General features: G+C 32.2%; 3 protein-coding genes across 3 annotated transcripts in view; all 3 read left to right on the forward strand.

Moving 5' to 3' along the window:
* Positions 1-6,106: 6,106 nt before the first annotated feature.
* Positions 6,107-38,383, forward strand: LOC123669895 (zeta-sarcoglycan-like). Its single transcript, XM_045603414.1, has 6 exons — positions 6,107-6,189; positions 35,331-35,556; positions 35,965-36,154; positions 36,649-36,841; positions 37,107-37,230; positions 38,189-38,383. Exons 1-6 carry the CDS (start codon positions 6,107-6,109, stop codon positions 38,381-38,383), a joined length of 1,011 nt encoding a protein of 336 aa, XP_045459370.1.
* An 18,532-nt stretch (positions 38,384-56,915) lies between these two features.
* Positions 56,916-58,859, forward strand: LOC123670392. The gene has a single exon (XM_045603890.1). The coding sequence runs from the start codon at positions 56,916-56,918 to the stop codon at positions 58,857-58,859; it is 1,944 nt and encodes a 647-aa protein (XP_045459846.1).
* Positions 58,860-70,187: 11,328 nt separating this feature from the next.
* LOC123670394 overlaps positions 70,188-72,089 on the forward strand; it is a 6,600-nt gene continuing 4,698 nt past the window's right edge. The window contains exons 1-2 of the mRNA XM_045603891.1: positions 70,188-70,318; positions 70,999-71,104. Coding sequence (XP_045459847.1) covers positions 70,192-70,318; positions 70,999-71,104 — 233 coding nt within the window. The 5' untranslated portion in view covers positions 70,188-70,191. The remainder of the gene's footprint in view (positions 70,319-70,998; positions 71,105-72,089) is intronic.

The following is a 72,089-nucleotide window of genomic DNA, read 5'->3' on the forward strand; positions in this document are numbered from 1 at the left end:
TGTATTTAACCCAGTAACGTATTTCAGTAAAGGGACTTGTTAGACGTAACGGTACTCTTCATTGGTATCCGAGATAGCCGATGTAACAAATAGCGAGAAGTACAGAATATATATTCATCCTAGGCATTCCACAATTTAAAGGTACCGGAATTTTCGATGGTGTGAACGTTTCTACGTTTAGTGCGATTCCTAAGTAGCAGTTCTAAGGAAGTAACGATTAATTGAGTGTAGTGCATCGATTTGGTTCTTGGCTTCTCACCTTACATGGCAAAAATATCTGTTTTTGTCTGAGGTATGAATTAGTTCTCAAAATTAAATTTTAAAGACATATCAGAACATTTCTGTTGAGATTTTAAATACGCTACATGTGCTACATTTAACAAAAAGATCAATTTACTTTAGCTTAGCAGCTTATGTTTTAGTGCACGTCAATCATTACTAAGAAATGTTGGCCTAGTCCAGATGCTATCATTTCTTGGATAACAGTTTAAAAAGATCCCTATGTAAGTATTAAAAAAAGACGGTTAAGCGCCACCATGTCCATTTTTTCTTGTGTTGTTACGAGCAGTGTTCCGGGAGGTAGTTATGGTAGCAAAGAACGGCAGAAATTCGTTTTAGCTAATAATAGAATAAGTAATTTAATCATACACTCCAGGTAATTTTCGCAGTCAAACACCAAACACTGTTCCTTTAGAATTAATCACTGCAAAGAATTTTATTTATTTGTCTGTTTAATAATAACCATATTGTCTTCTTGGAAGTGCCAATCAATGGGTATTTTTTAAATTTTATTAATAATCAGAATTCTTTTAAAAATTTATTAGTGAATTTTTATTATTATTAATACTAACTCACTTATATTTGTTACTCACACAAATGTGAACTCAGCAACATTATTAAAAAAAAAATTTCTAACTATTATTTAAGGAAAGCTCGATCGTTCTGCAAATAACAAGCAATTTCAAGAATTATATTGTACGGCGCGGGATAACACCGCCGCTAATCCAAACCTAATTGGTGGTCCGAAGACTATTAGACTTGAGCAGTAGCCCAATGCAATTATCGCGACAAAGGATTTACAGACTCACCTTATTATACCTCTATTAAATAAATGAAAGATTATTTTGTTACATGTGAGAGAAAATAACGAAAATATTGAATATTTATACTTTTTAACCGACTTCAAAAAAAGGAGGAGGCTAGTCAATTCGACCGTATATATATATTTTTTTATGTATGTTCGGGGACAACTCCGTCGTTTATGAACCGATTTTGATAAATTTTTTTTTGTTGGAAAGGAGATATCCCTATTTTGGTACCATGATAAGGAAACCAGGATCTGATGATGGGATCCTATAGAAATCGAGGGAATCTCTCGAAAATCCGCATAGCTTTTTACTGGGTATACCGATTTTGATGATTTTGAATTTAATCGAAAGCCGATGTTTATCATGTGGTCACATTTAAAATTCATCGAGATCTGATTACTACTTTTGGAGTAATCTTTGATCATGCGTATTTACTTGACTATTTTTTCGTCGATCTACGTTGTATTACTTGTCAATATAATTGATGTCGGTTTTTCTTCGTTTGCCTGCAAACACAATTATTTATAACTAAATCTTGTAGAAGTTGATTATAGTTCTATTTTAAACAACGTCATGCTATTTTTTACACTTCGAGAATTCCGCAATGCATGAAGACAAAAGTCTTCGAGCAATGCGTTCTGCCTGTGCTAACATACGGAGCCGAGACGTGGACACTGACGAAGGAACTAGTCCACAAGCTTAATGCTGTGCTGCTGTGCTGCAGTGCTGTTGTGCTGCAGTCCCGCTGGACCGACGATTTACGTAAGATTGCCGGTGTAGGTTAGATGAGGCTTGCGAACAATCTGAATTTCTGGCGCGAACTTGTGGAGGCTTATCTTCAGCAGTGGATGGCAATAGCCTGAATTGAATGTCATTTTTTACACGAGAATCTAAACATTCGTTGAGTTGTATCCATAGCATGTTAATGCTATTAAATCTAAAATTTATATTATTATTAATTATTTTAAAAAACAAAGATTGAGTCACAAAATGATTTACTGTGACGTCGTATTCCAAAGAAAGATCGAAAAAAATTGGAGTTGTGGTTATTGAAAAGTTTCAAAGAAACCATATTGGAAATCTTACGCAGAATAAACTTTAAAAACACAGTATAATCTCAAGTAAAGTAATCTCAGACATGAAAGAAACACATCGAAATTCTTAAGGGGAAAATATTACTTTGCAATCGCGAAATTCTTCGCTGAAACAACTCGCGGAAGGTAACGTTCATTTCGACAAAAGACGAGCAATATTCCGTGCACAAAGGAGAGCAGCCGATAGATTCAATGCAGTGACACAAGAAATGGCGGAACAATACGGTAACAAAGCTCATATTGAAAGTTACATCGTGGCAGGCTCTGACCGTCTTCTATGACTCGTGTGTAGAACACTTAGGTTTTAAGTTATGTTTCTAATTAAATATGTTTAATTATTTATGCGTTTTAATTAGCATTAAGTAGTATAGCCTTGATTGCATTGAGTTGTAGTTCAATGTAAGAAAAGTACTCATAAAATACGTAATCACTTGTAATTATCTAAATTTGTAATGGCAACATCAAAAACATACACGACATGTAAGTCTCCTCATCATTTTTCAGTTTATTGTACTTGTAAAGTATCATTGTGATGATAATTATAATTTATTAATTGCTACTAACTATATGATAATATACAAAATAGTGTACATTGATTAGTTTCGTGGTAAAGTTTAAAAATTTAAAATGTATTTTTTATTGTTTTAGTAATTAGTACCTGGAGAGCTAGAGCTTAGCTCGGTATTTTTTAGTAAATCGTGTTTTTTAAAAATTATATTTAAATACTAATTACATATTGTTAAAATGTGAATAATATTTTTCGATTTTACCGACATAATAATAAAAAATATGATCTGTTTATTGAAATAAAAAATTATGAGTGCAATTAGAAAAAAAAAGGAAAAAAATAATCGATCTGGCGACGTGGGATTTGATCCGTGGTCTTCTCGGTCGATCCCGACGGGCTGATTTCCCACCTGAGCTATGAAAAATATATTGACAAATTCGAAATTTACCTTCGCATTCTAACGATGTTGTAGCCATTTTTTTATTGCCTAAAAATAGAGATAAAACGACATTTTCTAATAATGAATCTTAGCTATATCGATTTATCGCCCCCGAAATCCCCTGCATAATTTCATGAAAATCGTTGGAGCCGTTTACGAGATTCAGATGCTATATTTATATATACAAAAATTGCTCGTTTAATGTATTAGATAATGTGTCAGAACTTCAGTGATTAAGCACATAACTGATTTAAGTTTTAACCAGAAAATCAACTTCCGCCTCGCATGTGATTCGAAACGAAAATCTACGATTGCCGAATATAAACATATTGTTTTACAAATCAGCTCTAAATAATATATACAAAGTCATAGTATTCCGTTTGATACGTGTTGGAGATGCTTTTGTGGTGTACTTATTCATATTTTAATATTTAGTGTAGACTACACGTAAACTCATAATATATTTGTATATTATAAATATTGTAATTCTTAAATGCTATAGTGACTTCAGTTATGATTCGTAATATGCAAATGTATTCTTTTATAAGTATGTCTTATTACCATGTTACGTTAGTTTACGATTTCATTTTATACGAGAAACATTGATACATTAACGATACCAACCTAAGCAAGTCACATACCTTTATGTTGATTGATTAAAATAAGCCATTTCACAAAAAAAAAAAAAAAACTAAAATCACTATATATTAATTATGGAATGGTATAATGGTAATGGTATAATATTAATGGAAAGCTGTTACAATCAGTAAATAACTAAGAAAGATAGCTCTAGTGTAGATGTGAAAAGAAGAGGTCTAAGCAAATTCGTAGGAATACTATTTGATGAAATCTAAAATAAACAGATCCTTCTCCTCTACATCAGGCGAATCGTAAGCACATTGTCGATTCTAACTCTGACCTTCCCCAGGAGCTCTGGGTCTTGTTTTCTACTTTCAAATCCATGGCATGTACAACATGTTAATTTTGTAGGTAGTTTTACGCAATATGAATACGTTTTAATTTTCGAAATTAAATACATTTTAATTTACACTACAAGTCGTTATTCACAAGTTACCAGTATTGTAAAGTTTAGTAGTATATGATTAGAAAGTTTAAGAAGATCGAGAAAAGACGCATGCGCGTTATGTACGCACCACCCCTTAAGCCTTACGACCGCCTCCCTTAACAAACATTACCTGAAAATTGAACCTTCTGCTTTAAACTACAGAGTGTTACAGTGCAGCGATTCATCATCTACCAAAAGTTTCTAACTCAACATTATCCTTTACTTGTAAAGCCGTCATTATGCTAGTGTAGGAAGAATTAAATTTTCGTAACTAATTCTACGTACTCGCAATTTCAATTGTCATACTTAGTTATCTCTCTTTCATATACGTTTGTTGTAAAGTATACTTAATTTTAACGGTTACAAAGCTCGTTTTCGCTTATTCGTGTTGCATAGACAGGATAATTGTCAAATAAGGAGTACAGTATTCAGTCGGCTGCCAGCCTCGACGGAGTGCACATATATTACGACGTCGGTGTCGTAGCGCGTCTGTAACTTATTTCGTAGCATTCGTTCGTATCTTTGCTTGTCGATAACTACTGAAAGTGTTTTATATTACGATTTATTTTTTTCTGTCATCCTCAATACTAACTTATTAGATATAACAGTAAATATGAAGGCAGAAATATTCTTAATTAAAAAGTAAACATACAGAATTTTATAAAGTGCAGAATAATTTTAAAACTTTTACAGAAAAAAATAAATTTGAAAGTATTAAGAAATTAATCAAGTGGCCAGTATAATTAAAATGCGAACCGTTTTCGTCATATTTCACTAGCAATTGCCGTTTATAAAGTAAGTCACGTTTACTGTTAAGATTTATTAATACATTAATGAAGTTTCTTGCTAAATTAAAAGGGACTGTATTACCGTGTCTTATAATAAATAGAGTGAATGTAAATCGTAGTTAGAGTGCGGGCAGCGGGCGGCGGCCGCGCGAACGGTGATCTCGGCATATTTGTCGTTTTCTTGACATTCCCCTAGTTAATTAAAGCCCATTTGTAGATTTTCTTGAGAAATATAATTTTTGTAATAATAAAATATTATAAGGTCTATAAAATATTGGAAATGATCCATTAGAGGTTTATTTAATCACTTTTATTTAATTAAAAAGTTGAATGACTGGAACAATTAATATGATGTATTATTTTAAATACTTATTAAGGATTTTACGATATTTGTAAATATAAAAAATCTCAAGTAACATGACAATTGATAAACAACGACCTCTACTCCACCTCCTTGTCGATTCCAAATAAGCCCGCCTCAATCCTTCGCCCCGCCTACTATTTGAAGGTAAATAAGTACTTATATACTTATGTAAGTTAAATGAGTATTGCACCTCAAACATATATACTTTTTGTAGCAATAAAGACATACGTCGAACATCGTAAAAGTAATTAAACTACAATAATTGTTTGTGGTCTTTTAATATACTGAAAAAAGTATAAGTGTATAATCATATTACTACTACTTATACGGATAATAAAAACTTGTAGTATTTTACTCTAGCAATTTAAATTTAATCTTTAAAGAAAATCTACCATTTAACTTAATTTGATTTAAATCTCGCAACGTAAAATAAAATAAAGTCATAAATTTATTGCAATAAATATTGTAAGTAGTGAACAGAACAATACTAACGAACTGAATCAACAGCGGGTGAAACTTTTGCAGCTAAGAAGTCGAAACTGTGTGTACAATGTCCGGAGAGCAGTGAGCTCTAACAAGCTTGCCATTTGAACTTGTTAAGAGTGTCTGAGCGACGGCGGACGCACAATTCCTTGGGCAGACTCTCTCACCGAGCACCAGACACTTCCAAAGTTATTGTGGTCGAAGAACAAACTAAGCAATCTTTGCACGGATGTGTCGATAGCATATATTATCATCGAGTAACAACAAAGCCCGGCGATGGAAACTAATTCATTAGGCCGAAGCCGACAGACACCGGCAGTAAGGAACCATATCATCTACACCGATCACAAAGGAAGAAAGTGAGTACCACAATTCTAATAATAAAGTGTATCAATTAATTGAAGGGGTAAATTTAAAGCTAACAAATGAGTGCTATTATTTCTCTCAATTTAGTCTAACAAGCAAGTTAAAGTCAAAGGTTCGTTGAAACGAGGAACTCAATGGCCGTGAATTTTGTAATCTTCATTAATTTTACCGAAAGTTCATTTGAAAACTCCTTGCTCTCGTTCTTTAGTTCGTTTTATAACATAATTATTGCCTTATATTAATTTGAGGTTAGGTTTACAAGGACAATTTTAAAGATACATATCGAGGATACTATTATTAATGGTATTGTCTTATATTGATAATGTTATAAAATCAAATAGTTGATTTTCGTATTAGATATTTGCAATCAAATAGCAAGCCAAAGTCGTAAAATTTATCAGATATTTTCCTATTTTGTGAATTTTTATAAGTAAAGGTATCTTCTAATAATTATACTTATAATATAAAAATTTCAGTTTGGAACTACATCAGGTGAAAAAGTTTACACAACAGTAAGCACAACTTGTTTAATAATAACGTTAAGTAATTTAAAAATTTCCAAAGCTTCTTATTTGTAAATCGTAGTAATATAAAAAATTGTACCCATAGACCTGATACTTCCAAAGCAAATAAAATCATCAAATACGAAATAAAAACTTACTTTATTAAAGAAAGCTTTAAAAGTACTTTTGAAACGTCAATTCACAAATTAAAATTATAATAGTTTCAAATAAAAGTAAAGCAACCACTAACAGAACAAATGAAGAGAAGAAACGACAAGAAACTCCGCTGTTACTCAATTAAAAACCGTGTTTTATTATATGTATGTGTTATATTGGTAAATCTAGTATAAAATACGGCGCCACTAAATCCACATATTCACACATGTTTATCATTGTGTATCATGTGTGTATCATTAATGTATAATCTATATCTCTAATTAAACAGTTTTTACATAAAAACAAGATAATTTAAAAATTAACGAAATCTATTTTTGTAGAAGTATAAAAACAAATTCGTATTTCACTTATATTATTATTTGGTTACACGTTCATAGCAGAATTTGCAGTAGTGTTATGTAAAAGTTATTATAGCTAAGAAGTATAACAATAAACAGATGTATAAGACCTTAGTAAAATATATTTACGGTATCCTTTATTACTAACGTAACATTTAATATTGTTAATACTTTTTTCATGGTTTGATTTTACGCGTAGCATCTAAAGAACTTATTGTATAAAATAGTTGTAATGGGAAGCATACTAAAGGAGTGTCATTCTATAAATCTGATTTTAAGTATTATTAATTGACTTTATTTACTTGTATCTATTAAATACTTATACTAAAATTTTCTTATATTTATAAGATTCCTGAGTAAAGATTTCATTATAATAACAAGAATAAAGACTAATTACTGACAATATTAATATCTTTCAAGAAAATCATATATTATACAGATAAAAGCAAAGAAAAACACATAAAAATCTCGTGACACGGTGTTTGTGGTCGTTCTACATTTTGTTCGATATACATAACACAAATAATACACAAATAAATATATATATTACACCCAGGCTCGGGGTGGGAATCGAAATAACAACCCTCTGAACAAATAACTAGGCTACTCAAAAATCAAACTTAGTGTTATCTTCACTAAATTGGAGTTCTTACTACTTAAAAATGGTTTCATTGAACATTAGTTAATCATTTAGTGTCTGTTGCTAATAATTAATTATATTGAGTGTGAGACGTTTGTCATAAGTGAATAAGAATCATTTTGGCAGGTCCATTGTAAGTTTCTAATATATTTCTAAAGGAAATTAAACTCTGTAAGTCCATGAAATTTTGCTCTTAAAGTTAAATAAATTATTTCTACAATATTAAATTAAAATTAATAATATATTGCTAAATATTTGCTTTGAGTCTAAATCGAATCCACGCACGTCGTTAAGGAATTTCTTCGCCTTTAAACCAGAATGGCACTTAGATTAAAAAAAAAAATGAAATTAAGAACGAATTAAATGTCACAGGTCCCGTCAGTGATTGTTGACGAAATACGTATACCGATAAGCGATCAAGGGAAAAATCTTGGTATTATTTTTGACAAACACCTATCTTGGATACACCAAATAAACTTTATAAGCAAAAAACTGTTTCCAGCAATTGGGTCTCTGAGAAGGTTAAGCAACTTTCTTCCCATTCCCACTAAAGTTATGCTTGCACAGACTCTCCTTTTACCGATTCTTGACTATGCTGATACTAGTTTTGTTAATTTAAATGAGGAACAATTAAATAAACTTGAGCGCTTACAAAATCTCTGTATTCGGTTCATATTTGGTTTACGTAAATATGACCATGTTTCAGAATTTCGCAAACAGCTCAAGTGGCTACCTATCCGACTTCGCAGGAATACTCACATTCTGTCTCTCCTTTACTCAATCCTATTTAATCCTCTAACACCTTCCTATCTAAAAAATCGTTTCGAATTTCTTAGTGATACTCACGAAAGATCTCTCCGCTCTGATAATAACCTCATCCTAAAGATTCCATATCATTCTTCAACCTTTTACTCTAAATCTTTCACTGTTGAAGCCTGTCGTCTCTGGAATTCGTTGCCGCTAACTATAAGACGAGCTCAAACATTGGAATCATTCAAGAGGCTAACTAAGGCAATGTACTTGTCATCGTAATATTATTTTATTTTTATTTTTTACTTATTTATCCGTTTATCAATTTATTTTTTTCTCTGTGTATGTATTTTTCTTTGTTATCAAATTATTATGTGTTTTTGTAGGTATTTGTGTACGTGTATATGTGTGTATTTGTGTAGGTGTATTTGTAGGTATATGTATGTATATGTGTATGTATGAATATATATAATATATACTTATGTTTATGACTGATAGCACTTATTTTGCGCCCATATCCCCAATAACAATCAATTCTAGTCCTCTGCCCAAAGGTTGCCTGGAAGAAATCGCTGCTTTAGCGATAAGGCCGCCTGTTGCAACTAATGCAAATTTATTATTTATTTTTTTTACCTAATTAAACTTATTTTACTTTTGTGTTGGTGTGCTAAAGTGTATATAAATAAATAAATTAAAATAAATAAATGAATTTGTGTGTATCACATATTCTATTATTTTGTCGAGAATGTGTCTCATTAATTAAAGTCGGTGGATTTTCGCCGAAAATTTGAGCTAACGAGATTATAATTATAATAATAATAATAAACGCTTCACACTCAACATTATTGAGCTGCTGTTCTTGTAATATTATTATTACATAAGTAACATATATTCACTACACATTTTTTATATCAATACTCAATACATTTTTTCAAAGAACCAAGAGTTGTTAAACATAAAAAAAAATGTTTTCAATTCTTACACGAGTACAATATGTAATAATTACTATACATAATAATAAATAAAAAGTTATAAGTCATATAATTATTGAGAAATATTATACAAGAGATTGTCTGTACTTACTGTAAGAAATAAAATTATTTAATTAAAACGCTCCAGATTTGTGTTATAACAAGAAGTACAAGAATCAAACCAATAAGCTATAAATAACATCTACTGAGCACTGTCTGTATGTTTTACATCTTCCTATTTTTTTTCATTAGACTGTTTGAGGTAAAAAATTAGTAAGGGATAAATTTAATATAAGTATAGGCTCGGATAGGCGATTTAGATTCATAAGAATTTCAAATTCTAAACGAGCGAATTTGACCGTTGGTTATAAAATGAAATAGAGTTATTGCAAGTTGAGCAGATGTGAGAAGCCTTCGCTGTGAGAGTCGCACGGTGAGCAAGTGAACGCGTGTCGGTAAAGGACAGTCGAGTTACTTGTTCAGTTTCCGTTAGTCACATTTTCGCAACACGGTATTCACATTTCGAGAACGGCGAAGTTGGCGTTATCGTGCTTAAAATAGAACGACAGGCACATTTAACTTTGTGATGCAAATGGACATGTCAGAAGACGAATACTTATGGATCATTTAATTTAAAATTTGCTAAAGAAAAATATATATTTTTACATTTAAAATAAAAATAAAAAATCAACTTGTCTCTATTTAATTCTAAAGTTATAAATTTTTTTGATAGTCCTAGATCTCAATTGGTAAAAATATATTGTTTATTCCATAGTAGGTTTGTGCTTAGAAAAACACATATACCTAATACAAATAAGTAATTCAAATTAACGACTCATTGCGACTATCAGGGAATTAAGTATTAATTAACATCTAGACCTTCAAAGAAATATTTTAACGTAAAGAGTAATTTTATACACTTTATTCCCTCTGTCGCGACACGTTCTAAACTTGGTTCGCTCCGAGTGTATAAGTAAGGGTGAGTGTACAAATTGATTTATTGAAGTTAAGCGGGCTTCCGAGTTGCGCCGGAGTATTCACAGGCCTTTGCGATACACAGATAAAGTGGAAATAAAAAAGAAACTTCACAAACAGAAATCCCCTTGTCGCGAGATTTACGAGCCGACGCACCTCTAGCGCAAATAAGTTATGTAAATTTTATGTGCTCTTCTGAAACACCGCTTAATATACAGACACAAAGTTTACAGAATAAAGTACATTAGTAGTTTTTAACAGGCATAGTTCATTAAAAAAGATGGAAAAAGGCTAATGACATTAAGTTGATAAACTACATTAGTGATCGATTTTCGAATAATACAGCTAAAGAAAACTTTTAGTAAAGGCAACAATTTTCTTAATGAAATCAGAATGAAATGTATTTATGAACGGTAAAGTAATTGTAAAGCTTTCAGAAATAATTATGAAAAGTCACGCAACAATTGATTTACTCGTTTTAAAGTTATTTGTAGGATATTTGTATGTATTGTAAAATTATTTTTACCAATATTTATACCAAGTCTAGATTGTTTTCTTTCTAAGTCAAAATCCAAAAGAGAGTCTAAGTAATCTCTTTTCGTTAAACTAGTATTTTTAAGTGACCTTATTTTAAATCACTATATGACTTTCAAATTACATGTGTTGTTAAAAACCAAAAATATATTCTATCAGAATGTAGTTTTTTTTAACTTTGTCATATGTTCTCTACTTTAGCATTAAGGTTTGCGTTGATTTAGAATATCAAAAAAATCTTTAAATACTGAGGTAGGGCACAGCAGAAAATATCCTGCTCAAACTCTGGAGTAGCCCGACTGAGGAAGTACCTCGACCTTACAGAAGATCGCTAAATAATACTGTTTGAAGCAGTATTGTGTTCCTGTAATTGCTTACCATTAGGTGAGCCGCTTGTTTTCCGTCATATAAAAAACAAACATACACTTCAGCCTATCGCAGTCCACTGTTGGACATAGGCCTCCACAAGTCCGCACCAAAAATGGCGTGAACTCATATGTGTTGCCCATAGTTACCACGCTGGGCAGACGGGTTGGTGACCACAGGGCTGGCTTTGTCGCACCGGAGACGCAGCTGCCCGTCTTCGGCCTATGTATTTCAAAGTCATCCCGCCATCGGTCGGCTTTTTAAGTTCCGGGGTGGTAGTGGAACTGTGTTATCGACCACACAATATCTTGGGACTATAACGAATGGTTCAGCATCACTGTTTTTTGGGAACAGAATTATATGTTGAAAAGATGCTTACGCTTCATTCAAACTAGGGTCTTTTGTGTCTCCGTCACTTTCATTTCTTCTTTTTTTTTACTTTCCTCTAAGAGTCCTTGTTTGTTCTTTTCTTTGAAGAGGTTTTAGTTTTTCCACCATGTTTCTTATATCCACGATTAAGCTTACCATAACAAAGAGCAATGGTGGTGGTACCATGTTAGTACTTAATAAAAAATTTGGAGTTAGTCGTGATGCTGGCAATTGTCGTTGGATATGAAAAAAAAGGAAACGGCCACTCGTTGGACGTAATCTGTTCACACACTGTAAACACATTCACTTTGTAACATATCAAAAATGCAGATCCAACGATTGCAGCCGCAGCAGAAACTACTGTGTATAGTCAATGGCGCAAACACTTGGCCAAAAAATGTTCAAAAGCTATACCTATAGAAAAATTGCCTTATAATCTACAACAAATCAAAAGCAATGTCCATTTACATGTTTCTACAATATTGAAACAAGAAATGGGATCGAAGATTCAGTTTTGAGGCTGTTCCTGAAAAACTGACCCAAATAAAAAACAATAAATCGACTGATTCATCAAAGGATTTTTTTTTTTACTAAATACTAAACACAACTTGACTAGTTAACATTCAAATTAAAATTCGATTTATTTTAAGTTTTTAGTAGACACCATCAGTGAATTTGTGAATTCAAATAAATTTGCGCAGTTTCAGAGGATTCACAAATTAGTTGGCCAAAGACGAAAGTGATAAAAAGATAGCTAAGGTGTGGAAAAAGAGCATACTGCACTTTCACTAGCCGAAAAAGAAGTGGAGCCAGTAATAACAATTTATGAGTGTCAGATCTCAACGTATGTAGAACGGTGACAGACATCTGTTATATGAATAAGTACATCATAAATAAAGAATTTTAAAGTTTGTCCGAATATTATATTTATTTCCAATAAAGTTTGGTAAATGCAAGCACAATTTTAACGCTATTTTCAGTCCAATTTTCTGTTTGTCAATTAAAATATTTGGAATCTGAAATCATTTCAGAGGCGGTTAATTTGATTACCGGCAAACTCGACAAAGGCCTCGTATTACAGCTTTGCTGATAATAACTTAAGCAATCTTAAAGGAAATATTGTTTATTCTTTATATGTAATTTTTTCTTATATTATATTTGCTTAGCTTAGATTTTCTGAGACAACTAAAATTTGGAAATTTAAATATGTATGTATATACAACTTACTATTTAAATAAATGAATTTGTAGTTATATTTAAGTCCTAAAATTTAAAAATAATAATAAAAACTTTAAACTCCATTATTTTTTTTTTATAAATTTTATTTTTGTTTTTAATTTTTGCTTCAAATCATAATAAATACTTCAATTCACAAAACATATAATGAAAAGAGGAGAAGGGTAACAAGTTTTCCGAAAAATATGCTTGAATACTCTATATTGAAGTCACGTCTAATTAAAGTTAGTTTAGCTGAAAATATTCGTTGTACAGCATTGACCAATGTCCAGAAATTATCGGAAAATGTATGACCAGTTTTTTCACTTAACATGTGCTCTATTTATTTATTTTGTTTTTACTAACATAAATATAATAAATAATATTTCAAAGACTTATTTATTTTACAGTATAAAATACTTCCTTTTTTACAACTACTACTACGCTCGATTAGTAAGCATTTATTAAAGTATTCTGTAAAATTAATATAATTTATTAATTTTACAGAATACTTTATTAATATCCTAATAAATCGCTAAGTTTTAATTATCTGTCTCGTAAAGCTTGTTGCCTTGATTGTGTATAATAAACATGATAGTAAGAATAAATTATTATTCGTCGTTTGAATAAATATTCTATAAAAACTATAAATTGCTTCGAGAAATATGATCAGTCCATTTATTCACCACTTCAACCAAAAGAATTGATAAATTTATAAAATAAACATAAAACAGTAAATATATAGTATTCTCTAAGTAATTAAACAATCTAGTAACTAACCTTTACTTTTTAATTTAAAAAACTTATATGAAAATTTTTTGGACGATTCTGAACACAATCAAACAAAATAAAATCATTTTTGACCGACTTCAAAAAAGGAGGAGGATACTCAATTCGGCCGTATATATATATATATATATATATATATATATATATATAATGTATGTTTGGGGATAACTTCGTCATTTATGAACCGATTTTGATAATTCTTTTTTTGTTACAATGGTGATATTCTAAGTGTGGTACCATAATAAGGAAACCAGGATCTGATGATGGGATCCCAGAGAAATCGAGGAAAACCCTCGAAAATCCGCATAACTTTTTACTGGGTGTACCGATTTTGATGATTTTTAATTTAATCGAAAGCCGATGTTTATTATGTGGTCACATTTAAATTTCATCGAGATCTTTTTACAACTTTTGAAGTAATCTTTGATAATGCGTATTTTTTTTATTTGTACCTCCGACATGGGGTCGGAGTCTGTGCTTAAACTGCTCATCCATACCAGTTCTCGCATTTATTCTTCTCGCACTTTCATTCTGCATACTAATTTCTTTCTTTCATACTTTCCACATTCACACACTGGGTGGTTTCCCATCTAACCTACTATTATAATTCTATTGCTTATTTTTTATGAACACCTGGGAAAATGAGTGGGGTTTGGGTATGATGTTTTTATTTACAATCTTTTTCTTTTTTTTCCCTTTTTTATATACACTATAATAATAATACATAACTGACATCTGTTCTACTTTCTATCTCTACTTCTATAATATAGGGTCATACACTAACAACTTCTTAGTTTACTATTTGGTACTTTATTTTCTAAACTACTTAACCTATGGAGGTAGCACTTACTTTAGCTGAGTTTCATTTTATAATTTTAACTTAATATTCATTTATTTGATAATGCGTATTTACAAGACTTTTTTTCGTTTACCTACGATGTATTACTTGTCCATGTAATTAAAGTCGGTTTTTTTCGTTTGCCAGCAAACACAATTATAGTCCTTTTTGCCTTTAAAATATTTAAAATTACATAATTATTTTATAGGTATACAATTTTTACATTTATAAAACCATGGATGATTATACTCATTGTTATGACCAACAATGGAATACTCGTTAAAATAACACTTTCGACAGTTATGTCAAAATTTAAATAATTAAAATTTAAAAACTAGTTTATATTTGTCATACAGCATTTAAATAGGGTCAGGAAGGGAAATTTATAACGAGGTGCTAATTATAATATTTGATTGCATTCCCAAACACTTTTGACTTGTCAATATTGTATAATAATAAAATGATTCGATTCGTTTGACATCCAGTTGATTTCAGCTAGAACGTCGCAATTTATACTGCTCGTCACGTACTCACTCACTGCGGCTTGTTTGCGGAGCGACAATGCGAACGTATTCGTTCTATACAGGTTGTTGTCGCCCATTTATTACTTCAATTTTTTAAAGCAAATATCTATTTACTAAATTCAAGAAATGTAGTTCTATTTCTCTCATATATATTTCAGTTATAGCTAATGTGATGAAGAATAAGCATAACAATATATTGACACGAAAATACATCAAATAAACCAAAATATTTGATAATCAAATTAAAGTTAGATAAAAATAAATAAAATTAAAAAACCAAGTAATTGTGAGTAAGAATGTTGGCAACGATTCCCTTTAAATCACAAATTCAGATTTTTGCCAGTGAGTCATTCTTAAAAGTTAAATGTTTTATATATTTTTTGGCACTGGTAATCCAAGATTCAAAATGTTTCTGTGGCAAGGGCTATAAAAATGTTGCGTTTATTAAAGTTATGATTGACCCGAAATGCTGATTAAAAACGCGGAAACGGTTCTAAATTGGTTCCGTACCCTAATATGAGAGGAACATAGTAGGTTAAATTGCATCCTAAAAAACGTCTTTCAACTTGCGCGTCGAAACATAAAGTTTCCTGATCATCATCATCATCATTACAGCCTATACAGTCCACTGCTGGACATAGGCCTCCACAAGTTCACCGCAAAAATAACGTGAACTCATGTGTTTTGCCCATAGTCACCACGCTGGGCAGGCGGGTTGGTGACCGCAGTACTGGCTTTGTCGCACCGAAGACGCTGCTGCCCGTCTTCGGCCTGAGTATTTCAAAGCCAGCAGTTGGATGGTTACCCCGCCATCGGTCGGCTTCTTAAGTTCCAAGATGGTTGTTGAACCTTGTTATCCCTTAGTCGCCTCTTACGATACCCACGGGAAGAGAGGGGGTGGCTAAATTCTTTAGTGCCGTAGCCACACAGCACCCGTAGCCACATAGCACACAAGTTTCCTGATATCACGACTTATTTGTCGGAATAAATAAGTGGTGGTAAAATACCTGTTCACACTTTGTTAGATTTGTTTTTATTCCTTACTTAAATTTTATAATGTATGGAGACTACTGATTCCGCAGTCAAACTAATTAAAAATGTCGCTTTGCTGTATCCGTTATGATTTCATTGTTTACTAATAAATAAATCTGCCAACTTGCATTAGAGAAGCGTGGTGGATTACTACCTACCTTTTCCTACATAGGGAAAGAGGCATATGCCCAGCTGTAGGATATTACAGTCTGAAAAGCTTGAAGCAAAGCGAAATAAATAAAATAAAAAAGAGCTTATTAGTGATTTCAGTTAGAAAGCTGTAGCAAGGAAGAAGTATTTTAACTCTTTAGACAATAAAAATTAAGCAATGAAGGTTTAATTTTCTATCCACGCGGACTGCTTAGAACATAAAAGTCTTTCCAGCCGGAGACACACGATAACATGAAAATTTAATTTAACTGAAGTATGTCAAGTAATTTATAATTATAATGTACTCGTATATGTATGTATGTATGTATGTATTTATGTATGTATGTATGTATGTATGTATGTATGTATGTATGTATGTATGTATATGTTTATTTGAATATTTATTATAAATTTGTTGTAACTTGTACACGTATGCTGACGCTAGACCATTTCTTTTGCCCTAAGGTTGCCTGAAAGAGATCGCTTTTCGCGATAAGGCTGCCCTTTCTACCTAATGATTATATTGTTAATATTTTTTTTCTTTGCTATGTACTCTTTCCGTTTTTGGTGTACAATAAAGTGTATTATTATTATTATTATGTCACTATTTTTGATGAAGTTATGTAAATGATAAATAAAAATATGTTTTTGATAAGGTAAAAGAAGCCTGATAGGGCTCGTGCCACTTAACCACCAACTGACCAAGTTTTACGTACAACGTACTCTGTATCGAATCCCATAAATTTCATTTGGCGAATTTGTCGATGACACTACCTTAAAATACGCCAGATCCCATTTTTCTGAAATCTCTGCTGCACATGAAATTTGGACTACATTTGATAATAGATTTTCGGGATATATTAGATTCATAGGAGTTCTATGGACTGCAGAATAAAACCAGAACGAGTAACACAATATATTTTTACATTAATGTTAAATATGGTGCATCACATTAATTTTCCTGGAAAATAAATTTGTTTAGTTAGATTGTTAGATTTGTGCAAAAACTATGTGGTGGTACGAAGTTCACCAGATTAGATTATATTTAATTTTTAACTAATAAAAATCATCAACGTAAAATAAAACTGCAAAGAATTTATCAAACTTATCGACAAAGGAATTATGTCTGTGTGATATTTTAGATTTTAAGCTTGGAATACGACTATGAAGACCTTGAACAGAATGAGTTGAACCGAATGGCTTCTTTCCAAACGTAGATAATAGAGATAATGGATATTATCGTCAAAGAGTACTTTAGGTGGTGAGCTGTAACATTGCCAGACATAATTGTAAATTTTCTGAAGATGTGATAAGACTCCCTTAAACAATGTTTGTTATATTTAACGTCTTAGCTTCTCATTTATATGACCATTTCAAGTAATTGTACCTTATTAATTTTTAACAAGATACTGGCAGAATAAATTGCTATTCTACATTTAACGTTCTTTAGGTAAGTGTTGGATTAAGTTCCAATCCTTCTTCTACATGGAGAAAGAGGTCTGTGCCCAGCAGTGGGATATTACAGGCTTCAGCATGTACGAATTTGACGTTATGCCTAATACAAACTAGCGTGGCTAGATGTTATTTTGCATTACATGTGGCAGAAATTTTACGGATTAAGAAATAACTTTATTTACATTGAGGTAAGAAAAAAAATATGTTAATAATTAAGCTGATAATTGTGTTTGCTCGCAAACGAAAAAAAAAACCGACTTCAATTACATCGACAAGTAATACAACGTAGATCGACGAAAAAATAGTCAAGCAACTACGCGTTATCAAAGATTACTCAAAAAGTAGTTATCAGATGTCGATAAAATTTATATGTGACCACATGATAAACATATGCTTTCGATTAAATTAAAAAATATCAAAATCGGTATACCCAGTCAAAAGTTATTGCGGATTTTCGAGAGTTTCCCTCGATTTCTCTGGGATTCCATCATCAAATCCTGGTTTCCTTATCATGGTACCAAACTAGGGATATCTCCTTTCCAACAAAAAAAGAATTATCAAAATCGGTACATCCAGTAGAAAGTTATGCGGTATAATACAACGTAGGTCGACGAAAAAAGCGTCAAGTAAAAACGCATTATTAGATATAACTCAAAAAGTAGTTGTTAGATCTCAAATAAATTTAAATGGGACCAATTGGCACACACCACCTTTCGATTAAAACAAAATTTGTCGAAATCAGTCCACCCGGTCAAAAGTTCTGATGTAACATACATAAAAAATAAAATAAAAAATACAGTCGAATTGAGAACCTCCTCCTTTTTTGGAAGTCGGTTAAAAATTAACAAAAATATGATTAGATAGTTACTAAGGCATACACTATCATCATAATAAAAAAAAAAATGTGGAAAAATTAGAAAAGAGATCATTTTTATCCTATCTATGACATAGAGAATATAATATAATAATTTTAAATTTTAGATGCATGCACTTCTTAACATAGTTAGAAATATTATTTAAAAATTAGGGTCTCATTTTTTGAGTAAAATATGAGAAAAGAGTAAGTAAGAGTAAAAGACTAGAAAGAAAATTGATATCTAATTATTTTTATTTACAAATACTATGAGGTATAGAATACAAGTTGTGTGCTACATTCTAGAACTCATTTATTTTAATTGTTTTTGATAATTTATTAACAATCACGATATATTCATCGCATTTGACGAAAAAAATGGTTTAAATATAAATCATTAAATAATAACTTAATGTTTTTAAGACAAAACCATTTTAAAATCTTTTTTTAATTCCCGATATAAATTTGACGTGTCTGTCTGTCTGTTTGTGGCTCTGTAGCTCGCGAACGGATGAAGCGATTTCAATTTAATTTTTTTCGTATGAAAGGTGAGTTACGGGCAAGTGTTTTTAGATATGTTTGATGAAAATCGGTTGAGTCGTTTAAAAGTTGTGGGGGGTAAAAGTGGGGAAGAATAACCCAATGTCTGTAAACATGCGAGGGCAGACGTCGTTGACGGTCGTATCCGAAACGCAATATTTTGAAGTAATTTTATAAGTAATTTCTTTTATTAATTTTATATAGGTTTGGGGCGGTCCCCCAACGGGATGTATTTTTTTTTATAATTATTAATACTCGTACATACTTAGGTACTTTAAGATTGAGTTTCTTTAATTATTTTTTACTTTTTAAAGGCAATTCAGGCTAATGTGTCGGGAGTTTTTTAACTTTTTAATTTAATTTTTATTAATTTTTTACATCTTGATTTTGTGTCATGCTAGATTAACAACAATATTTTTTTTAAATATCATATCGAAAATCGACCGTTCTAGCGGGGATCGAACCTGTATCTCCGACTGTCCGTGTCGGTGCTCTAGACAATAAAGCTATGGAACGATGTACCTGGTAGATCGAAATTTTTGATATGATGATTTTTATTTTCGGTTCTAAGCAACAAAAAAATGTTTGAAATTCCATACCATTATATGTTTAACTAAAATTATGAAATAAATTTTGTCTTATAAAAATTATTACGTATTTCGTGTATGGTTAAAAAAAAACTTAAATTTGCAAATTCAATATTATTGATTATTGATTTTATTTACAAATAGCGTGTTTTTTCTGTTTTCTTGAATTTATTTCTATATATTATAATGAAGATGTCACTTAAAATTCATAAAAATCAAAAAGTTGCAGTGAACTACCAATGATAATACCAAAAAGAACAAATAAATATTTATTGGTAGGGAGCATCATATCGTTAATTTCACCAAGTTGCTGCTGAACTAAGCAATGATATTATTAGACACAATTGGTGTATAGCTTTATCTATAATAAATAAAAAATAGTGCCTAATGCGGGTAAAGAAAGAAGTGCGAATGATTCTCTTGATCAAAAGAGATTTATCGTGCACAATCACGAATCAGATGTTAGTATTCCGACCAAAGCCCCAGAGAGCAAGCTTCGTATCGACTGAATAATTTACACGCACCTTACATACCTCGGTTCCTAATGCAAGCTTGTACCTAAAGGTGAATAAGAACATTATATTTTTATTTCTTTTAAACACTCTCTACGTGGTAAGCTGAAAGAAATTATATTAAGCAGTGCATGCAATTAAAACTTTAATGTGGAACGGCATTTCACTTAAAAATTCTCCTTTTTTTCTTTTTTTTAAATTAATTAATGTTCAGTTATTTTCTCACACCCACATAAAGAGAACTGGGTGAAGTACTTTTACAATTTAAAAATATTAGGCACTTTTTAAGTGGTAAGTATATATGCTTTCATAAACGAATTACTCTCATTTTTATGAACAGTTCATTTTGATATAAAATCAAAGTGCAAAGTTAAATTAAAAGTTTAAATAAAAGAATAAAAGATTTCAAATTTCACTATTAATATTTGTAAGATGTTTGCCACTTCTCGCCGCCGTACAAACGCTAGTAAACGATCTCAACTTCATGGAATGCTTAATTCTTATAACAACCTGTTTAACGCATTAGATGTTGTTGCAACGAGTTTCCGCACTTGCAAAAAACTTGTATTACATGTCTGTTTATCTTGTAACTATGATCAACTTATTGTTTAATGTTTGAAGTAATCCGTGTTGGTTTTACATTAAGTACTTTTTATTTATATTCTGATTATTTTATACCTATTGTATTACTGTTTGATTACCCAAATCCACAGAAAAATATTAATAGAAGCATATTTTAAATCACTTCATATCTGATGAGCTAAGAGCGTGCAAAAGTGACTAAGTTGTCGTTGCCGACTTTATGAGTGGGACAAGCGCCGGGCAACTTTTGCTCCAACTAACTTCAAGTGCTGTAAGTAAAGCGTCTGCGGCAAACTTGCCTTCGCGAATTATTTCCACACGATTTCACGATCTCACTACGATCAGTTAAACCCTCGCATCTGTTCTAATAAAAACATGAGGTAATCAAGTCCTTTCTATTTAAGATTTCATTCGAAGGCAGTGATAAGAATTTTATCGAGGCATGGCGATTTAAGTAATGCTGGGCAATCTAATATTTCGGATTATAACGGAATTTTTGGAGTTACTTAAACAATTCGCAGTTTAAATTTATTGGACTTTAATTAATGAAATTCCGAGAGAAGCTTAAACACGTCTCATTTATTCGTAACGCTATTATGTTCCGTCCTTTTACAAATGTCAGTAACAGTTAAATGAAATTCACATTTCGTTATTTACCATTTATTTTTAACATTTTAGTATATTTTAATGATATAGTCGGCTTGCATTCTCGGTCGCTATGTGCGCAGCTACCAATGTGGTAACATGTTTCACCGCTGGAACTAAATTAATGAAATGCCATTATTCCTTTTAACAACATTATTTTACATACATAACTAATTTGATACAAGCACTTTTGTCCATAATAAAACGCAATTAATATGAAAATTGGCACGGATATATGAAATTTTGATTCATATTCACACCTCGTTCTCGGTTATGTTTTATGATGTAGTGCGTCAGTACATAGAATTTTAATTCGTCAAATTGAAAAAACCTTAAAGTTAAAATTTTAATTTTATTATTTATAAAATCATAAATATAAACGTTATCATTTATTAATATAATTAAATAGTAAGAAGAATTAATTTATATTTTTGGCCTCATTTTAGTTTATTTTATATCTCTAATATTTTAAGTGTAACTCATCTATACTAATATTATAAAGAGGAAAGATATGATTGTTTGTTTGTTTGCATCGGATAGGCTCCGAAACTACTGAAACGATTTGAAAAATTCTTTCGCAGTTGGGAAACTATACTATTCGCGGGTGACATGGGCTATACTATATTTAAAAAAAATAGGGAAAAAAATATTTATTTTGAAATTTTTGTTAAATACTCGTGCGAAGCCGGGTGCTGGTGTTGCAATAAACAGACTCTGACACTAGTAAAAAAGGTTATTAAAACTATAAAAGTAATTATATGTAGTGTATAGATGTAGCACAAGTTTTGAAACAGTTTTATATCGTAGTCGCTAGCCAGCCAGCTACTCGTTAGTAGCCTTAAACCCCAACTTACGTCTAGCTCTAAATAACTGTCATTACAAACTCTGTTAAAATAATAAGTCTGTCTCCGTCTTCAACATTATTAGTAAAAAAATGTACATTGTTTAATTATATAATTAAGATAGTTCTCATAAACTTCCTTGAATTTACATTTTGAGATATTAACTCTGACAGATAAACTGAAAAATATTCAAACATGCAAAACATGCATTTACAACGAGCAAGTTCAAACTAGACTAGCATTGTTAACTTCAATTATTAAAGAGTCATAAGGAATATACCTTTCTTTTTTAACCGACTTCAAAAAAGGAGGAGGTTACTCAATTCGACCGTATATATTTATGTATGTTCGGGGATAACTTCGTCTTTTATGAACCGATTTTGATAATTCTTTTTTTGTTGGAAAGAAGATATCTCAAGTGTGGTATCATGATAGGAAAACCAGGATCTGATGATGGGATCCCAGAGAAATTGAGGGGAACCCTCGACAATCCGCATCTGGGGCCACGGTAGTGCCCCCGCCAAGACGTATTTTTTTCTGGGTGTACCGATTTCGATGATTTTTAATTTAATCGAAAGCCAATGTTTATCATGTGGTCACATTTAAATTTCATCGAGATCTGATTACAACTTTTGGAGTAATCTTTGATCATGCGTATTTACTTGACTATTTTTGAGTCTACCTACGTTATATTACTTGTCGATGGAATTGAAGTCAGTTTTAATTCGTTTGCAAGCAAACAATTATTAACAATAATACACTTTAATTTTAACACTTTGTACACTTAAATTTTAAATTTTATGGTTTAAACACATACGTACATTATTAGCTGTTACATGTACGTTACAATTTTGGGACACATGTTCAAAGCACGGCATGCAAATATGGAATGTAAGTTATAAGAGCGATTTGAGTAAATTGAAAGATCGCGAAGGGGGTAGACAAGCGTATTCCCGTTAGACGTAAGCGTTGTTTTATGGTCGTCATGACGCCAACAAACTTCGGCAACTGCTTTATGATCCTAATTTATAAGTGAGAGGCGTTTGTATTTACGACTCTTTCTAGAACCTCCCGCGAGTGCGTTCATTTCTATTGCCTCGCCAGGGTTCGTTATTACTTCTATTTTATTTTAAATCTAGTTTTCGAACTATGATTTGTTAATTATGCTAGTTTGCCGGGAAAATATTTATTAGAATAATTAAACGATGTTACCCAAACATTAATTAAATTGTAAAAACATTTAATTTTTTATTGTACACTGATACAATATCAGTTCACGTGGTTTTATAGCTCGTTACAATGATGTAATATCCAACTGCATGTTAATATTGAAAACAATTTTTATCGTGAAAAATATATTTATAGACAAAGTAAAGTAACATATATTTTAAATAGAAAGTTCAATATATAATTTTTATATATATAAATATGTATTTTAAAATATTTATAGTTCCGCCGGTAAGTTTCACTCTTAAGCTTTATACATTCAGGTTCGTGTTGACTGATTTACAATCTGCGAGAGCTTTATGAAATTTTGCAAGCATAAATTAATTTTCAATTTGCCTTTGACGTTTCGCTGAGCCGGCCCGACATGTCTCTCAGGCTAGGTATTAACCGGGACATGACGCCCTGTGCTTATTTCCCACCCATATCTCTCTATACAGGTTAGCCTTGTGTCGTACACGTGTTATGAGAAACTTAATTGAAATACTACACGTTCATTGCCTGTCGATAGCTCTCTTTGTTACACTTTTAGCATACGTTAGCTTTCTTTAAAAGTCTGACTAAAAACCTCAAGTTCTTGTTGCTTATGGTTCTTTGTAAAGTCTTCTTTGTGAGATCTGAGACTATTCTAGATGAGATAATGTGTTCACAACGGGCTTAATAGACTACGAAAAATAACCGTACAAAGAACAATTTGTTGCAAAATTAAAAATAATTACCTGAAGGTTTAAATAAAGTCAAAGCTAATCGAATCGAAAAATCGATGCTTATGTCATTTCTGTGTGCTATGAGGCTTTATCACCTTAAATAATCGTTATCGTCCTAAAAAAATAATTTATATGTTGCTATCCCAAATTGTTAAAAAAGAATGAAAAGGGGAATATAACGGCTAAAAAAATATAGAGTACTAAAATAATAATCACATGAACGCCGCGTTGGCGCAACGGTTACAGCCATGGATTGTACCTGTTGCGCTGGCGGTTGCGGGTTCGATCCCCGCACATGACAAACATTTGTATTGGCTATACAGGTGTTTGCCGTGGTCTGGGTGTTTGTGCAATCCTTATGGGTCTCTCCACCGTGCCTCGGAGAGCACGTTAAGCCGTCGGTCGCGGATGTTATCATGTACACCTGATAGCGATCGTTAGTCATAGAAGTGAGTATAACCGCCTATCCGCACTGGAGCACCTTGGTGGATTAAGCTCTGATCCCACTCCCACATGGGGAAAGAGCCAGCAGTGGGTTACTACAGGCTGAACCGTAATCATATGAAAACGTCTAATAAAAAAATCGCACTAAATAAAACATTAATACTGCTAAAACTCTTTATAGTAATAGTATACTACTATGATATATTAGTGCTTATTATCATTATTGTTACAAGGTCAAAATTATTTTCATTAACATAAAGATGTTCGTGTAAACTTACACATGAAAGTCGGAAATTTTAGATTTAAAAGTTCTTATATTTATCTTATTTCCTATTAAGATTTTAAGGTAAATCGTCAGTATCCAAATTAAAAAGGTACAACTTTTTCGTTGGACAGTTAGACCGTCGAGGTTACAACGCATCATGACAAAACACAACGTCAGCTGAGTTCAACTAGTATCGTGTGCTACATGCTAAAGCCATCGCGAAATATGACAGCACTGACATCATTTTGCGCCGAACATGAGTTGAAATTACAATATATTTAGTCCTAATTACTTACTTATTTCGATAATAATTACAAATAATGCTCTACAAGTGAGGCCTTTTCATGGATGTACAATGTATACGAATTTCAACACAGGTTTATTTTTGAAGAAAAAAACTGCTTAATCATAGGTCATTTACTTTACGTTTTTCAAATTATATTTATTGTTCATCCTTATTATCGCACTATCCTAATAAGGTAATGACTAAAATTAATATATGCAATTAATATTAATTCTAATAATAAAAATTGTTTTTTATATATTTTTTTCGATAGGGTAGGCAGAGACCACTTCTTTCCACTTGCCACGATCCTTACATACTTTTTTCGCTTCGTCCACTTTCATTATTCCCTTCATACGTGCTCTTCGGTTTCGGGTACTCTTAACCTGGCCTTTTTTCAAGACGTCCCTTATTTGGTCTCGGAACGTCCGCCTAGGTACCCCTTCCAACCCTTCCATCCACACTCGCCTTATACACTTTTTTCGTCAATCGTTCTTCACTCATTCTCTCGACATGACCAAACCATCTAGCATACCTTTCTCAATTTTTGTCACTACATCTTCTTTCAGACCACAACGTTTCCTTATCTCACTATTTCTTATCCTGTCACTCAGTTTAACTCCTATCATACTTCTCAACGCTCTCATCTCAACTGCATTTATTCTGCTTTCATGTTTCTTCTGCCATACTGCCTGCTTGTAATATACATTTTGTTATACATTATGGAACATATATGATTGTTGTGATAAATTAATGATGGTCTATAATTGTTTTTGTGGTTGACAGTTAGTTTAGCTGATACGAAACTGACAACTAAATAATTCATATAAAATATTTTTTGCGAACATTTAATCTAGTCAGTTCGATTTTATGATATAGTAATTGGTTATTAAAGTTTCATCGTGTCATCGTTCGGCACCTACATATTCAATCGCTATAAAATGCGATGTGTATATTCGTGTCAATCTCTTTTACGTATTGCTATATATTCGACGAAATATGTATATAGTGTTGGATATATAAGAAAGTAAAGGTCTAGATTTGAATCAATTTATAATAAAAAGGATTCATTCTACAATCATGCTTGCATCTAAGTTCCCTTTATAAACTAATCAAACTTTATCGATTTTGCTAAAATTTAGTGTCTTTTTGGGTTTTGTATGGTTAATGACAAAAGGAGGTGTCAAGTAAGAAATAAATAGAAAATATAATCATCATAATCTTATACCATATACAATACACACACGTTCTTCTGTTCCTATGATAGGCAACTTAATGCTTGTTATAGGTTACTTATAAATATACATTTTTAAATATACATACAAATAGTACATATATTAATACAAATATTACACCCAGACTTGGGCGGGAATCGAACCCACAATCCGCGAAATAAAAAGCAGGTCCACTACAAACTGTGCCAACGGGATAGTTATTTCATCATTCATCATCATCATTTCAGACTATTACAGGCCCCTGCTGGACATAGGTCTCCACAAGTTCGCACCAAAAATGGAGTGAACTCGTATGTTTTGCCCATAGTCACCACGCTGGGCAGGCGGGTTGGTGACCGCAGGGTGGGCTTTGTCGCACCGAAGACGCTGCTGCCCGTCTTCGACCTGTGTATTTCAAAGCCAGCAGTTGGATGGCTATCCCGCCATCGGTTGGCTTTTTAAGTTCCAAGGTGGTAATGCAACTGTAATCCCTTAGTCGCCTCTTACGACAGCCACGGGAAGAAAGGGGGCTATATTCTTAATACCGTAACCACACAGTAACAGCCAGATAGTTATTTAAATAAGAATAAATAGAAATTTAAATAAAAAGTAAAAAATACGAATTGGTTTAAAAAATTATATTGAAACTAATAATTTAAAAATTTATTCACTTTTAACTAAAACTAAAACATTTAGAAAGTACATTCTGATATTAAAATAACATTGTAAACATTTTGTATGAAACTCTCTTACTTAAGTTTAACTAGTTTTACTGGCCATTTGGTTTCAATTAACGGTACTTTTAAACTTACACTAAAAAAATATTTGATAAAATAGCATTAATAAAATTTAAAAGCTACATTTATGTATAAATTCAAAAAGTCTTAGAATTGATTTCTATACACAGGGTCGTTGTAAAATGCACTGCTGATCACTGCATCACCTTTTCTCGGCACGTACTCAAGACTTTGTTAAATAGTAAACTTTGTAATGTAAATTATAAAAGTAACTAAAACTTAATAGATAATATATATTTTTTAGAAAATAAAAACGTAAAAGAACTATTATTATATTAATAGATTATATTGAGGTAGGGCATAGCAGAATATACCTTGCTCAAAATCTGGAGCAGCCCATCCGGGGAAGTAAGTCATCAGCTTTATAGAAAATCGTAGCGAGTAAGATGGCTGGGTAGGGTCAGGCATAAGGTCAGTAACGTGCTACGTACAGCTTTTGGTGTTGCAGGCGTTTATAGGCTACGGTACCATCATGAAGACCGTACACTTGTTTGCCGACTTGTATAAAAAAGTATGTTGTATGAACTATCAATGTAAAAATGAAAATGTTTCTTAAATAAGTAAATTATGGTTTTTTTAAAGAAAATAAAGATATTTTTAACATAGTTTCTGCCGATGAGAAAATTAAACAAATAACATTATCTTTAACTATATGGAAAAATTGTTATATACTCGTGGTATAACAAGAAATAAGAGTAAACTAGTGATATTTTCATCACTCATTTTCCACTTTTGAAATAACATTAAATGCAGCGAGGAAAATACAAGGAAAATAATAAATAAAAAGTATTTTTACAGCTATTTTTATATTTTTATATTTCGTTTACTCCTAAATTTCTTTCCTCTGATAGTTTAATAAGTATTTGCTTTGGTCGAAATGACTATATCTGAAAACCATACTTTCTGAAAATCCTATTCTACTCCTTTTTGCTCTCAAGAATTGGCACTGCTTGAATCAGAACATCGTAGCTCTGAGCGTGTATTTACTTCTGTTGATCTATGGTAAGACCTACAATTTAGGGAGAGTGGTGTGTCGCATTAAAGTTCTTCTCTTAAGAAAGTGTTTTGTTAAGAGAAGAAACAAAGGAAAAGAAATCTTAGCTCAGCAGTAGAACGTTAATTAAATATGTAAGTTCTAGAAATTTAAATATTAAAAGAGCAACACATCGATGACTTTTTCTTTTTTTCTTTATTATATAACTAGAGTGACAAACAAGCCATTTGCCAGTAATGTGATAACCGTAGCTTATGGACTCTTGCAACCTCAGAAGTCTGAGAGCTTTTTGTAGTGAGTACCACAGAAACAAAACACCATTTGAGAGCAGTATGTTTTGCATAAATATGTCGATTATATTAACTCCAGTACACAGTTCTTGTTCGTGATGTTTTGTCATTCGTCTCATTGATCACTTTGTAATAAATTTCGAAGAATGTTCGTGGTCTATTCAGTCTTGTTGGATGGTGTTTTGAATATTAGAAAAGAAGGTTCAGAGCAAAGTCCCTGTTATCTGAAATTAAATATAATTATTTAAAATGAAGGTAAAGCTATATTCTAAAACATTTTTGAAGCCGTACAACCGAAGGGCAGAAATACAAGTTATTGAGTCAATATTTTATGGGTTTTCCTTTTATTTTTATAACAAAAACTTTAACGTTCAATCATTAGTGGTAGAACAGTTGTAATATATTTAGTGAAAAATTAATTTTTTGTCTATCGTGCGTTTTCAGCTTTAATTTTGTTTATTAATACGTTCGTTTTCTACAGTGTTGAAACAAAGACAAGGTACGATGATTTAGAACTAACCTACAGAATATAAGTTGAAGAATATTTTGTTAAAAAAATACAAACAAATATTATGTTTGAGAATTACAAATATATAAATACCGCTCGTATAAAAGCCCGACTGTATAAAAAAACAACTTGAAATAAAAATTGATAAGAAAAAAAATCCTGTTGTTTTTTTTTTTAAAGTGACCTAAGTAAAAATTTGTTCGTTTTAATTTATATACTTAAATCCGTTCAGTAGTTTGAAATATATGAGGTAATAATGATTGTTACATGTACGTACACAAGATAAGCGCGACCATAACACAACCCTTCGTGGCAGTCCGGAAAAAAGTTAAATTAAGAATGTGTTGCTTATGTGGATTGAACATTGTTGCTTTAGGACATTGTATTATCTCATTGCGATTTTCTTATTTATAAAGGACTTCTGCTATTTTTATTTCTATAAAAACGATCGTCCCTGCTTAGTATTTTAATTATAAAACATAGTAATCGTATATATTTTTAAAATTTTATCTTAGATATAAAATTCTCGTGTCACAATGTTAGTTACCTATACTCCTCCGAAACGGCTGGACCGATTTTTGTGAAATTTTGTGTGCAAATCGGGTAGGTCTGAGAATCAGTCAACATCTATTTTCCATACCCTTAAGTTATAACGGGGGGGGGATTAACGGGGTTAATAACATATATAGCAAAACAACGTTTGCGGGGCTTCCTTATATAAAATCTTTAAAATAAAATGAATTTAGAGACTAAAGTTTATATTCAAATACATGTCCAGGAGTAGTAGTAAAGTGATTATAAGTGCAATACATTGCCTTTTGAAATGTAATCGTTTAAATCGTCCGTTTCGACGATGGCTGTCGACGCGAAGGAAGCAGATTTTAATGCACATGATTTACGGCCTCCACCGGCACTGCGTTGTATTCTCTGCATGCAAATATTAAATCGGCATGCAATTGTCTCTATATTCTTATAGTTCACATGAAATTTCGCATAGTGATATAATATTTCTCGACATGAAATTAGAGAATCTATCATATTGTTTTATATGACATCGTCTTATTTGGAAATATGATATATTTGAGATGTCGACACACACAATAAAAATTTACTATGATAATTCTTTGTCTTTTAGGATCAATAGTTATTTTTGTGTAAATTATTGTGATATAAGAATAGTTACATACCTACTAACAATGCAAATTGTAACCATTCTCGATTTTTCAAAACAGATAATAACAAAGCTTCAAATTTGTTGTTGACTTTTACTAACTAACGAGACGAAATTCATAAGTTGTAGAGATCAGGTATCGTGTGTCACTTGTATGGAATTCACTGTGCAAAGTGCTACGTTATTCAACTTAATGGCTATTAGTTTGGTTCGTTAGTGGAATATTGCTAACGAATGTGCAGCGGCCGCGCATTCCGGCGGGCGGTGAAACGCTCAATTAGCACACACAGTCACTATTCAACTATTCTACCTCAGTTTTCATATAAAACGTCAGTAATTTCATGCAAAGCAAAGTATTAAAGCGTGACAATGTTAAACAACATGTTAGCGCTGTTCAGCTTAATATATACAAATATTGTTTAGGTATAGTATATACTGTTGTAGTAATTTCAATTCAAGACAATTCCTTTTTTATTACTATTTAATTTTTTTATTCTTACGTTTTCAAATTAATACTCCTTAAATCTTTTTAAAGCAAAGGTCTTACAAATAATATTTTCGTAAAAGGTACAGGTCCTGTTACGGCATATCTGTGTAGCTACGAAGTCAGTTGCCGTGATGGAGATGATTAATATGCCTCATTTGCGGCACGCGCCTCCCTCTAGGACGTTACGGGCTACGGGCTACGAGCTACGTAGCTGCGATGCTACGTGCTACTACGTACATCGTTTACGCTTCCGCGCGGAAAATTTATTAGATCCCGCTCCATTTATACATTTTATCTCCATTATGTATTTGTTAATGTCATCTTGTTTTCTAGACTTCCGATCTACGTATAAAGTAATATAAGAAAAAGCTATTTCTTCTCTTTGTATTGCTGTGAATACTTTGTATTTTTTCGCTTCAGTGCGATATAGGTTTATATTAACTGTTAGGTTTTAATATAGGTCTTTGTAAAATCTAGGCTAATAAGCGCAGTAGCCTTTATACAAAGTTTTCTTGACACAATGACTTAAAACCTTGTGCTATTTATTACGAAAATGTTCCTTTAGGTGGCTTAGGCAAACGAGATTTTAGGGCCATAAAAATATTTTAAGAAGCTGTAAAAAAGAAGTGTGTTATTTTATTTTTACTTTCCGACGATTATAGCTTTAATTATTTCTTTTAATTTTTATATTTATTTTATTTCATTTAAAAGAAGTTTATAATAAAAAAAGAAATATATATGAAATGATAATAACATTTACTTTTTTTAAGTATTAAAAAGCCTTAGAGCCAAAGAATCTTATTAAAATAGGAATTTACACAGAAGAATAAAATGAGAAATTACTCTTTAAAAATCTGTAAAATGTAATTAAGGACAAGATTTATAAAAAAAACGTATTTAAGGAAGTTAAATAAGTACTATATTTTAGCTTAAGTATGTTTATTGATTAAATTGGAAAGACGAGACTTGTAAGTAAGCGATATTATTGTTGTAATTGGTTTCTAATGCCACCTAAACCCACCAAACGTGTTGGGAGACTGGACCCGGAGATAAAGTGCAGCCGCTCGCCGGGTGTCCTTACTTATTTTTCTTTCAAAATAAAAGAATCTGAAATACGGAGGTCGTTGAACTTGGGCATGTAGACTTTTTATATAATTTGTATTTTTTAAACTTATCAACCATAATATAAGTAACTGCGCGAAGTTAGTTACAAATGTTTATAAAAATGTTGCAAGATTTATAATAAACATTTCATCTAAAATAAATCAAAGAGAATCGAGAATGAGGGCTAAGTTTAAATGTACCTAAAATTCGGCACCAAGCCTTTCTCATTGTATTAGGATTAGAGAAAAGCCGGCTGAGACATTCGCTTCGACAACTTGATGAAATATTTGCATTGAGTGCTTTACAAAACGACAATAAGATTTTTGGGTCCATTTTTTTGACTAACCGAGTACACAATTATTCTGGATTAAGATTGTAATACAGTTTTATAAAAAATATTTTTATTTTGTAAAGAGATGGTTTGGCATTTAAAAATTAATAGAATTTTCGATTACGTTACCGTGCACTTTCGAAGATAAATTAAAAATATTTTAGTAAAATAAAATGAATGCATCGTATGTTATTTTAAGTAGAATTGTGTATAGATTTTTGAAAACATATTTATCACAGTTAGCCCACTTGTTATGCAAGCGATGGGGACAGCACATCCTACATCTTGCGGTAAGAGCGCGAGTTAGAATTTTTCAGCGTGCAATGCTCCTGTCGTGTTTAAATCCTAGTAAATTTATGACCGACTCGTTGCTACTGGCCAGTTTTAGAAATACTTCGTAGTTCTTTGTACATTCCTCGTGACATATCTTTTCATAAAATACATTGATATAATTTAGTCGCCTCTTCGAACGAAATATAATATTTTTATCCATTAATCGAATCGATTTCAAATAATATAGACAAACATTGTATTGTAGTTGTACTTAAGTTTTTTTAAATAGGGTTCTGTACTATTTTTTTGATATTTTATAAATGTAATGTCACATTGATCCATTAATATGTTTAATTAAGCGGCAAAAAAGTTCATTTAAAAAGTAATATGAAAAAATTGTACTGAATTAAATTAGCAAAACTCATTCAATTAATAAAACTGTTCGAATGATCTATTAGATAAATCCAAACCTAGTGTAAACCTTTACGTCGAATATATAATAATAAAGTCATAAAAAAATTTAATAGTTCATATTATCATAATAAGGAATCTTGAGACACTCACGGCGACAAAACAAACGTCGAGGATTTATATAAAGACGTTAAATTTCTGATTTAACAAGACTATAAAGTTAATTCATGAATATGAAAGTCCATTACATTTGCTTCGGAAACAAAAACATTGTGTTTTAATGCCAATAATACGCAAGGGCATATGCGCCTCGCTTCGCTGCCCCGTCACGCCTTGCAAAAATAAATTCGAAATATAATTCTGCATTCAGCTCATGCAAATTCATTTTGAAAGGTTTAGTCACTTTAAAAAGCAATAATTGTGTCGTCGTTATATAATAATACTAGCTGTGCCCGCGACTTCGTCCGCGTGGAATATAACAAAATAGTTATTGCCCAGTTCGCAGAGTTATAAAATAAAACTAAAAATCTAAAATAAAAGTAGCCTAAGGTACTCCTTATTACATCAGCTATCTACTGTGAAACTACAGTGAAAGTCCCGTCAAAATCGGTTCAGTCGTTTCAGAGATTAGCCGGAACACACAGACAGACAGACAGACAAAAATTGTAAAAATTATATTTTGGTATATGTACCGTGTATACACATCCATATGCATTTAGTAAAAAGCGGTTGTATGAATATTACAAACAGAATTACAAATTTTATTTATTTATTTTAATTAACGTTTATAAAATTAACCATTAAGGTTTCACCCTGTGCTGTCTTTAGTCTAATTATATACAATCATTATTAGTATAGAAGGTTTTAAAGCTACAAGGATTTTGAAGGCAGCATTAGTCATTTAAATATAAACTACATCGCGTGACTAACATGTATTAGGTACACGGCCGGACTGATGCGGAGACTACAATTTTTAACCGTATTTTATTGAGCGGAACCACATTAGCAAGTTTTCCTTTGTACAAAACTTGTAAATTAGTAACTAATGTCACCCCTTTTAAGGGAAATGTAAACTATACTTTGGTATTTAATATGTTCAATTTGTTAATATTTAAACAATATCGACTTTGAGCTATTATATTGATACTTTAAATAAATAAAAATGTCGTAAATAAAATAAAGTCATAGCGTTCTAATAATAGTGTCTACAGTGTCATAATTTGTATAATAGATATTATAAAAGTTCCATACATCAAAATAAAAAGTGTTACATTAATTTGAAATAAAATAAAGCACATTTTGGTAGTACAATGTTATTGAAATAATGTTCTTGTAAGATAGATGTAGGACACTTGTGTGCGACATAAAGCCGGATTTGCTGCGATCAGTAGGGCTAGAGGAAATAAACTTATGATTTATGCAAGTGAAATGTGTTTCAAACAACGTTCGAGCGAAAGATCTCGACTACGGAGCGGGAAATTCTCTTGTGTCACGGATATTTAAAGCTTTATCAAATTTTATTTTAAGTTATCAATAAATAGTTTGTTGTTGTTTTTGTTGAGAATAATAGGAGAATATTCTTTAATGTATTAATTGTTTATATCTGTTTTGAATATTAGGATAATTTAATAAAGTTTAGATACTTCAAAAGCTTTAATCAAGAGTGAAGAAGTGACTTGTTACTTTATAAAAATCCCTTTTGAAAATTTACCCGACTCAAGGCAAAAGAAAGATTATAATTTTAGCAGTCTATTTTTGTATGTATGTATGTATGTATGTATGTTCGTCTGTTCCCTCATATCTCCCAAAGCACTTGTTATATTTAGACACATCAGGTATCATTAGAAGCGTCTTAATTGTCCGCTGGTTACAGGCTATGGTGTCAGATATTGAATGTGGCGCCCTCTGAAGGTCATAAAATGACGTACTAAAATTTAGCTGTCGTAGTCGAGTTTTAGTTTTTAATTTTATTTATCTATTTTAATACCTATTATAATTACATGCCATTAATCGCCAAAAAGAAAAATCTTACAGATACTAATAAGGATATTGCCTAATTTTATTATAACAAAAATTTAACGTCCATGCAGGTTAAACAGTTAACTAGCTGGCTTTAATTTTATTTTATGACAAAATCACAAAAACATCCAATACACAAGTTTTTGATGATAGAATGTTTATAAAATATTTATGTAATTTCATGAATTGTGAAAACTAAAATCATAGTCTATTATTTTATGATTCAGATTTTATTTATAAGTTTTCGTACAATATACTTATTCAAACAGCATTTGTTACCTTAAATACTCGAAATTACAAAAATGGAAAACAATCTATTTCAAAACGAATACTAGAAATATCGGCTAACTTTAAAATGGAATCAACTACGTCTTTCCGATTGAAAGTAATGAAATGTGATTTTTAAAGCAATATTTTTCTTCCAGGATTCCTTATGCCGACAAGATCACCCCAGAACCGATCCTCAACAACAATGCGGGTCGAGATACAAAGGCGGACTCGATCAGGAACAGTTATAATAGCCAATTCAAAGTTGGCATTTACGGTTGGCGAAAGAAATGTCTCTACATTCTTGTCATGGCGCTTATGCTTATGTTGATTATCAATCTCGCACTGACGCTCTGGGTTCTGAAAGTATTGGATTTCAATTCGGTAAATTTAACTTTTATACTTTTGGAATGTGTCGTTGTTTTCATATTTTGTATTCCATTTGTATATACCTCTTCAGAATATCTTTATGATTTATTTATTTTTAATAAGTATTTACGTTTCTATTTAGTGTTTGTATATTATTGTTTATATAAATAACTTTATAAGGACTATTAAGAAAAATATTTTCCTGCATTTATGTATGTATAGAAAACATACGTACGCTATGCATAAAACACGCTATGTAACATTATAATATATTTCCTAGAACTTGTGCTTGCCAAGTTAAACAAGTTACGTAAGTTTAGTTTACTAGAGTTGAGTTTTTAAGTAAAATGTATGTTACGACAGAAACATGTAAAGTACGAGTCGATAAGGATAAACTAAGATTTGATTTTTATTTTTATGCAGGAAGGAATGGGCCAGCTTCGAATCGTGCCGGGCGGTTTGCACTTGATAGGGCAGGCTCTTGTGTTGGACTCGCTATTTGCATCTAGTATAAAGTCTAAGCGTGGACAACCAATCTCAATTGAATCATCTAGGAATTTTACTGTGTCGACACGAGATGCTCTTGGCATGCTTCAGAGCAGATTATTTTTAGGTATGAGCGTTAAATACATATTTTTTATTTGCTTAATTTGAACAACAAGTATAAAAACATATGTTTTGATTGAAAATATTAAAAGAATAATAATTATTTATTTTTATAACATTATAAACGAAACGTAGTAAAGAAGAGTAAAATAATAAAATAGTATAAACATAATAATGTAAATAAATATCTAAATATCTACTTTTGCTTTCGGAGCGTTTTGAAAACTATTTATAATAACTTTTAACTAACTGAATTTAAATTAAAAATAAGATGAAAAACATGTAACTACTTCTACAGTCTCGCTACAGACCAGCGGATGTCGGGGGGGGGAGGGGGGACCAGACGCTGAGTTTGCGTCTCTTGCCTATTCTATGAATCTTATTTTATGTATCTTTTTCTATCTGTTATCTTATTCTATGTATTTTAATTTAGGGCATGTAGACGAGTCGTAATTATTACTATATACAGTTAGTGCCTTAAAAATAATTTGTGTCACACAGGTCATGATCGCTTAGAAGTAAACGTAGCTCGATTGGAAATACGGGATTCTCGAGGCACTTTGTTGCTGGGCGCGGGACATGATGCGGTGACAATCGGGGCTGACAACCTCGTCGTTGCTAGCCATGCTGGGGCTACTTTCAATTCAGCCATTCAGGCACCTCTTGTAAAAGCACCACCATCAAAGCAATTAATGTGAGTTTCAAATATTATTGAAATTTTTCAAAATTATCATTGTCATATTTTTAACACTATTGACATAAATATAATCTTTAATAAAAAATAATTATTGTAATTAAAATTATTTTTCAATCTAAAACCTTGTTTAATGTATATCAATGTATCCCAAAATATGGTATAAGATATTAGGCATACTATAAATATCATGTTTTAAAGTTAATCATAAGTACTGATACTACTGACACTTATGATAGCAATTAACAAACTAAATGATTCGTAGGCTGGAATCGCCCACTCGATCGCTAGAAATGCATGCGGCGCAAAGCATCGCCCTGGAGTCGCGTGCTGGCGACATCAGTGCCAGCTGTCTATCCACCTTCCGCCTGCGTTCCATCGCCGGTTCGGTAAGCGCTGACTAAGGGATACGAGCACCACACATAGCGAACTATGTTTTATTGCTTTATGTTGCTGAATAATGTCTACCATCCATCAAAGATTTTTATGTCAGAGTGTTAGAACAGGTTTTATCAATCAATCCCCTTCGGCTAGTGTGTGTGGCGTATCGATTTATATTTTAATTTGTAGCAATCAGTTGTATCTGAATATAAAAAATACTTTGATATAATTTTCTACGGATTTTTTATTTTTTTTTTGTATAATAAAATCGGTCAGTCGGAGATGCAGGTTTGATCCCCGCTGGAACAGTCGATTTTTGATATGATATTAAAAAAATGTTTAGAATTTCCTGATGTGTGTTTTATTGTTGTTAACACAAAAATAAAATAATACAAATTAATAAAATAATTTTATAATCATATACATATCAATATCAATATAATAACCACATATTATTGTTGTTAACACAAAAATAAAATAATACAAATTAATAAAATAATTTTATAATCATATACATATCAATATCAATATAACCACATATAAATATATGATGACATAAATATATTATGATATTTTTTTCAATTACTGTAACGTATTCCTAACCTAAAAAAGAGTTATTTTAAGGACGTTAATGTGAATATTAACACGTATACGAATAATTATTCCTTTTTTTTAATGATATAGGGTATTTTATTGTTACGAGTATCTACAAATAGAAATTCTAGTTTGAATTTGATTTTAGTACTAACTGACTTGTTAGACGTTGTTTTGTTTTACTGTGTAGTTAGAATAACTATATTAATTTATTTTCTTTTTTTTGGGATTTTTATGAAGTAACATAAACGTTGAAAAAATTTTGACTAGAATCAGTCCAGTCATTCAAGTGTTATGCGCATTTAGCAATTAATTTTTATGTATATAGATTTTGCATGAAAAAATTATCAATAATTTATTATTTATTTTCAGATAAGATTGGACGCTCCAAGCATATATATGCCCAAACTAAAGTCAGCGTTACCATTGCCGGCGGCGGCGCCTCACGGGCACGATCCGCATCACCAGAACATTTACCAGCTTTGTGCTTGCGCAAATGGAAAACTGTTTCTCGCGCCTCCGCATGGTATTTGCGCAGCGAGAGAAGAGAGCTTAATCTGCCGATGATGTTGTAGTAAAATAACAAATGTAAGATGTGTAGAATAGAATATACTATATTGTTATGTAAAACTAATTATACTGATATATACCTCTTTAAATGAAAACGCGTCGTAGAAAGATATACCTATCTCTTGATATAGTCAATTATAAAAAAAAACCAGAGCTAAATTTTAGTCATATTAAAAATTGTGTTAATTATCATAGGGATAAAGATGTATGTGAATTTTTATTGAAAGATAAAAATTTAATTAATTTTTAAAAGTAGAAAAATAAATTGCGTGGCATGTGTTTATTTAATTACATTTAGTGTTATTAATTGCGCATTCTTTTGTGAAAAACTTCTAAAGCTCATATTTTAATCAAATATACAAAAATATTGTTGTTATATGAGAAGATTTTTGATTTGTTGAAGATTGTTGTTTTGAACATTTTCCTGTATTTTTTTATGTTTACTAAGCAATTATATTTGATTTAATTACTATCCCATAGTAACGCCAATTTTTTTTTAATAACAAGGGTCGATTTGATATAATTTCAAATATTCTTTATTCTGTTGCTATTCTTTCTTAAGAACTTTTTACTAGACTGTGTCTTATTATAGTGACGTAGCTTAGCTGGCTTTGCCAGGATTCGTGGCTTACGACATTTTTTAAAATATACGACCACAAGAGTAGCTGAAGTTATTAAACATGTCAAATCTATACATACAACATATTACGAAGAAATTTGAATATTATTTAATTTAGAATTAGTGTCATCAAAACATTGTTATTTATTTAGTAGTTAAAGTTTAAAGAAACAGATTATAAGTTTCTATCTCGTTTGAAACGTGTAAAAGTTGGTTTAGTTATGCATTAATGTAGAAAATCATTCTTTATCGAGATAAATACAGTAACTAGCCATTAGTTAAATTATTTGACCAACTTAATTTCGTTGAATGATTCCCAATGAAAGGTTGTCTGACTGACTACGTCTGAGTCTTTTACATAAAAATGTTCACAATTTAATAATAAAAAAACTTTAAGAATAATCTTTGGTATATACGAATTACAACGATTTTGAAAACGTATCAGATTTACATATAAATAATAACTAGTGCCTTTTTGGAGTCGCAATTAGGATAACGTTTGCTAAAATTGATAATCGCGGTGCATTGCATGGACTTTTAATAGTTTGAACTGTATGCGGTGTTGTGATAGTTTTTAGAGTAGTTGTTTCAATGATGGAATCATTTTAAATTTTAACTGCCACTATGAATAGTTTTAATTTCCCATGACACACACACAGTACAGTCACGACCAACCGTGACGTGTAACGTTGCTGAAATACCGGAAAATTCAATATGACAAGCGCGGTAAACCCGTATAATCTAAAGTGTAGATGGAGACATTTTTTCAGTGTCTCGTTTCCTCTTTCAACTTTCGACAAACAAATAGTTTTTGCTAAAAATTTTCTCTTTAATTTTACTATCAAAACTATAACTACATTGTACTAAATACATAATGATTAATTAATACACCATATTTATGTACATAGACAAGCATAATATAGTTATTCGAAAAATGCACTAACTGTATTTCAAATGGAATTCAAACTGTATTGTATTCGCTTTCATATCTGTTAGATAAAATTAAGTAACCTAATAACAATTTTTTAAGATTTAAAACTATTTTTTTTATGAGGTTGTACAATAAATAATCTCATAAGCGGGCCTAATTTTAAAACAAGATTTTTTTTTTGTAAATTTAACTCGCTCTCTTTAAATTGATTGTATTTAAATGTCATAAAGGAAAGTTCATGTTTTTTTTATATTGCCATTAAAATCAGTATCAAGCTATGTATTCAATTCAATAGCTATAATTTCAAAAAATAAAAATATACTAATGTTGCATATAACCTAAATGTATAATATGAGGTATTAAAGTTGTTGATATTGTTGTAAATATACTTTATTGTAAAGCATTTAGAAATATTATTCTAAATAGAAATTAATATAAAATTGACTGTGACAAATACGTGTAATTTTTTAATACCCTTTTCTTGAACAGAGAAATCCCTATTAAAAACACAAGTGTAAAATTTTGACAGATACTTGTCTCAGAGGTATAAAATATTCGCCAAGTTCGTAATTGAATCGTATCCACAAGCCGCAAGCACTTAATTGTATTATAAACGAACTGAAAATAACTTCGGAACTTCGTCATTTCATTTGAGTTTAAAACATGTTTCCACAGACCGAGTAAACCAGACCGACTTTATTACTTACATGTGACACTTATAACGGAAGGTAAAGGAAACGACACGAAATTAAGTACATGGTGATTATAAAATTGAGGCAACTTTGTAGATAATGTTATGTTTGTGCTTAATTAAACTAATAAATTGCGTAATAAAATGAGTTGTATTATTTGTATTTAAAATATAAAAATTTTAGTTATAGATTTATAATATATAAGTGTTATAAAACGTGCAATCGCTTCAAGTCTACCTACGTTATTGTTCCCGGTTTCATTTGTTACTTTCCTATGAATAGGTTTCAAAAACTATTTGCTGAAAAATAGAAGCCAATCCCGCGAAACTATTTCAACGCGAAATTCCAATTTACCAGAATAAACAATAGTGAAAGTAGAATCAATAAAATAGCAATTTATCTATTGGTAGTGTATATTGATTTTGAGTTTAAATTTATGAATTCACCTTAAGAAACTGTAATAAGCAAACGTTCCAAAATACTCAATATAACAGGCATATTGTCAGACACAATGAGTCTCCGTGAACAGTCAGTGCTAAAGTTTAATTAAAGATTCATGATAAATCGTCGTAGGAAGCTGCATTCTGCGCCGCGTCTCGCACGTGAATAACGTCCGTTCCGCGAACACTTAAATAACTTAAGCCAGTAACCTAACAATAAATTCATGAGGCTCCACTCCTTTTGTTTGGAGGCGCGCCGCGCACTAATTGGCAGGAAGGACCGTTTAAAACGTCTCAAATGAGCTGGCTTTACCGTCATTATAATCATTAAATTTATAAACCGGTTGCATACGTAGCGTTATAACCGAAGTGAAATTGAGTTAATGTTCGACTGTGCTGAGTCTATTTGAAATCCGTATAGCAGTTTATTATATTTTATATTAGGAAATTATATTAACTTCTCACAGTTCTAGCTACGCCTAATTTAATATTACGCGCTTTTGTTGTGGTATTGCAGAGCAGTCTTAAAGCCTTTTCAAAGACACCTCCCGTTTCGAGTCACTATCCAGTGAGCGAGAGGAAATAAAGTTATGATTTATGTAATGAAATATGTAGCAGGCGGAGAGCTAACGTTCTAAGCATTGTCGCGTCTTGTCGTAACCGGCGTAAATATTGCTTAAAGGACTATCGTTATACAATAAAAATATTTTTATAAACATAAAACTTGTAGTTTACAATTTCATTGTCAAGTAAGCTCACGGCTCACTTTCTTAACCTAGACTAGACTAATATCCACCAACCTGCATTGGAGCAGCATGGTGGATTAAGCTCTGATCCTTCTCCTACATGGGGAAAGGGGCCTACGGTTAGCTGTTGAATGTTACTTGCAGAAACGTATTTAATTTAAGTAATTGTTTGCATTAATGAACAAATCATAGTTATGTGTATATATTATTTTTATATAATGTTATCTGAAAAAGTGTTTTATAATATAATTGACAATATAAGAATTTTGTTTTCAGTCATGTCATTGAAGAGCCTCCAGTAAGTGTCAGATATGTTTTAAAATTTCTATTAAAAGTATCTGACACAAATTTTAAACTAGTGTGCAACGTCTTGTTCAAAATTTATTTTCTGAGAACCTTTTCACTTACGTTGAAAATTCCGTAATAGTTAAGCCTGACGAAAACGTGCCATATTTTACTATACTGTAACAACCCCTAAACTTTTAGAAGGGTTGAAAGTTAATCCGCAACGCTGATTCATTACAGGTAGGCTGATATACGAATTAAAAAACATTCTAAAACATTTGAAATTAGTAAAAATGAATTTTCAAAATATAGGTATACTGAAAATTTTAAAAACACATTAAATTATTTAATTTAATTTTCCAGATAAACAGTAAATTAAACAGCTTGATCTGATTGATTTTAACTATAAAAATTTTCAAACTAAGGAAATATGAGTATTCAAATCTCGCGACAAGCTTTTCTATCATATAAATTATGTAATGACTTTATAAGTAGACAGTAAAAGTTTTAAAGTAAAAATTTTTTTTTGTCGTTTTAGCGCATTCAAATAAAAGCTTGTTTTAAAAGAGGTTTTTTACTCTTAATTTATTTTTCATTAATGCAGTAAATTAAAGAGCTTATTGAGTATAAATTAATAGAAGAAGGTATAAGGAACAATATTTTCTGCAGAACAATCACAAATCTGTTATTTTCAATTAAATTTACAAAGTTTTTAGTGAACATGTTTAATATAGTTCTGTTACGTTTATTTTTGTTTATATGTTCTCAAATGTCTGCGAGTAAAAATTGAGGTACTTATCTTCCTGACAGTCAGGTCATGTTCTTAGCTTGATTTGACGGAGGTCGAGCGTGGTCTGCCTCGATTAGGGCGCCAGTCCCGACCGGATTTGATTACGCTCCGGCTTGAGATTGTTATGGCGAGACGTATTACGATATCATGCGAAGAATGTTCCTCATTATTCGTTTTCAATCCAAAATATTACATCTATTATTTTTGAAATAGTTTAGATTAAATTTCATTTCTGTGCATAAAAGATACCTCACTTTTCATATAATCTCGTATGTGAAATGATATTTAATTATGATGTAAGAATCTTTTATTATATCAACACATTAAATGTATATAAAAAAAAAATTATGTGCAAAAAATATATGAAATTGTATAACGTATATTATATCTTATATTATATGATAAATTTACTACATAAATAAACATTTTAGAAAACCTTTATGATAAAACATTATAAAGGGCTTTATGTTTAAAACGACACAAACGAGAAACAGGGGTAAATCACGCGTCTGTATGATTCAATGAGTAACCGCCAGTGACCGTCTTCAAGCAGACCTGCGTCATTTAGACAGCAAAGTGAAGTGTCACGCTCTCTAATAAAATTAACACGTACACAGGCTCTGACAACAGAAACAAAACTGTTAAACGTCCCGGCTCTGATAACACAACGTTTAGGCAGTTTACATAACCCTACAGAAACTTGAATAATGAATAAAGTACATAAAACAAAATATAAATTGAATTAATAAATTAAATGTCTGTTGTTTATTGTAATAACAATAACAATGTTATTACGTAACTCATTCCTGTCAACTTTGCTTCAATTCCTTGAGTTATAATTTAAAAAAAAAAAATTGTATTGAAATACAAATATTTTGTAAAACATGAATAGCCTTTTGTCTTATCGTATTGTAATTTACTTTGAAAGTATTCAAGTGTCTAAGTGCTGTAAAAACCTCTTATTTTCATGTTGCTCAACTATAATCAATCACACACAGTAGGAAATTCTAAACATTTTTTAATATCATATCAAAAATCGACCGTTCCAGCGGGGATCGAACCTGCATCTCTTCAATCATTTTGACCGTGTTGGTGCTCTAGCCAATTAAGACGGCGCCACGGTCGCTTAGACCGAATATAAAAACATCATATCAAAAATTTAGATCTAGCGAGTACATCGTTCCATAGCTTAATTGGCTAGAGCACCGACACGGTCAGTCAGAGATGCAGGTTCGATCCCCGCTGGAACGGTCGATTTTTGATACGATATTAAAAAATGTTTAGAATTTCCTAGTGTGTGGGTAACACAAAAATAAAATCGTACAAATCACACACAGAGTCAAATACGCAAGCATGTGATTTCAATTTACATGAGTCTTATCTTAAGATATGTTACTATTATACTATTACTAGCTGACCCGGCAAACGTTGTCTTGCCGCTAAACGCATTTTAAAAACAGGGGTTGACGGTAGAGGGTTGAAAATTTAAGATTGTATGTATTTTTTAATGTTGTATCATAAAAAAATAGAAATTAAAAATTTTGTCTAAAAAATAAATAAAAAAATTTAGGGGTGGACTACCCCTAACATTTAGGGGGATGAAAAATAGATGTTGGCCGATTCTTATAGATACCGGATAAGCACAAAAAAATTCATCAAAATCGGTCAAGCCGTTTCGGAGGAGTATGGCAACGAAAACTGTGACACGAGAATTTTATATATTAGATGATATTGATTACCTCTTTTTTTTTCGTTATTTGTAGAAGAGGCTTTGGTCGCTTAGCAACTATGTCAGCCCTATTGTTTTGCAGAACAAAATCACTGTACTGTTAATTTAATTAATTTTGAAAACATACAATATATTTTGATCGCCAATTTTGACGTAGGTGTAGAAAGAATCGAATTGCAAGTTTCCACACATCTAAAATTAATACCCATTTCTTATTCCAAATCTCTGCTTTTGGTTCCGACCCGAGCACACTCCACTAAAGCGTGGTTTACATCTTCTCGCGTGTTACATATTGTACAATTAAGAGACTAAACAACTTTCATCATGAACCCGAATGTATTCAATGGAGCGTGCCCGAATCGTAGTCTTAAACTAGTAACCAACATTTGTGGACTTAAGTTTGCAATATAAAACCAGGGTATCTGGGGCGGCTCGTTTTGAATTATTTTATACTATATACCCTTTTCAACCGATCTTTTGTTAAAATACCCTTTTCAGTTCTATAAGCACTTAATTATAATTTCTCTCAAAAAATCGCCGAAAAGGGTACATGGTTCACATGTATACCGTCTACAATCCCTGATTTCCTCTTCTTTTGTCACAAAACAGATTGTTTATTGCAAAAAACGAAAATCGGACAGATAGCTTGAGATTCAAATAGACAAAATAAGATCTTGTACTAAAATATACATATAATTTTTGAAATATTTTGTAAATATTCGAAAACGTTATATGTAGTTTTTTTTTATTAGATGAAAATAATTATATATATACTGGGGCTAGATCTATTATATATATATATAATAGAAATTTTATTTAATAGATCTAGCCCCAGCAAGAGAAACTGTATGTACTAAATATATTATATCATAGTTAAATATGTAGATTCACCCAACTGCATTTAGAGCAGTTGGAATGCAAGCAAGGTCTAATGTAATGCAATTCAACTGCGAACATTGGGCAATGGGATAGAACTAGATTCCAAGCAGCATTTAGACTCCATCATCTTAGCTTTACCGGATATCAATAGTAAAGTGCTATACGTATATGATATACTTAGTACCGCAAAATGTTATTAGTAAATTTTGGTTGAAAATTAAAAATATAAATAGGTACGTATAACTTTTCTTACAATTAATTTTACGTAAGTAAAACAGAGATTTATTATGTCAAACATTTCTTATTTTTCTTTAATATAATTACGAGAAGAAATGTTGCATTCTGAAAAAAAAATTATTGAAATATCAAACATAATACGCGGTATTTTAATATAATTTTTAATATTTGATAATATATATTTATTTATAATCAATATATGTATATATCGTACGATATGTAAGAGCGCAGTAAAATATAAATTTTTGTATTTTTTATGTATGCTACCTCAGAACTTTTGACTGGGGGGACCGATTTCGATGATTTTTTTTTAATCGAAAGGTGCATATCATGTGGTCCTATTTAAATTTATTTGAGATCTAACAAGTGCTTTTTGAGCTAAATCTAATAATGAATTTTTCACTTGATTATTTTTTCGTCGACTTACGTTTTATACCGCATAACTTGTTACTGGGTGTACAGATTTTGATGATTTTTTAGACGAAAGCTGATGCTTATTATGCAGTCTTATTTAAATTTCATCGAGCTCTAATTACAACGTATTTACTTGACTATTTTTCCGTCTACCTAAGTTGTATTAGTTGTCGAAGTAATTGAAGTCGGTTTTTTTAGTGTTTCATAAAGCGTGATCAAGAAGGAGCTTTGCGAGCAGTCTAGTAGGACTAGTGGACAAAAGGTGAACTATTAATTTCGTATACAAAATGGCCCTAAATTGCTGTAAAGTATTGACTATACACTATTTTAGCCACCTCTTTGTAAATATTATCAATTTCTACGCGAGCGAAGCCTCAGACATCTGCTAGTTACTGTGTATAGGATAATTAGATAACTTATTTTTTTCTCTTATTTATAGTACATATTTCCAATTATGTGTTTCGTTAATCTATAATTGCAATGTAAAATAAAGAAAATATCATACTGCAAATTTTTATAATAAAACTAGCTGTGCCCTCGACTTCATCCGCGTGGAATTAACAAAGTTATTGTTCAGTTCGCAGTTACTACATCAGCTACCTGCGAGTGAAAGTCCTGTCAAAATCAGTCCAGCCATTTCAGAGATTAAACGGAACAAACAGTAAGAAAGAGAGAGACAGAAGACAGACAGACAGACAAAATTTGTAAAAAATGCTATTTCAGTATAAGCACCGTGTATATATCCATACGCATTTAGTAAAATGCGGTTAGTATAATATTACAAGCAGACACTCCCATTTTATTTATTTGTATAGATGCACCTTTTCTGATACATCTGCTAGTTCAGTTTTTTGGTTAATGGCTTTTAGTGGTGTCAGTTTGATACATATCATTTCGCCAATGTCACGTGGGATGGAGAACACACGGAGAATGTGCGGTGGATTTAAGGATACAAGTTTAAAGATTTAATTAAAATATATCTGCTATGTTGTGTTGGATATTAGCCATCAGATTCTGACAGGTGGGCGTACAAATAAGTGCGAATTTTATACTAACCTAATCGCTGTTACTATCGTGTTTAAACACTGGTTTTATTTTCATAAACAATCGTAAATAACTTCAGATATGAAACATTTAACCTGAACCGTTTCAAATCGTTCTCGTCACGTAACGGTTTCGTTCTACCTCGTATTTTACACCAAGTGCAGTTTCCTTGAAAATATTGACGCCTGTCGAATAGCTTAAAGTCAGCTTAAATGATAGTTATGCAATTTATGCATTGCGCTTACTCAATATAACCCAGTTCTTTCTAAAATATAAGTGTTTTATGACACCAAAATAAATTTAACTGATGTAGTATTTATCGGAACATTTTGTATATTAATATATGTTTGTCTTTTTATAATCTTGTCATTGAAGTGAAAAAACGTGTCACATAATGAAACATTCTGTGACAGTATTTATGAAAATGACAGTGATAATGTAACTACGTGCCAGGTAAAAGAATTCATTATTAAAATGCCTTCAAGGCTGCAATTGTCTGTGTAATTCTGAGTAGGAGGATTTAGGGCGCAATACGTGCCTGTTTGGGAGGAAGGAATGGTTCTGGTGATTTAGTGTTCTAGAAGCTCTTCTTAGTTTTATTACAATGAAAACAATTAATTTTCTAGCGTTTTTTATTAAATTGTTCGGCGAACCTACCACCAAATATGTAGTTTGTATTCGAATAATCCATTTCCATTTTACATTTAATAGTATACAATATTTAGAAACAAATAGTTGATTGGAATGTCTTTTACAGTATTTATACAAATGTGTTTAAAACACTTAGATAATCATTAAAAAAAACTTTTATTATCAGAGTTCTTCACTATCTTAATATGATACTAATAATGTGAAATAATGTGTGCATGAGATAATAGCAAAAAAGTTCTTTCGTAAACATAAAAAAAGTGTCTACAAATTCACATCATTAATAGAACATCTATAGGTAGGTAAGTCTATAAAACCGCTATATGACATTCTCTCTCATGACCATTGGTTGACTGGAAGAGATCTCTTCTAGGGATAAGTCCACCTTTGCCATCAACTATACATGTAATTTTCTGTATATTCTATTTTTAAGTGCAATAAAGTATATATAAAAATCGCCTATATGAATATGTCGATATGAAATAATCGTCGTGAATAATTGTTTATATGAAATTTTCTCTTTTCGTAATATATTATTTCGAGTTAATATTTCACCTATCCTCCAGCAGCTACTTTGTACTTCAACAAACGCTTTTACGAACCCCGTGTATAAGTAAATTAGTTTATTTCCTCCAGGCGACAATTTAGCTCACGCTCTTGTCACAAATTGTCGGCGAGGGGTAAATGCAAACTATTAAGGAAATACAGCAATTCAACCAGCCCTTACCCTACATTACAGCGCAATCTTACAACGTCGAAATTATAAGCAACACCTTCCTATGCCGTGTCTGAAGGCAGTAACACGTACTGACTGCGAGCGAGCAATAAGCAAACGAATGACGGCTCCACTCATATTTTAAGACATTTATAAGGAAGTCTGAGATAGTTTTGATATTTTGAAGTGTATACTAAAATATTAAGACTTTGACCTACGTTTCTTGTTACATTAAACCGTCCGAATACTTTATATAAGACCGACGTATTTTGTTTCAAAATGTGTATATTATAATTGTAGATATAAAGTGATAATACTTCTTGGTGCTCAAACTATAGGCGTACTTATGAATTGCGAACAATGCTTAGAAAGGAATTTGTTTTAACTGTACACATACTTTTACATGATTGGTACACTTTTGCTATATAATATTAAAAACAATTGTTTTGAAATAATCTATTTTTGAAGATATGCTTCTTTTGGCGCTTTAGGGAAAAATGATGAGAGTAAATTTTTACGATGCGCGCGCACACCGTCACAAAAAACCGACACCTTGAAGTTAGCTGGTCAGCGAAGAAGAAGTTAGCAACGTGAAGTTAGCTAACCAATGAAGTACCTATAACTTCTTACGTGCGTACACACATACTTTTTTTATTTAATAAGAAAATATTACTTTGATCAAAGATGGAACATAAATATACATTTTAGAAAAGAGTACTTTGAGGTAATTAATCGATAGCCATTTTATGAGCATTTTCTATGCCAACGAAATCCTCTAAGATAGAATCTAAACTATTGTTGTTGATAATCTTACTGACAAATCTTCTTTGTAATAAATCTTATTACAAGAAAAATGAAAAACGATGTTATCTATAAATTGAATCAGAATTATTTTTCTTAAGGTGACATAAAGATATCTTTTATTAAATTGCTCGCTCGTCGATATTATGTACGTGCGCTCACTAAGCGTTTGGTATCTTCAACCAATTTACTACATATAGCAATAACGAGTTTAGATTTTTAAGTACGCAGCGTTGCATTTTTGGAAATATAGTTTGAACTTTTAACTGAGGTAGAGCATAGCAGGAAATATCCTGCTAAAAATCGGGAGCAGCCCGACTGGGGAAGCACCTCGACCTTACGATGCTTCTGGTGTAGCAGGCGTCTATAAATTACGGTAATTGCTTACCTTCAGGTGATTCGTACGCTTGTTTGCCAGGCTAGTTGTATAAAAAAAGCTACTTAGCATGACGGTATCGTCACAGTTGGTTATGTAAATTATAACCGTTCTTAAAACTTACGTCGACATAGAAAAATAAAATGCTTCGAGTACAATAAATACATCTTAGCCAAAAAAAGCAACCCGTAATAATTTGGTTTTAATTTCATACATCTGTAAACAGTTACCGTACCGTACCTAGGAAACTTATTGTATAAAGTATTATACGTTCATTGCCCTATTTTAGTTGCAAATATTAGTCGATACGTATAGTAATAAAACGTTTTTTTTTTTGAATAGCTAAATTTAGACTAGGTATAATGACGTCTCTTGACTTACGTCTGCAAAATGACTCGTATTTTAATTCTTTTAATTTGAAAGATATGGTATTGATCATATAACTTTACACGTATTATAATATAACATTAGTATAACATTATACGTAACTTTCTAAAATAATTCTGAATAAGTAAGTGCCTTTGTATTCTGTAAGTTTTTATTTTTTCATCTTGATGAAAGTATACGATTATACTAATCTGATCTAAACAGGCACTGTAGAACGTCACCTCGACGTTAAGAAATCTACGAAAAGGAATAAATTTACAATTCACCAGCACCGGACAAATGCTAAAACTCTTTCCCGCAACTTGCTGTACTGAATTTAAATGTCGTAAACAAACAAGCCCGGGCACAACATGTATGTATCGCGTGGTATGTCCAACTGTTTGCCAGACTTTGTTTATCATTCAGTTTTTACCTGCACCGATGCACCGCACACTTTCCATTCGAATTTTCACAATCAAACCAAATAACCGAATGTTTATATACGAAAGGTAATATAGGGTTTTTTATTAAATCTATAATATATATAAAAGCGAAAGGTCACTCACTCATCACGAAATCTCCGAAACTATAGCACCTACAAACTTGAAATTTGGCAGGTAGGCTTCTTATAGAGCGTAGACATCCGCTAAGAACGGATTTTTTGAAACTCGACCCCTAAGGGGGTAAAACGGGGGTTGCAAGTTTGTATGAAAGTCCTATGTTTTTGAAGTAAGAGACCTGAAATTTTAAGTGTATGCTCTATAGATGATGAGAAGACGTCCAAATAATGCATCTTTAGAAATCAACCCCTTTTTGGGGTTAAAACGGGGGATGGTAGGTTGACTCACTGATCACGATATCTCCGAAACTATAACATCTACAAACTTGAAATTTGACAGGAAGGCTCCTTATAGGGCGTAGAGATCCGCTAAGAACGGATTTTACGAAACACGACCCCTAAGGGGGTAAAACGGGGGTTGGAAGTTTGTATGAAAGTCCTATGTTTTTGAAGTAAAAGACTTGAAATTTAAAATGTATGCTCTATAGATAGCAAGAAAGCGTCCAAATAATGTATCTTTAGAAATCAACCCCTTTTTGGGGTTAAAACGGGGGATGGTAGGTTGACCCACTGATCACGAAATCTCCGAAACTATAACACCTACAAACTTGAAATTTGGCAGGAAGGCTCCTTATAGGGCGTAGAGATCCGCTAAGAACGGATTTTTCGAAACTCGACCCCTAAGGGGGTAAAACGGGGGTTGCAAGTTTGTATGAAAGTCCTATGTTTTTGAAGTAAGAGACCTGAAATTTTAAGTGTATGCTCTATAGATGATGAGAAGACGTCCAAATAATGCATCTTTAGAAATCAACCCCTTTTTGGGGTTAAAACGGGGGATGGTAGGTTGACTCACTGATCACGATATCTCCGAAACTATAACATCTACAAACTTGAAATTTGACAGGAAGGCTCCTTATAGGGCGTAGAAATCCGCTAAGAACGGATTTTACGAAACACGACCCCTAAGGGGGTAAAACGGGGGTTGGCAGTTTGTATGAAAGTCCTATGTTTTTGAAGTAAAAGACTTGAAATTTAAAATGTATGCTCTATAGATGATGAGAAGACGTCCAAATAATGCATCTTTAGAAATCAACCCCTTTTTGGGGTTAAAACGGGGGATGGTAGGTTGACTCACTGATCACGATATCTCCGAAACTATAACACCTACAAACTTGAAATTTGGCAGGAAGGCTCCTTATAGGGCGTAGAGATCCGCTAAGAACGGATTTTATGAAACTCAACCCCTAAGGGGGCAAAACGGGGGGTTGGAAGTTTGTATGAAAGTCCTATGTTTTAGAAGTAAAAGACTTGAAATTTAAAATGTATGCTCTATAGATAGCAAGAAGGCGTCCAAATAATGTATCTTTAGAAATCAACCCCTTTTTGGGGTTAAAACGGGGGATGGTAGGTTGACCCACTGATCACGAAATCTCCGAAACTATAACACCTACAAACTTGAAATTTGGCAGGAAGGCTCCTTATAGGGCGTAGAGATCCGCTAAGAACGGATTTTTCGAAACTCAACCCCTAGGGGGGCAAAACGGGGGGTTGGAAGTTTGTATGAAAGTCCTATGTTTTAGAAGTAAAAGACTTGAAATTTAAAATGTATGCTCTATAGATAGCGAGAAGGTGTCCAAATAATGCATCGTAATCTATATATATAAAAGAGAAAGGTCACTGACTCACTCATCACGAGAACTTAATAACCGCTGGATGGTCCATCCATCCAGGATGGACAAAGATGAGGCAGGGAGGTAGATTATAGTTAGTTGACGTCCGCTAAGAACGTATTTTGCGATATTCCACCGCTAAGAGGGTTTAATTAGGGTTGATAGTTTGTATGAAACATATACAGCCTGAAAATAAAACTAAAAATGTGGTGTATAGAGAGGTTTTATAAAAATAACTATTAAATTATACTAAATTGTGCCTTTTAAAAAGTTACTCAGTTTGATAAGCATTTCAAGTGACTGAAATAAAAAAAAAAAATTGCGTTAAACATCTTAATAGTAATGCATATCTTCATAACCACGCGGACGTAGTCGCGGGCGACAGTTAGTGTATTATAAAACAAAGTCCGCAAAAGTATATGTGATAGATTCCTTCAAAATCTACTGAACGGAGTTTCATGCGATTTCACCAATGGAGAGAGGGCTTCGAGAGAAAGGTTTACGGAACGGCTAAGCCGATTTTGATAATAGTTTCACTGGAAGTTTGCCGGGAAAACTTTGTGACACACTGATTTCTACGCGGGCGAAGCCGCGGGCACAGCTAGTTATTTATAAATATAGCTGCTAAAATGTTTATTCAAGCTTAGAGTGGATCTGTTCACGTGATTAAAACTTTCATTTTTTATAAAATATTTGTTTGTTTGCTTTATTTTCGTTGGTATGATAAATATTTCTTATACTTATGTGGATCTCAACTGGAGCATTTACGATACATCATGCTTAAATTCACAAATCTATGTTTAGAAAAATTGTTTGTTTTTAAATATTTGACTAACTTTAAAAGCTCTAAATTGTAAAGCTTAGTTAAAAACAAACATGAATAATCAGTAACCCACAGTTCATAAAACTTTAAACGAAAAAAGAAAAGCGAAGGTAGCGATTTACAAGTCTTTGTAAAGATTCGATTGCTTAATGCTATTAAATAATTGGAAAGTTGTCATCTTAAATCTTTTAAAAATTTTAACTGAAAACTTGATTATTTTACTAAAATTAAATTATATCGTAATGCTTCGTCAGTAAATTAATCAAAATTTGGTTTACGATGTAAAAAAGCAACGGTGCGACATCGAGCAAGGCAGGTGATATACAAAAATTGATTTGCTCGGCGTCAATCCCGCGCCGGCTCGCACTCGATTGATGACAACTCGTTCACATCCACTAGTTCGTCAAGTGTTCACAACTGAGCCTTTATATATTAGTCGAATATATTTATCCTGGTTTAAAATTCACAGTACGAATTACGAATTACACAGTTACAATCACAGTTGCGAATACTCAATTTAATAAAAATAAACAGCCAAATGTCTTATATCGAAAATATGAAATATCTTTTTAGTTAATAATTAATCAGTTTCCTTATTGTTAAAATATTATACGTCAAGTTGTGTCATATAAAGACAAACATAAGATATATATTATAAATATAAAAAATATATAATATATATTATAGAAAAAAAAAAAATATAGAAGTAGAAATCGGCAAAGGCGGCGATGTAAGAAGCATCTTTATCTGCACGTAGCACGCTCTGTCCTTGCCAGCGAGAATCTCCACCAACTTGTTTCTGTAAGTATGAAATATAGAACGAGACGTCACGCGTCGTATCCATCGTCGCGATTATATTCTTGGATGTATTTTTGCTTTTGAAATTCAAATTTCAAATATTCAAGTGTTCGTTTTGTAATATCGTAAAAAGAATTATAACAAATATGTAGTATGAAATTAATATTTAACAAAATTATTTGTGAGTTCGAAACATTGGTATCGGTAAATTTTCACAAACTAATCGACGGGTGTCAGTCGTAAACGCTCACTGTTCGGAGTTACAAACTTTTCCTCCTCACCGGGAATCAACGCGATGAATTATGCATGGGAATTAAGTTCGACGTCAGATAAGCAGCCAAAAGATTTATTTGGCGATATGATGTGTAGAAAACAATCTGAAAGTTGTTTCCAGTTTCTGAAATATAGCTCTTGTTTTATTACGAGTACGTCAAACCTTGGCCTTAGTTTGTAACAAAGTTTTGACAATTTAAGACTTAAGTTTTTGTTTGTAGATCTTTATATGAGTCAAAAACTTGTAAAAAGTTGCTTATAACTACTTTTTATCCACTTTTTAGGAAAAGTGAATCTTCCTTATTTTATTTTGAACTTTTTAGTTTTATTATTGCTTGAAAAAAATACTAGACAAGTACAAAATAAAAGTTTTAATTTGTAAAATTACGATTCGAAAGTACTCTTGGAGCCTATTTGAACAAAGCTGTTTTTGATTTTGAATTTTGATTTTGATAATTATAAGTATATTCTGAATATTATAAACAACTGACAATTGTATTAAAATATTTATTATTTTATTTTATAATCCTTTATTAACAAAAATTGTAACATAAATATAGTTTACATAGTGTTTTTATCTGAGCTACGCACGCTCTTACAGGAATTGCCCGGAAATTTAACTTCGTTTAAGAATGAAATATGTCCCGCCGTTATTCCACGGCTTGTTGCGCGAATACTTACATTTCCAGTTCTCCACCTCTAGTTTTCTCATCAGACCCAAAGGAAATAATTTTAACCGAGACTGAGTTATGACAAAACTCCAACGGACATTGCCGCATCCGTAATGAGAATGGAGTCGAGATATGTCCGTAATTTATTATCACATGCTCGTATTCGGAGTGGTCGCTGGCAAGAAATCGAGTGTTTTTGTCATGAATATCCAATACGAGAGACGATTGTTGGATATTTTGAATTTACTGAAGATAAAATAATACCCTGTCTCCTGGCCAAGGCAGCGAATATTTACTGTGTGCTTCAATAGCGGTACACAGTTAAGGCAAGTAAACAGTTGACGGATGGTGCAAGGAATTATTTAATTAAATTTGTAGGTGAGGGCTTCTCCTTGCCTTATATCGCTACTAATTATAGGTAGGCCCTCGAAACGTACGCCCATTTGATTATCAAAACCTTTCTTAGACTTGCTTTTACACTTATTTGAATTCCAAAGTAAAAAAGTAAAAGTAATTTATTTATCGATTTAAGGTAAATTATTATTATTTTTATTATGACTTTTATTTAATATCTTTCCTTATTGTTACATTTTTAAATATATAAGAAAAAAAAAACAAATAAAAATACTAAAAAATATAAAAATTCTAGTCCTCCGGTGGCAGGTTAAGGCCCAAACCGCCGGTTGTTAAGGCTCCAGGCTGAGGAACCTCCTAACAATGCGAGCCGTTTCAAGCAACGCTGCCTTTGAATCCGACCAATAGTGAACAGAGAGTTTCTTAAGGTGTTGGTCGAAACTCTATGCTACATTATTTTTATTATTATTATTTTATTATTATTATTTGATTGCTGCGTCCTCGTCCTACTCATGGGAGTGTCATTCTCTGTATGGAAGATCTGGGATGACGTTTTCTGTGAGCTCCCAATGTGGTGTTTATTAACCGTTGAAGATTTTTGAGATCTGCTTGCGACCATTTTAATATGCCAAAAGAATATGTTAATATAGGAATTAAGTAAGTATTTATTGCTTTAAATAAGTTCCGTGAAATGAGTTGTAATCGAAATAGCATATTATTAAGACGATATTTGAATTTTCGTTTTAGCTCTTTTTTAGTTTCTGATTGATGGATTTTTCTTGTTTGGAAACTAAGGAATACTTAGGTTTCCAATCCTAAGTATTTATAAGAACTGTACATATCTAGATGTTCAATAACTTGTCCTGAATTTAAAATATATTAGTTTGGTGTGATTCTTCCATTTTGATTCGAAAATGTTTTGCACTTTTTTATTCCGAATACCATGTGTATATCGTTTAAGAATGTTTGTATGATATCTGCCAAGCTATGTAATGATTGCACAGAATTACTATATAAATTTATATCATCTATATACATCATCATCACCACTTCAGCCTATCGCAGTGCACTGCTGGAAATAGACCTCCGCAAGTGAAATCAGTTAGTCCACAAAAAAAACAAAGTCGTAAATAATTATCGTAATTATTAACCTATATATATATATATATATATATATATATATATATATCTCACGGTCAGTCTTGGACTCACCATCGAATTAGAGAAAATAAGCTTTAATTCGCAATTTGAAACATACAGTGTTGAAAATAATACGCCTCAACGCAAAAATCAAAATTAAGAGCCCATGGATGTTAAAACTTATATAAAAAAAGTCATTTGGGGTTAAATTCAAAGCCGCGGTAAACTGCGGAGACAAAATTTGTGGTGTGAATTCAACCCCGCGGGAGACTACAGAGTACTAATTTTTAAATAGAAAAAAAAAATGGTAATGTTTTTTTAATCTATATTTCATTAATTCTTAATACAATTACAATCGCTTAACAAGTTCAACAACGTTTCAAAAGGAAATTTCGTATGCTGTTCTCTTTTAAGCAAGTATGAGTTTTTAAATTATTGAAAAAATAACAATCAATACTTTTTGCTTGTCTTTAATTTGGCAGTCAAAATATTATTGACATTTTGTAAACATTATTTATACACCGATTTTATGGAGTATCAAAACGTTATTAATTCACTTATAAACGCTGAAACCGTGACAAGCACTTATGCTGACATATTTTTCAATTATCATTCTTCGACAAATATTAATCAAGAAGATGCTTTAACTGAAGCAGATATTGTAGAAAATAGACAAAGAGAAGAATGGATATCTCCAAGCGATCTTCTTATAGATACAATAAAGTTACATCCACCATTTACATCTAAAATTACTCGAGGAAAAACACACGAAGGAATACTAGCCATCGGAAATGAAATTTTGGTGAAACAACGAGAATTTTTTTTAAAGTCGTTAACAAAACTATTGCATGAAAATGATGCTTCTTGGGAGTATATATTAAATCATGAAAAAGAGAAAGTAGTTAAAAAGGTGAAATTGATCTATCAAAATATATTTAAAAATAAGAGTGATATTATGAAACGAGAAATATCATTGTTTTATGAGTCATCACTGCAAGAATTAGAAAATCATTTAATGTCAGAAATTCAATTATTGCTTAAAACAGCTTACGCAAATATTATTTCAGACTTAAATGGACAAATTCAACAAAAGATGCAAGAAGAAAAACAGAAGTTAGAAACTATTTTGAAACAAAAGTTTATAGTTGAAGTTGGTAAAATTAGAAAATATTATTCGATTTTGTTACATAATGAACGTTATAGAATAAATAAGTTGATAAATCAAGCTATTCAGGAGAGAAATGATGCTTTAAGAGCATTTTATAGACAAATTGAAGCGGAAAGAATTACCAGTACGATGTACGTGTTAAGCTCTGAAAGAAAAAAATGCAAAGTCCAAAAACTGGTACAACAAATTTTACAAACTGATGAAATATTAAATAAGAAACAAACAATTGAAGAAAAAGCTAAACTCATTGAAGGATTTAAGCAAAAATACGTAGGAATTCCTGATATTAATAGGGACTGGGAGCAAAAAATAAAGAAAATTCTACAACTGTTTTTAAAATTTGTCAGTTTTTCACTAAAAATGCTACCAGAGCAAACTACGTTTTTGTTAGATTTAGAAAAAATGTTGATTTTACAATTGAATGAATTACGAAAAAATCCAGTATCGTGTACTTCAATTTTAATAAATGAAGACCAAGAAACAAATATATTTAAATTCGAGGATCCCAAACCGGAATTACTTGTATGTGAAAAGAATCCCTTCATTTTGATAGGCGATTTATCTGATCCTATTCCAAAAGTATACGGAAGTCGGGAGACATTAACGTCTGATGTAGATTTAACGTATTTTAGGGTCGGAAGACAATATGTTTATGCGAAATGCCACGGCTATGAAAATATTAAAAAGTATTTGGATTCACAAAAATGCACATGTCGTATTCCACGTGAAGACACGACATCAAAAATAACCAATATTAAAGAGTATACATCTAGCGATGAGTTAATATCTCAGACATCTTCTGAATCAGTAAGGAAGGATTCTTCCTTCGAATCTATATTATTAGATGATTTCGGAAGAATTGAAGATTGCCCTGTGAGAAAATGTCAAAACTGGATAAAAAAGTACTCTTTTCCTAATTTAGCATCTTACTTAGATTACTCTGAGGAAAATTTTAGAAGAGTAACAGCAATACTTGGTGATAGGCCTCCAGCAGAGACTTCGCCAAATATTATACATCCAAAAGATATTGCTAAAAGTGAACTGCCTTTTTCTATTACTAAAGAACTTAACCATAGTGTTGGTACTCAATATTCAAGTCAGGAAGACTTAAGCTTGATGCAAATGACCTGCCCTTGTGTTAAAAATATACTTGAACACGAAACAGAATTCAAATTTAAGTATGCATCTGATCATAAATTAGAAAATATACTAACAAAACGCAATAAATCATTAGAAAGATTAATGAGAAATAATCCAAATTTATTAAAAATATTTACAGATGAATGTTTAGATTATAAACATTGACTTTGTACCACACAAAAATATTAAAAAAAACAACCTACAATAAATCTTGTTTCTCTTTAATTACTAATTTGTCTCGTCATATTTGTAGATGTTGAAGTAATAAAAAAAATCGCCAAAATAAGCTATGACTCTACGCAGACAAAGTAGGGGTAATCGGCTAATCTATTAACTACAAACAACAATATAATCTGTAATATTCTTGGCACTTTTCCACGCGTATATGATTTATTCCATCTCTTCAGCCTGTCTTATCTCACTGCTGGGCCTCTTTTCCCGTGTAGGAGAAGGATCGGAGCTTAATCCACCACACTGCTCCAATGCGGGTTGGTGCATATATTCCCTACTATGAGTAACGATCGCTATCAGCTGTACATGATAACGACCGGGACCGACGGCTTAACGTGCTCTTCGAGGCACGGTAGGGAGACCCACAAGGACTGCACAAACACCCAGACCACTGCAAACATCTATATGGCCTATACAAATGTTTGTCATGTGCGGGGATCAAACCCGCAACCGCCAGCACAACAGCCACAAACCAGTGCTTGTGACCGTTGCGCCAATGCGGCGTCCTTTTTATTTATACCATAACTATCTGTAAATATTTAATTGTACTAGTGGTCGCCCAGTGATCGATATTCAAATTAGTTAGTTTTATTAGTTAGTTAATTTAAATTATAGGCTTGAATATTATTATGATTCTGTTGTCAAAGACTATACTTCTATAATAAATAAAAAAGAGTAACTATATAATTATGCGTCCGTGTGTTAAATACGTGTTAGTGCGTGTAATGTTTTTTTATTTTATTTAATGTACTTTTATGCATAATTAAAAAAAATATATATTAGCATTCCTTCATATACAAACTTCGTAAAAAAATTAACGTTTCATTTCGACCTTTAATGTATCAATGTATTTTCATAATTAATCTAATATATAAAATTCCCATGTCGCGGTGTTTGTAGTTAAACTCCTCCGAAACGGCTTGACCAATTCTCATGAAATTTTGTGTGCATATTGGGTAGGTCTGAGAATTGAACATCTATTTTTCATTCCTCTAAATGTTAAGGATAGTCCACCCCCAATTTTTTTATTTTTTTATTTTTAGATAAATTATTTATTTTTTATTTTATTATGATTTGCGTTGAAAAATACACATAACCCTAAATTTTCACCCTTCTACCACCAACCCCTATTATTAAATAGCGTCTAGCGGCAAGACAACGTTTGCCGAGTCAGCTAGTTATAATATAATAGCCTAAATACAATATGTATTTAAGGACTATTGTTTGCGTCTTTTATAAAATTCAATAAGACTAATACTCGAAATAGATTTAAGGCACGTGACATTAGCTGCTAAAACTATCTATGATAAATAACATATCACATGAAAATAAAGTTCTACCTACGGTAGCTGGGCATTAAAAGAAATTGCAATACTGATTTTTCTGATTTCAACGTAAAAAACTATTAATTCGTGAAAATGAATATGTTGCACGTATTTTGATAAGGGATTGACAAAGTATAATTAAATATTATAATATTTATGTTGAGTTATTCTGCCATCGTTATACAGTTTTAGGAGTGATCGTAAAGGGGTTGGTTTTCATAGAAATAGATCCGGAGGCGATGTTTTAATTGCTGCCTTCATCGCTTTCGTCTGTTATAATTTAACTATGAAAACCTATTAGAAAAGTTGTCCATCTGCTCATAAACATCTCTAAGATGGTTTAGTAAATTTTAAAAAGAAAATTGTACACTTGTAAATATTTTAGAATTTTTTTTACATCTAAATAACAATATCAGTGGATATCTATCAAAATTGTTTAATGTCTTTGCAGGCGTTAATTAAAAGCCCATTTTTGCCGGATTGTATTAAACTAATTTTTCGTGACTTTAAAACACTCTTAAATACTCTAATAAGTAAAGCATTTAAACGTCAAGAAAAAATTATTATAACAGAGAATCATAAAAGAAGGTGACCAAAATCGTATAAGAAAAAATTATGTGGTGTCATGGGACACCAGGTAGGAACGAAGTTCCTTCGCATAGTATAGAAGGAACCCAATTTTGAAAAAAAAATTTGAATTTAGGTTTAGGTTAGGTTTAAAGAACTTTATTTTTCAAGACCATTACAGTTCATGAGTATTGTACGTATAGATACTTTTTAAATATGTTCCTGGAATACTTGCGATTCGAAGTTCCTGCCCTGATCAGAATGGATTTCTAGAGGCACACCAAAGCGACATATCACTTCTTCGACTAACTTAGAAGCGACTGTTGTAGCTTCTTGGTTTGGTATGGCGAATACTTCGGGCCATTTGGTAAAGTAGTCCATGACGACCATAAAATACTTGTTTTCCGATTCCGTTATTAGGAAATGGCCCCGCTACGTCAACTGCAATTCGTTCCCACGGTGCACCGACGTTATACAACCGCAGGTTTCCACGGCTCCTGGTCTGTGGTCCTTTTACAGCAGCGCAACTACTACATTTGCGGCACCAACCCTGTACATCATCTCGACAATGCAACCAGTAGAATCGTTCTCGCACTTTTGTTAACGTCCTCTTGACACCTAGATGACCTCCTGATACGCCATCATGTATTTCACGCAAAACATCTGGTACTCTCGTTCTTGGGACAATTATCTGAAGGTGGAACTCTCGGCCGTTAGTCTTCTCCCATTTCCGGTAGAGTATTCTGTTTTGAAATATCAGACTGTCCCATTGAGCCCAGTATGCCTTAGTGACAGCGCCAGTGGGTGCAACCTCACTCCAGATTGGTTTTACATCACCCCGTTTCTTCCATGTGATGATGTGCCGAAGGTCGTCATCTCTTTCTTGAGCTTCCCTCATAGCATCATTCTCCCAGAGACCCAAAGGACTTGTTCTTGTTAGCTTTAATGTTACTTCATTAGATTCCTGCTTAACACAATGTTTGCAGACTTCCGAACACTGCCTTCGTGAGAGTGCGTCGGCATTCCCATGCAACTTTCTGCTTCGGTGTTTCGTCTCGAAGTCATACTCCCGATCCGGGGCAGGGGGCGAAGCCTCGTGCTTCTTCAGCTCCTCTATTTTTTCCTCGATCCTCTTCATGCTTGCTATCTGGGTCTTCTTCTGCGGACAGTGGAGCTGAAGATGGCCCCTCTCGCCGCACTTGTAGCACATGACTCCAGCAATTTTTTTCGTAGGAGCCTTAACATCCTTGACTTCCTCAGAGACCACGCGGATCTTATGGGTCTGCCGTATGTCATGGCGGACAGCCTCGACCTCCAAAGCATGCGCCAATGCTTCCTTTATCGAGGTATGGTGACGAAGCCTCACTGCAGCTCTGACCTCCAGGTCTTTGATTCCGTCGACAAATGCTTGAACAATATTCGTGTTTAACATCTTGGTGTCGGCTCCTGGGTATGACTTCCTGACGAGTTCTTCGATTTCCAACGCCCATTGTTGTAGTCCTTCTCCTGGGCGTTGAACTCTGTCATGCAGTTAGGCACGGAACACGTGCTCTAGATGTCGATCCCCGTATCGGGATTCAAGTGCCTCCATCAAGTCTTGGAACCCATTTCCTGTATGTGGCAGTGCTTCCAGAACCGACAAAGCTTGCCCTCTGAGCGCAACAGTGAGAGCGGTCAGGCATTGTTCTTCCGTCCATCTCTTGGCAGTAGCAACAGCCTGGAATTGTCGACGATAAGCATTCCACGAAGTAGTGCCGTCGTATGGAGGCATTTTCACTTTTGGTCCTTGTGCCACTCCGGTAGTTCCACTAGACATCGCAATTCCCAAGGTTTCAAGGCGTACTACTCTCTTCTGTAGTTCAGTGAGGCCGGTTTTCACATTTTCAAGATCCAATTCTAACCCGGTAACTCGTTCTTCCACTACGTCGACATCTTTTGGAAGCTTAGTCACCGCGTCACTAACATCTTTTACAGCCCAAAGCGTTTTTTCTTGGAGCTCTTTTTGTTGCTCTTGTAATTCTTGCAATTTTAAACTTGTTTGCTCTTGTAATTCTTGCAAAACACCACGAATTTCAGCCTTTTGTTGCTCTTGTGATTCTTGCAATTTGAAACTTGTTTGCTCTTGTGATTCTTGCAAAACACCACGAATTTCAGCCTTTTGTTGCTCTTGTGATTCTTGCAATTTGAAACTTGTTTGCTCTTGTAATTCTTGCAAAGCACCACGAATTTCAGCCTTTTGTTGCTCTTGTGATTCTTGCAATTTGAAACTTGTTTGCTCTTCTGATTCTTGCAAAGCACTGCGAATTTCAACCTTTTGTTGCTTTATTAATTTAATTAAACTTCCTAATTGAAGAGCCACTTGAGAGTCTGTAGAAACTACGGTGTCGCTGGTGGGCGTGGTAAGGTGGGCGGATCCAGTGGGCGGGGCTTGAGACAAAGCGGGAGGGCTTGAGCCTGAGTGGGCAGGGCCTGAGCCTGAGTGGGCGGGGCCCGAGCCCCAGTGGGCGAGCCTGAGCCCCATTGGGCGTGGCCTGAGCCCGAGTGGGCGGGGCCTGAGTCCGAGTAGGCGGGGACAGGGGCGTGGTCAGTGGGCGGGGCATGATAGGCGGGGTCAGTGGGCGGGGCTTGGTCCACGGTGGGCAGAGCTTGGTCTCCAATAGTTGTGGACTCCGCAGCTCGTTGAGCCCTTGTCCTAACGCCCTTGAAGTCCTTGGAGTCTTCTCTCGGAGTCAATGGCATCTCCAAATCCCACTTCTAACACCAGTTGTTACGTGTTAGGGTTCGAAGGATTTGGAGAGAAAGACCTGCTGACTCTTTTCAAGACTTTATTCACTAGCACTAGGTCCAACACAAAGCACTAGGTTCAAACACTAAGCACTAACGATGTCCTAAGTCGTAGCCAATGTCGTAGGTTTCGCTGGTACCACTCTTGATCACTAGTTTTCACTCTTGAAGTTGCCTCGAAGATCGCTCAAACTGTACTGAACACGGTCGCCTACCTGCGGCTATTTATATCGGCCGACACGAGGCCCAGACCATTCTAGAAAGTTCGCGCATGTACCCGGTTTTCGAGACTATACTTCTATATAGTTCCACAGTAGTTCCTCTAACGCCATCTAGTATTGAGTAGACTGTTTCATGCTGTCGCTGTCTTTGTGTGGTTTCGATGGTTGCTGCTAGATGGCGCTAGTTTCTTTGTGTGTTCGTAACAATATTTTCTAGTTCTGGATTTTTTTTTTTATTTTGTTGATTGGTTTTTAATTAAGTACATAAAAGTATGTAGGAAATTTAGTATTTTAGAAATACCATAAAATAAAATAAATCAAAGAAAATAATAATAATAATTCAAACTATTAAGTGAAATAAAAAACACGTCTTTATTTATTTTTGTCGATAGTATAAAATTACATTATTTAAAAATACTTTACTAGTAATATTTTAGTTTTACAAACGTCATATTATACAGTACCGTGTATGGTACATCATATGCATTTAGTAAAAAGCAGTTATTTTAATATTAAAAACAGACACTTCAATTTTATTTATTTGTGTAGAATACTATACCAAGTTTGACTCTCTTTAAAACTCCTAACTGTCATTGGTATCTTCTCTCAATACTAAATTTCATTTGTCTGATTTTTACTTACGATGTACCTCTTTAGAGATAAATGTGTATGAGGATAAATCATAATTTGGTTACAAAAAAAAACTTACCCCTTGTCATGCATATGCAATTTCTGTTGTATACACACGAGCTTTAAGCAAACACATCACCGCGAGCAAAGATGGTTTAAGGTATGTGTCTACACATATTTGTATTTTTATTAAATAGTTTGCATAATGGAAAAGATATTCAGAATTTCTGGGGAAAACATAGACATGATGTTCGTCTGTAAGATCCGGCGACTTAAGGTATGTAGAGAGCACCATTCACATGACCGTTGCTTGAATTTTATAAAAAAATAATAACTGTTGTCTGATGTCTTGATTTATGCCAGATATTCGACTTTCAGTTCTTTTTAATATCTTCGGTTTTACAGAAATTGCACTTTGATTGCTAAATTTCACAAAAAATATATACATATTTGTAATAAATCTGAATCATTTACAATAACTTTTTGGCAAAAAAATTACACTATACGAGGGAATTTATGACCAGTAATTATAATTTATTTAAATTTAACTTTAAAATGTAAATTTACTGAATAAACAGTATAATTTCGATGTTCAAACTTAGGAAAAATAATTTAGGAATAATTAATTTAATATTACTCCAAGAAAAGTTTAATGACTACAAATTTAATGTCTTTGCGTCGATATTCATTAATAATTACTTTAATCGTAATTTAAACGAGTAAATATTTAACATTTCGTATATATCAACGTAGGCATTTTAACCAGGTGAAAATGTAAGCCGGTCTTGTGATCACAAATTGCTTGCAGTACCTTCGCGGTCTCTCACTAAACTATATTCATTTGTTCTTGTTTGCTATACTGTATTTGTTAACGCAAGTTCCGGACTAGAATACGAAATGTTTTGCGATAAAACCTTGTTAGTTAAAAACTTACTCCTGATTTTCAGGGTGAGATCTTTTATTTATATGTTTCTTGATTTTTGTAACAAAAATATAAAATATTTTTAAAAATAAGTAGGTATATTTATAATACTTTGTCTTTGTTATTATTAAAATTATATTATCAACAGCAAAAAAAAATATTTTTACAAATAACAGTTTTAGAATTAATGAATGAAAATCATCGTGTCACATTTGCCTCAATTAGGTCATGTAATACTGATTTATATAATGTAATATAATGTTTTTTTTTTTATATAAGTATGAATGGGGCTTCATAATGTTATTAATTTAACGAAACAGTCATGTTTACCACTAAAAACAAACCGTTTTAAATTTATTTTTGTATAATGAAAGGACACACAGTATTTAAGGTGTTTGAAACAATAGATACTTATTAACTATTATATTTAACATCTATATATTAAGACGTGAACCAAAAACTTTCTAAGCCTTTTTACGAAAATTGCGCCAACGCCAAGAACCATACTCCTCGTATGATACTTCCCACACTTATAGTTTATATAGAGAAGGACTGCAAAATGCTAAGCACTGACGGTCGCGGGTTCGATCCCCGCTCACGACAGACATTGTATTGACCATATAGATGTTTGAAATACACAGGCCGCAGACGGGCAGCAGCGTCTTCGGTGCGACAAAGTCAGCCCTGCGGTCACTAACCCGCATGCTCAGCGTGGTGACTTTGGGCAACACACATGAGTTCACACCATTTTGGCGTTATGATGATGATGATATAGATGTTTATCGTGGTCTGGGCGTTTGTGCTTGTGTATTGTCTGTATTTCCGAACCCCGGACACAGGAGAAAATTTATTAAAAAAAATAAGAAGCGTTTATTAAAAAAAATAGTCTTTGACAACAGAACCTTAATAATGTTCAAATTAATAATTTAATTTATTATGGTCGGATTTCGACCACTGGGCAAGCAGCTAGTATTTATAATTGCGGAATACCAAAAAACAATTAACAGATTTTGCATATACTGCATGATATAAATTACATCGTTAGCTAAGAATAATGTAGGGACGGGTGTGAGCAGGTATATCGGGCGTTAAGGTAAATTTACACAAGTCGGTAACAACCTAACTTATTAAGTCGTCACACGTCTCGACGCCGTGTTAATGCCGAGACGGGACTTATGACATTCCTTCCCCAGCTTACGATTATTGCTCGAAGATTAGTGACATACTTTGTATAAATTAATTAAACGGTGCGCATTATTATTTGCATACATATCTGCACTCCAAGTAAAAATGATTCAGATAATAGACATACTTATCTGACTATTTTTAAATTCGATATAAAAGTAAAGGTATGTAAAAGACAATGTATTTTGTAAGTATATAATAGTAGTAATGTATAAGCAAATAATTCCCTTACAGTAAAATATTTTCATTTGTGACGTTTAAAAGAACATGTATGTAGTAACCTATGTTGTTGCGGCTTAAAACGTTCATATATAGTCAAATTGAACCAATAAAAAAGATGAGTAAATTTACTTAAAAACAATTAAATAAAATAAAGTGAAGATTAAGTGTAAGCACAATCACCTAAATACTAATACGTGAAACAAAAAGTTTGTACCCCTTTTTATTAAAATTGCGCGGACAGAGGAGTATGAAATTTCGCACACTTATAGTTTATATAGAGAAGGAGTGCAGAATGTTAATATATTTTTTTGAAATTATGCATAAAAATACATTAAATCAACAAAAAAAAAACATTAGACACACTACCGTGTATTTGACACATACATGCATACCTATATACTCTTTTGTTTTATGTTCAAACTTGTAACTTAAATTAATTATGGTCAAATTTCGACCACTGGGCGACCACTATAGTTATTAACTAGTAATACCCGTGCGAATAATTCGCATTTGATAAGTATAACAATTATCACTTTACATAATATATCAATATAATATATTATCTATAAAATGATATATAATTTATGTTTAGTAATTGTGAGGATTTTTCTAAAAAGGGAGGCAAACATCTAACTAAACCTTAGCGTATTAATATATATTAGTAGTACCCGTGCGAATAATTCGCACTAAATAAGTAAAAAATTTACCGACCGTCAATTTTGTTAACATTGTTTCAAAATTAATGCCGTCATATCTATAATTTTATAATTTATTAATTTACATAAAAAAAATCAATAATATTTTTTTTAGTTGTTGATGTCGGTAGAGCAAGCAATTATCTATAAAATAATTTATGTGGAGTAATTGTTTGGTTTTTTTCTAAAAAAGGAGGAAAAATCTTAACCTTAGCGTATTAATATATAATTATGATGATAGAGTTAAGATAATGTAAGATTTACATTGATATCAAACAGAAAATGCGATAAAGAAATTATAAATTTAAGTAAAACTATATCAAATAATTACTGGGTCTCTATTAAACTATTTGGATACATTTATATTAATTTGACTACTCCTGGTCTTCAGACAATGTTGTGATAACTTGACGTTTCACCGTTTCATAATATTATGTTAAGCGGCACTTCCTGTGATATCTGACACAATTGCAGTCTGAATAAACTGACTAAATCCACTTGCGTTTAGCTCTTTAATTGATGTAGAGGAGGTATATCCTATAATAATATTATAATTAGGTAGGCAGTATGACATGTTATCATAAGGTGAAAAAGCATTACTACCAAGGATAAACTAACTTTACAGGTGTAACATAAAATCTTAGATAATGTTAGTCATACAATTATTTTTTTAAGTATATATCAGCAAGGATATTGAGAGCTCGGCGACAGGTTGGGAACCACGAACAGAAGAGGGTATTGCTTGCGACTAGCTCGTTGACGCAGTTTGTATTACTAAGTTGTTTTCTATTCCGCGGGTTATGAGTTCGATTTATCAAAAAATATATTTAGTTATAACAGTCGCCTCTTACCTATAACACAAGCACTAAGTTGCTTACCATAGGAACAGACGACCGTGTGTGTGTATGATATAAAATATTTGTTTATTTTTATATTTATTTAGCATTAAAAAAGTATTTAACACTAATTATGTATCTATATCTTCACTCACTTCAGCCTATCGCAGTCCACTGCTGGACATAAGTCTTCACAAGTTCGCGGCAAAAATGACGCGAACTCATTTGTTTTGCCCATAGTCATCACGCTGGGCAGGCGTGGTGACCGCAGGGCTGGCTTTATTGCACCGAAGACGCTGCTATCCATCTTAGACCTGTGTATTTCAAAGCCAGCAGTTGGATGGTTATCCCGCCATCGGTCGGCTTTTTAAGTAGTGGAGCTGTGTTATCACTTATTCGCCACCCACGGGAAGAGAGGGGCGGCTATATTCTTTACTGCCGTAGCCACACAGCAGCATCTATATCTATATCCATAAAATTTTGAAGTAAATTGAAGGTCATATTCGTGCCGGTAACCATACTGGACAGATGCTTGACTTGGGAAGTAAGCTGGTGAATGCGTGACGAGACCGTTAAGAAAAGTGCGATCGGGCGAGGCGAATGGAAGTTGAAAGGGAGATATAAGTTAATGAAGATAGAAAGCGAGAGAGAGAGAGAGTTACGTACCGTAATTTTTACTTCAGTCGTGTGGTCTAAAGCACACTCGTTTTTTTTCCCTTTAAACATTAACGTAGGATTTTCGATGTTAACATTTCAGATGTATAAAATGTGCACTAGCTTTAAATTTATAGCGTAACGAATGCTGATGCAGGATATGTCGTCGATGGCTGTATATTAAGTTATGTTACTTTAGCATTTATTCGAGAACTGTGAGACCAAACGTCCACGTTTCTAATGTAAAATATCCTTGACTTTAAGATACTCCTTCTTCTCTGAAAATAGTTTTGCTCATGTGGATGATAAATTTTGTTCATTAATCTTAAGATAATTCTAACTTCGATTGTACTGTTCGATACCGTGTCTGTTTTGTCATGTTCTAAATGGAGAATTTTCAAATGTATATATGTATACGATTTTATTTCACTCAATATATTTTGTGTACATCGTATAAAATATCTTTAAAAAGGGACCTGGAAGTAGAATAATTTAATGTTTAAGGTTTAGCAATAAAATATAAAACAAGTTGAGTTTTGGAGAAAATAGAAACTAATACTATCAAGTATCTACATTCTTATATTGGACCGTGGGTATCTAAAGTAAGAAAATTCACAAATTCGCTAATATAAAAGAATATATTCATAGTGCAATCGCCGGTAAATGCTACGTTAGAAAAGTTTTCAAAGCATATCCGACGCACCGCGATTATTGATCAAACAGCGCCTCGTCCAACCTTTTAAGATGCATATTTTGTACGATCACGTTTATTTAAAGTAGATATATTGTGAAACAAACGAACGCAATAATAAAATTTAAATTAAGCTCTTTATAGATTTTATTAAAAAACAATGACATGACAAAAAAAAAGGATTTTTTCATTAGATCATTCTTTAATATAATATAATATTAATAGATTATTTCATTCTTTTAGAAAATTGTTATCGATTACGTTTCCGAGAAAAAAATTGCAGTATAAAGCAACTATTCCATATATTTTCACGAAAAAAAAAATATGTCCCGCATATACCTACCGTAACCAACGTTTGCAGGTATTCCCGTACAGTTATTTACAATACGATCGGTTGTGTAGCAACGCCGAATAGATTTACGCGACGTCCGTGCTACACATCGCCAACAATGTTTTTTCACGGATATTAAATCTACATGGCTCAATAAACGCAGTGATCAACAATTTTAATTTTATTTTTTGCTACTTGTAAATATGGACAAATATAAAACTAAAAAACCGCGAAAGATTCTGAAAGTGAAACCATCGAAATACGAAAGTTCCGAAACGATTCAAAATAACAAGAAATATTGGAGCAGTGTCTTTGATGAGTTGTCCCAAAGTGATAAGGGGCCGGTGATCATCATTAAATTATTTTAAAACAGTTTTGGGAGTTATTTTGTGTTTATGTAGTTAACAAAATACTTCGGTGAATGTATTAGTTTATTGAAATTTTAATTTCGGATTACTTTTTTTAGATCAGAGAAAAAGAAATAAATTTTTTATCGGAAATGCTGCCCAGTGAACTTTGTGCAAAAGTTTGTAATATATTGCATATCAACATAAAAACAAAAGAATCAAAGGAAGCAGAAATACTTAAAGGTAATCTTTTATTTTAGCGTGTTGCATTTATTTTAGAACAATATATAGATTAGGTTATTATGACACAACTTTTTGGATTTTTCGCGGTTTAATGTCCGACGTTTCGGCTACTTTACAGCAATCATGGTCGCGGGAGGACAAAGATTAAGTTTTTTTTAAATGCTAACTAAAAATTACATACGTAATAGCTCACAATGCGTGTTGATAACATTTATGTATTGTAAAGTTAACTACGCATTTTTTGTCGAAAAAAAACTTACATATTAATATTTTAAATTTTTAACTCTATGTTGTTTTTAATTTTAATTTTTTTTATTTTAATAATGATGTATGTATATATATATATTATATATATATATATATATATATATATATATATATATATATTTATTTATTTTTAATTAATTTATTTATTTTTAGAGGACACAACTCGTAGATTGATAAAAGAATCTTTGTTATCATTCCGAAAAACTATTCATATAAATAGAGAGTTGGACTCTGATACTGACGTCGAGTTTATCTCAAGGTAAGTAATAAAAAATAGATAAGCTATACCTATTTCCTACCCGTGAGATAAAATAAAAATTCTATTTATTTTATGTGGCAACTATTTGATTTATGAAAAAAACTTGCAAATAATTTTGTCTTAAGGATGATTTTAAAATTTTCCTCAATAACCGATAAAACTGTCTGCACCAAAAATATAAAATAAATTGGTTCCATACAAGTCTACATAAGAATGTGTAAACAAGCAAATAAACATAACACTTTATGACATATTAAGTATGTCAATATTTCAATAAAGATTAGATATATTTTTTTATTTTGATAACAAAAAGTCTGTATAAATTTAATCCTAAATTAATAAATGATCTTTTGGAATTTTTTATTATCCTTATTCTTTATTTTCCTTATATGATATAAAATCGTCGAGTCATTGACTCATCGAGAAACCTCAACAACCGCTGGATGCATAAAAATGAAATTCGGCAGGAAGGTAGTTTATACGTTGTAGACGTCCAACAAGAACGGATTTCACGACAGGGTGTGAGGCTGTGAAGGCTCTCACAAGTTTGTGTGAAAGTTCTTAATTTTTTGTCACAAGCTTAAAATTTGACAAGGGATAGGTAATATTGAGTATACATTTACCAAGAATGGATTTTGAAACAGGACCACACTAAGGTTTATCTAAGGGTTCTACAAAATTTTCAAAGTTCTTTTCGTTATTTTTAAAGTTCTTTATAGGATTAGTAAAATTATGTTAAAATGGCTTAAGTAGACTTAAGGGGAGAATATTTTTCACACGAATGTTCTATGAAGCCTAATCTAAAGCGAATTCTGTGAGCACTCTGGTATTTCTAGCGATCGAAAGTCAAATCATAAATGTGGTGTACAAAGTGGTACTAAATTATTGTAATCTAATAATAGATACCACTTTACCCCTTTTTTAAAAGTAATCAATTTCTACGCGAGCGATGCCGCGGGCAACCGCTAGTAAATCAATAAATTAA

The sequence above is a fragment of the Melitaea cinxia genome, chromosome 4, assembly GCF_905220565.1.
Source record: "Melitaea cinxia chromosome 4, ilMelCinx1.1, whole genome shotgun sequence".
In the NCBI taxonomy this organism is placed as follows: Eukaryota; Metazoa; Arthropoda; class Insecta; order Lepidoptera; family Nymphalidae; genus Melitaea; species Melitaea cinxia.

Excerpts from the sequence above, each read along its gene's own strand:
- LOC123670392 (XM_045603890.1), top strand. The coding sequence starts at position 56,916 with ATGGAGTATCAAAACGTTATTAATTCACTTATAAACGCTGAAACCGTG.
- LOC123669895 (XM_045603414.1), top strand. The coding sequence starts at position 6,107 with ATGGAAACTAATTCATTAGGCCGAAGCCGACAGACACCGGCAGTAAGG. Across the intron at positions 35,557-35,964 it reads AAGTATTGGATTTCAATTCG|GAAGGAATGGGCCAGCTTCG; the intron begins GTAAATTTAACT and ends ATTTTTATGCAG. Across the intron at positions 36,842-37,106 it reads CCACCATCAAAGCAATTAAT|GCTGGAATCGCCCACTCGAT; the intron begins GTGAGTTTCAAA and ends AATGATTCGTAG.